The sequence below is a fragment of the Mustela nigripes genome, chromosome 5, assembly GCF_022355385.1.
Source record: "Mustela nigripes isolate SB6536 chromosome 5, MUSNIG.SB6536, whole genome shotgun sequence".
Lineage (NCBI taxonomy): Eukaryota > Metazoa > Chordata > Mammalia > Carnivora > Mustelidae > Mustela > Mustela nigripes.
In genome coordinates this window covers 3,976,733-4,048,167 of record NC_081561.1, presented here as the reverse complement: position 1 = coordinate 4,048,167, position 71,435 = coordinate 3,976,733, and the positions used below count along the sequence as shown (strand labels likewise).

The 71,435-nt window shown below is 48.3% G+C and overlaps 1 protein-coding gene across 1 annotated transcript; it reads left to right on the top strand.

Moving 5' to 3' along the window:
• The first annotated feature begins 40,593 nt into the window (after positions 1–40,593).
• On the top strand, positions 40,594–67,804 carry PXDC1 (PX domain containing 1). Its single transcript, XM_059399358.1, has 5 exons — positions 40,594–40,940; positions 53,984–54,075; positions 54,813–54,930; positions 62,318–62,429; positions 66,576–67,804. The coding sequence occupies exons 1-5, from the start codon at positions 40,685–40,687 to the stop codon at positions 66,691–66,693; spliced, it is 696 nt and encodes a 231-aa protein (XP_059255341.1). The 5' UTR covers positions 40,594–40,684; the 3' UTR covers positions 66,694–67,804.
• The last annotated feature ends 3,631 nt before the right edge of the window (positions 67,805–71,435 follow it).

The window sequence follows — 71,435 nt, the reverse complement described above, 5'->3', positions numbered from 1 at the left end:
TAATAATGTCAACCTCTAGAAGTGAACTGGTGTGTTTCTTCACCTCCCTGCATCTCAGTTTTCCAGTCTGTGAAGTAGGGGTTAAAAATACCTTGCAGAGAGGCACCTCAGTGGCTCAATTGGTTAAGTGTCTGGCCCTTGATTTCGACTCAGGTCATGATCTCAGGGTCATGAAATCAAACCCCGCAGTAGGCTCTATGCTCAGTGGGGAGTCTGCTTGAGATTCTCTCTCTCTCTATCTCTGCCTCTTCCTCCCCCTCCCTGTGCATGTACTCTCTCTCTTTCTCTCTCAAATAAATAAATAAATAAGTACTTTTAAAAAAGACCTTCCAGAGATCAGAGGATTAAGTTAAATAATTAAGTTAAGTTATATAATGTATATAAAGCATTTAGCCCATAGTAGGGCTGATAGTTTGTGCTTAATTTTTTAAAAAAGTGGCTACTATCATTATTATTATCATTAATAAGCTGAAGAAGAAAGAGGTCAGAGATAGGGAGAATAGTAGGAAATTAGGATTTGCTGCAAGTAAGCCTGTAGTGGTGGTAGTTTCTGCCTAGCAACCACCACCTTGACCAAAAGGGCTTTTGTCAGGCATCTGGTCTACCACTGAACCCCAGCTAGTGTAAGAGTCTGAAGAAGGGGAAACTTGGTTTTTTGCTCTTGGATCTCACATCATCCTGCCCATAACTTTAGGCTTCCCCCCAGAACCCCACCTAACAAACAACTCAAAATAGGATCAGGAGAAAAATGACTGCTTCCAAAACCTCTGCTGGCCCCATACCAGGGCTGAAGAACCTCTGTAGCATAAAGTCAGTATAAAGGGAGGAGACAACAGTGCATAGAGCTTACAATGAAATTGGTGTCTGTGGGAGCAGGAAAGAATCACATGACTGTCGGAACATGTTCTGAGCTGGCTGCCTCTCCACTGTGCTTTGAAAAGGAAGCCCTCACTATGGTAACTGGGTCACTGTGGACATTCCAAGCAACCACAAAGGAGAGACGAGCTGAGCTCTTGTTTCCTTCCAGGAAGTAGAAAATATTATTTCATGTCTGTTTGGGAGGATTATTTTAACAATTAATTGAATTTTATATTTCCCTCACCATGGAAATCCAAAAACATATAAAAGGAAGCACGTTCTTGTTTTTTTACTCACTAAGACATAGAGATGTATCTGTTTATATGCTCAAAGGAGATGGCGAGTGGGTATTTTGCTGACGATGGACTTCTTTGAGATAGTATCATACTATCATACTATCCATACTATCATACTATCATACTATCCACTTAACACTGGATGTGGTTTATTGTATCAGTTGGCATTTTAGTTGTTAGTAACAGAAATCAATTTTGCCATGGTAAGCAAAATGCAAATTGATTAATAGATATGGAGACGCTCAAAAACATAGAAGGATGGAGAGCCAGGTTCGGAAGCTATGCAGCCTGGCACTCCCTTCCCCCACCCACTCCAACCAATGTCACTGCTGCTGTACCTGGGGCACTCCTGACATAGGACGTCACTGGACCCCAGATGCTACCACAGCCAAGGCCACTGCCACTGACGCCTGTGGACATTGGACATAGCTCCTGCCTCCTTCACTACCATGGATTCTGTGCTGTCTCTATTTCTTTACATCACTAGCTTCTGATTCTAGGTTCAGTATGGGCACCTATGATTGGTGGGGCCTAAATAACATGCCCATTCTGAACAGTGCAATAAGTTGAGAACGTAAGCAATTGACATGCTCAGCATTTATACTGGGACAGGTGCTCTACCTTTTAAGGTAGAGGATGCTTTTGGCGACAGGACTAGCACATCCAAGTAAAAGTGAAATGTAGCCACAAAGAAAGCTAGTAAAGATCCAGGTGCTTTGCATTTCTCTGCTCCACAATCTACAGAACATTGGTTTTCATTTTTATGTTTGTCCCTTTATGATTACAAGACCGTACAGACAGCCCGTGATATTACATCTCCATGCAAGCAAAGCCCAAGCATAAAGAATGTTTCTCTCTGCTTATTTCTTTTGTCAGGGAGGGAACTTTTACCATCAATAATATACACAATGTGTCCCTTTGGCCAGGATTGGGGACAAACACCTATGTCCTCGCCACACAGGCACCTAGGAAAATACCTGACTTTTTTAGCCTCCATGATGCAATGCAGATTCTGCTAAGAAAGAGAAAGAACAGGGGAATAGCTGTTAGGTAGACAAGGAGCAGGGTCTGCTATTGCCACCAGCCTCAGAATTGTTGGATGGCTTGTAGGCTGATATTATGAAGTGGGATTACCATTGGATTTCACCCTGTATGAAAACCACAGTCTTTCAACACCACATGCCTGGTGTGCTCTGCTGGGAGGAATTCTGAATTTCTGTCTGGGCTTAGCAGGAAAGAGTGAGACCATCAATTAGGGAGGTCTGCCATGGGAGTGAGAGGAGGGAGTGTCAGCACACAGGCAGCAATTTGCCATACCTGCTCTGGAAAGGTGTCAACCAGTTTGAACTCCTTGCAAAGGATTTGAACTAGCTTTTGGAGAGCTGGCCATGCTGATGTTGTTCCAGTGGGGACAGCCATGGACCTGGAGCTTCTGTGATGTCTTACACACACACCACCATGTTGGATTGTTCTCTTTTCCATGTCCATGTTGTTCTTTGGCACGCTTCTCCAGCTGCAATGATTGGCATAAAGCCTTGGTGGAGGAATGAATGCTGGGTGGTGCCAGTACTGACTGGGGGAGAAGATAGACTGTGTTATGGATTAGATCCAAAGTCTCCTTCTTCAATGTTTGTTTCACCTGTAGTGGCTACTCTAGGTGAACTGGCTCTTACCTTGTGCTGTGTAATTTTTGCTTCTGGTATCCAGAGAAACTTGGTTGACATCTCTGTAGTCCAAAGCAAGGAGTGGTGGACTCATTTGGTCTTTCTTAGGGCATAACTGCAAAGAAAAGTATTAATAATAAGCACACTGCAACCACAACTATTACCACTGTTAATGATACATAATATGACGCGGTAAACTTTACAGTTGACAAAACACCTCTGTATACTTGTTACTGCTTTTAAGTTTCAAGAGTGACAACAGTGTGAGTTAGTCAGTGTGGGTCATCACAGTGGTTAACTTTGATTGAGCCCTTACAACCTTCTAATCACTATGCTCAGTGTTTACCTGCATATATTTATTCGGCACTTTAATCCTTGCAAAAGTACTCTGAAGGAGTTACTACTGTTTTTCTTTGGTGTCAGATAAGGAAATTGAAGCCCAAGGAATTCAAGTAACTTCCCCCAAGGTCACACAACTTGTAAGTGGTAGAACCTGGATTCAAATACCTGTCTCACCCTAAAACTGGTTTGGACCCCTCCTGTTACTATTTCCTTCTTAAGCATTATTGTTAGTCCCATTTTGGGGCTGAGGAAGCTGATATCTCATGATGATTGCCCATGGTTCATCTGATAGTGTTAGAGTTAGGTTTAAGGGTTCAAGGTAGGGTTTAGTTGTTAGGGATTAAAGGTTACTGTGATGGTTAGGAGTTACGGTTAGGGTTAGCCTTAGGGTTAGGTCTGGTCAGGGTTTAGATTAGGGTAGGGTTATCATTAGGGTTAGGGTTAGGTTTTAGGGGTAGGGTTTTGGATTAGGGTTAGGGTTAAGGTTACGTTTAGGGTCAGGGTTGTGTTAGGACTTGTGATATTTTTCCCATCCAACTGTGAAAGTGCCAAGGTTCCTTAACACTTCTAATTCATTATCTTCAGGTGCTGTAGCCCAACGTCTCCTGTTATCTAATGGGAGGAGGGTTACTGCTTTTAGGACTTAGAAATAGGATGTCATTGATTGTTTATTTCCTCTGATATCAGTACCATATCTCAGCTTCCCTTGGAGAGCTCCTGAGAGAAGAGAGGAAAGGCAGTAGCTTCTAGGGCAATTAGTCTGGATGAAATCTTTATATGTTTCTTTCCTTCTTTTAACCCGTACTATGGGAAATAGGATTATTGAAAATTAATTGTGATATGTGCGTGAACTCTGTCTTTAGGACCTCGCTCTCATAGTCACACTTCCTTTGCTTGTTCCATATACCTACCTTTTTTTTCTAGTTTCTTTAGTTCTGTCCTTCCTATGGTTTAATTAGAGAATGTTTTAGAAAAGTGTTCATTGGTTTTTCCAAAGGGATTGTGTCAGAGGCCCTGCTACTTGCACTGTTTTGTACCACCTGTATCCATAAAGGTTTTGGGTCTTATAGAACAGAGATGAATCATATTAGGGGTCTGTGTCCTCGTGTCAAACAGTAATAGCAAGTATAGGCCAACAGCTTCACCTATTTAGAAGCAACGATGGCTGTGTAATGTCAGTGGGTTTCAAACCCAGTACTGCCTGGTGAATAAAGACAGAAGGGCTAAGTGTTCACTAATGGTTAACAGGAACTCAATATTTATTCATTTCTTCTCTTGAAAGTGGATCCTGAAACTTTCAAATGACAGCTACCCTATGCCTCATGACTATGCCTCATGCTGGACTGCTGGTGACCTAGAACGTTATCCCCAGTGACAGCCTACACACAGCTACCTGTGGCCAATGCAGGTGACTTACACCTTAATGTCATTCCCTTCTGGTCTTGTGTTCCATGAAGGCAGGTTCCTTATCAATGGGTACACAGTGGGTGTTCAGTCAATTTTGATACTGGATGTTGCGGATGGATGGATACTCTCAACTTCTTCAAAGTGAAAATACTGTAGAAAGGAGACTTCCAGGCTTTAAGACCAGGGGTATAAAAATAAGTGCCACTTCCCTCTGGGTTTTTTGGCAGAAACTTTCCCTCTCAAATGACACACATGTAAGAAGAAGAAAAATTGGGCAAAGGAAGTAATTTCTTGGGTGACATTAGTCCTGGCCACAGTTAGCCACAGCCAGAGGAGGGACTATCCCCAGGCTTCTGGGCTGGCCACAGTTACGGTGATACCAGTGCCACTTCAGCTTTCTGTGATGAATTCACATTCATGCCCACCATCTCCTGTCTTGGGGTTAAGAAGGAAGTGGCACCAGAATTCAAGAAATCTATTTCAGATATTTCTTTTCTGACTCTACAAGATGAATAAGCTTGAAAACCATTTTTCCTCAATTCTGTAATGGCCTTGGGCACTGAGCAAAACATGCAGCCTTCACAGAGAGCTGCTGTGGGTGTTTTTAGTAATACTTTGTAGGGCAGAGGACACAACCATCTACAGAGTATCTACCATACACCAAGGACAAAGCAATTATTCCCCTATTCTCAACAGCCCTGTCAGCTTGGTTTTATCTTCATTTATGGTAAATGAGACACCACGAGACTCAACCCAATTTTTTTTTTAAGATTTTATTTGTTTATTTATTTGACACAGAGAGAGAGACAGTGAGAGAGGGAGCATAAGCAGGGGGAAGTGGGAGTGAGAGAAGCAGGCTCCCAGCTGAGCAGAGAACCCAATGGAGGGCTAGATCCCAGGACCCTTGGGACCATGACCTGAGCCTAAGGCAGATGCTTAGCGATGGAGCCACCCAGGCTCCCCCTCATCCAAATTTGTAAAAGTAAAAGTCAAGATTCCAATCTAGACCTAAAACAGCACAGTAGTTTTAAACAAGAAATATTCAGGTGAGTTAATGAGAACGGCAAAATGCTCAATGAATCGGCACTTTCGCATCCCTGCATAAACCATAAATAATAACACAGTGAGCACAAATTGCTGTGTTTTGATTTACTGGTTCCGTCTATAGATCCTATGTTTTGGGTTGTTTTTGTTTTCTACTCCTGGAAAGAGATTTGGACGAATGCATCTATAGGCTTTCATCTTGCTCCTCCTGCAGTCAGCTGTGATGTTTGCCACACCTTTAACCACCCAGCATTTCCCAAACTGGTGTTTTGAAGAATACTTGTCAACTAGGAATTATAAAACAGGACCCTAAAAAGTCTAAGATGCATATATTTAAGGTAAACAAAATTAACAGATTTATTTAATGCAAAACTTTTCAGTTGAGGGGGTCATTTAATCTGCAATGAGTAATCTGTATTACTCATTGTCAAGGGACAGATAGTATACAACATCCCCCAAACTTATTTGAGTCCACAATATGTTGTTGTTGTTTTTAACCACAATTATTAACATTTCCAAAATGAGTACTGATCACAGTTTGGGAAAACTGTGACTAAATGGATTCATCTTTCATGAGGTCAGTCCTTAGAAGCCATTTCTACCTAGGCACCTTGTCTACAATTCCAGAAACAACCATTAGATGAACCATGAACTTGTTCTTGGTGCCTAGTGCAAATGTTTTCTACTGGGACTGATAACCTGGACTAAGTCAGCTCCTAAGATTCCCAGACCTAGCCTCCCTAGCTACGGTCACTCCACAAATGCTCAACAGCAATAACTCAACATACAAAGCACTGCAAAGTTTCAAAGTTCTTTCACCCATGCGTCCAAATTAGTCATTTACATGTTGGTTTCCATTGACAGCAGGGACCGTGTCCATGTCTTGATTACCTTTCTTTCTCCTTCATTAATGCCCCCAAGTCTGTTGGAATAATTCTAGGTTAGATGCCTTGCCCTGCTCTCCAGGAAGGCAAGGCAGGTCCTTCTGTCTCCACGGACCTTCGGTGAAATGAGACACACAAAGGTGGATATCCATGTCAGCTTCTGAAGCAGCACAATCAGGTCTAGAACTGACAACTCGGGACACTGAATGATATCAGTGTCCTCAAGACATACTGGCAGAAGGTTCCAAACTGTCACCGAATGTTGTCTAAGGAGGAGAGAAACTGAACCTGAGACTTAGACACTGCCCCAGTAGGTCTGTAAGTCATGAACACAGATGTAGGAGGAGCACGCAGCTCTTCTCATCCCACAGGCTCTCTAAACCGACACAGAGGGCAGTTGCTATAGGAAGCCAAATGTTAACAAACACAAGAATGAAACAAACTCTTTGACCACTGGATACGTGAGGACAATCAAACACAGAAGAACCGCCCTGCAACTGCCCCTGGGAAAAACCATGCGCTTGTTGAAATCACTCCCACTTGGACAATTATATAGAACTTGCCTCCTCTTTCACATTTTCCAGAACTGCATTAGGGAGTTATCAGAGTGGCCAGAATTCTACACTGATTGTTCTTATTCCTTTGCCCATTCAAAGAGGAAATAATGTGAGAGGTGGGAAATATTGTATAGATTTAATTTAGGGGAAATATTCATTCCACATGCCAGTTAGGGTACCACTGAGAACACTGCTGGGGGAATGAGGGCCTTGGGGGCTGGTGTTTTCCCAAGGTCCTTCACCAAAACTCCCAAGCTAGCCTGCATGGCAGGGGCCATGAAGGACTGTCTAATGGTCCCACTACAGTTCCAAACCCACCACGAAGGAATGGGATTAAACACAAGACCACAGCCCAGGCCAAAAACATTATCCATAGATCCAAGATGGTGAATTTCAGAAAAAAGTTTCCAGAGTCTGATCATTATTTTGATAAATACTTTTATTTTGGTAAAACCTAGACTTAGGAGCATTTCCAAGGGAATGTATTTCCTCACGGTGTGATTTGCTAGAAGCAGGAGAGAACCATGGGATTTCCACAATGACGAGGGAAAGGTCCATCCAGAAGGAAGCATTTAAACATCCCTACTTGGGGAGATAATCTTGAGAAAATTCAGAGGAGAGACTATAGCCTATTTTCATAAATGATCAACAAAGTGCAAATTCAGAACATGCAGTATGTCTTGATACTGCCTGCAGGAGGGAGGGGGGTGTGAATTCATGGAGTCACAGGATACTAGACGTAGCCCCTCTCAAGCTCTTGGGGCCTCCCCTCATACAGAGCTGGCCAGACGAGGAGCTGCCTTCCTGGCCAAGCTGAATGACATTACAGGGAAGGAAGTGGGTCTCGAGATCCTCTGATCCAGAGCTTCCCAGCCTTTTATGAGAAGCAGCAAACTACTCCAGTAAAGAGTGTGGATGCTGGGTTCAGATTGTCAGAATGGAATCCTGGTTGGGTCATTGCCCACTGTGAGCAAGCTGAACATGCACCTTGACCACTCTGTGATTTGAAAGCAACAATGCACAGAAATCATGGAGAACAGGATCCGACACAGAGCGTAGCTCAATAAATGGGAGCTGTGGGTGATGGGGTGTGGTTGGAGCTTACAGACCCCTCAGGTGTTGGGTATGAGAAGAGAAGGAGGGGTCAGGCCACAGGCCTAGAGTGGGCTTGTCTTGCACGGCTGTATATAGCCTCCAAGAGCCCAGAAACTCTGAACTTGGACCTGGTCTTCGGGTAGCTATGAGGGTATATTTGCAAAGGCAGGAGAGTAGAATGTATTTTGTTCAGCAGTTAGACGGATGGAATATGGCCTCCGTCTGTACACTTGACTGAGATTCCATGAATATCAGGGCCAGAGATGCCCTCTAGAATGATCATAGTTTCTTTCCTCAACTGCCCTCCCACATGCTATTTTGTTGGACACTAAAGTTCACTCTTTCCCCGAGAAGCACATGTATGTGGCTTCCTTATTATAGTCACGTTTTAAGGGAAGTTTGAACCAGACCTTGAGGGAATAACAGCCTGGAGCTGGACCAGACCACTGGACATCAGAGTCAGCTCACCAGGAGCCTCTCCAGAGTCACCGGAGCCTCTGGGTATGGTTACGTCATCCCCTCAGGAGCAGGACTTGGCAGGTCCCTGCTCGGTGCTCCTCCCTTCGCGGGGCTCGGCTACTTCCTCTGACTCAGCTTCTCTCTCTCTCTTTGACAGAAGCAATTCCACTTCTAGAAACTCATGCAAAGAAAACAGTGTGAAACTGTGCGCCCCAGAACAAGAGTGATGACGTCTGCTTTTTAGATGGCTTCCTAACCGCAGCGCCTGGCACGTAGCTAGTGCCCAACGCACATTACCATGAGTGTGGAGTGCCAAGGCTTTCTGGAGAAAGACATTTCCTGAGACATTACACGTCATAGTGAAACTATCGGAAGAAAACTATTAAATAAAATATTGAACATATCTCTATGATAGAATACTAAGCAGTCATTAAAATTAGTTTTTAAATAAATTTCAGGGGCCCAGGAAAATAGAATTTTAAGTAAAAAATCAAGATAAAAAATTATATGCCAAATACAGAGTAAAAACTCAGTCTTGTGTGAACACACACACACACACACATTACATCTAAGTGACTTGTTCTGTGTAATGGTCGGGTTCTAAGCAATCTTAATTTTCCAGTTCATCCTTTTTGTTATTTTCAAGTTTTTCTACAATATGTATATGTGCACATATTAACAAAAGTTAGATTAAAGAGAGAAAATTCCACAGACAAAGTGAAACATGAAAAAGGATGCCAAAGAAAAATTTTGTAGTATACGTGATTCAAAAGGTTACTATCATTAATTTATTTTCTATTTATTTATTTATTTATTATTAATTTTTTATTTTTTATAAGCATATATTTTTATCCCCAGGGGTACAGGTCTGTGAATCACCAGGTTTACACACTTCACAGCACTCACCAAAGCACATACCCTCACACATATTGAAAAGTGAAAGATGAACAGTCCCACAGGAAAATGGGCAGAATATATTGTGGCAGAGATTAGCTGCCCACCAATTTCCACTCTCCACCCCTCCCCATGACCTCATAGTCCTGGCTTTGTGTTGGGTTGGTCAGCCCAGGCACACTCACTTCTTAGCACCCCTCCAAGGGGACTGTCCCCTCACATTCAGCTGCCAGTCGCAAGCCAGGTAACCACTGATGCTTCTGACCAACCAGCTGCAGACTGAGTTTTCATGTCTCCCTCCAATCCAGAATGCCAATAAGCCCAGGTGGCTACTGGGCTATCAATCAGAGATTCCGTGACCTCCCTTCTTGAGTTTGATTAATTTGCTCATATGGTCTTACAACCAGATTCTCTCCTGCAGAGTGACATGGAAATGAAGTGTGCCAACTCTAACGGTCCCCAATCTCCCCAGAGTAGGTTATACACCAGTAGAATCCCATTCCCGAAATTTAACATATATTGAGCTATTAACATGAGATCAGCTCTTTATAGACACGATGTCATTTAATCCTACCAACAACCCCATGAGGCAGGTTTTAAGAAAAATCTGTTTTTTTCCTTCCTATGTAGGGAAAACCCCGGTTTCTCCTACTGTGCCTTTCTGTCCTGGGCTTTTCCTCTGTGTTCCCATCACTTTTACACGATGACCACGCTCACACAGAACACTCACACCTCTGACCCTTCTGGTCACCCAACATGTTGCGGGGGGGGGGGGGTCTTCTCCACACCAAGCCAATTCTCTGTCACACCAGCTGGGTGTCCTACAATTTAATTCCATTCCGACACTACCCACCCCGAGACAGTGTCAGATCCCACAGGTTAAGTGTTCAGTCGATCCTACAGGACTGTCCCCTCACATTCAGCTGCCAGTCGCAAGCCAGGTAACCACTGATGCTTCTGACCAACCAGCTGCAGACTGAGTTTTCATGTCTCCCTCCAATCCAGAATGCCAATAAGCCCAGGTGACTACTGGGCTATCAATCAGAGATTCCGTGTCCTCCCTTCTTGAGTTTGATTAATTTGCTCAGCAGCGCAAAGAACTCAGGGAAACACATTTCCCAGTTTGTTAAGCAGTATTTTAAACGTACAGAGGAACACCCAGAGGGAAGGCATGTGTAGGGCAAGGCAGCTGGGATGGGGCAGGCACCGCTCTCCCAGGACGTCCGTGGGTTCCACCTGGAAACTGTCCAAACTCTGCACTCTTGGGTTCCTATGGAAGTTTTCTTAGGTAAACATCATTGACCATTAACTCCATTTTTAGCCCCTCTCCTTTCTCAAGAGAATCAGAGAAAGAGACTGAAAATCCCAAGCATCCTACCAGGGTTTCTTTCTGGTGAACAGCTCCCATCCAGAAGCCCACCCAGAGTAGCCTCGCTAGAACAAAAGTTGTCCCTAGTGCTCTTACCATTTAGGAATATACCAGGGTGTAGGAGCCCTGTGTCAGGGATGAAGTCAAAGAGTCAGTATCAGAGCAAGAGATGCCCCTAGTGGTTTTTTTTTTTTTTAAGATTTTATTTATTTTTTTGACAGAGACAACGAGAGAGAGAACACAAGAAGGGGGAGTGGGAGAGGGAGAAGCAGGCTCCCCATTAAGCAGGGAGCCCAATGTGGGGCTCAATCCCAGGACCCTGGGATCATGACCTGAGCCAAAGGCAGATGCTTAACCCACTGAGCCACCCAGGTGCCCCACCCTTAGTGCTCTTATCACTTAGGAAATGACAAGAGTTTCAGGAGCCTTGCTTCAGGAGCTGCGGACATGGAGCAATCAATACGTTCTCCTATTTCACACAGGTACCATTGTTCTCCCCACGTTAAAGATGAGAAAACTGATGCTACAGCCTCAATTTACCCTGTGGCATGTGGTATGTGTGTGTGTGTGTGTGTTTGTATGTATATATATAAATGACCTGAAAAGTTATCTGCTAAAACATCCTAGTGGTCACTTCTGGATTTTCAGACTATAAAGACCATATATATGTGTGTATATACATATATATGTATAAGTTTGTGTCTATGTTTTCTCATGTGTGCATATATGTGTATATGTTTTCTCAACAAACATAGTACTTGTATAATTTTTTAAGATTTTATTTATTTGATGGAGAGGGAGATCACAAGTAAGCAGAGTCAGGCGGGGAGGGGGGGGGAACAGGCTCCCTGCTGAGCAGAGAGCCCCATGTGGGGCTCGATCATGACCTGAGCCGAAGGCAGCAGCTTAATCCACTGAGCCACCTAGGCGCCCCTTGTATAATTTTTAAATGTAAAAAAACTCTTACACATGGCATAATCCATTAGAATTTTACGGGTAATAGATTGTGCAGTTTAAGACATTAGCAAACAACATTCAGAAGAGTACAGATTATCCTTCTTTTCTGGGGTACACACAAACGATTTTCACTACCAAAATGGTAAGCCAAATCTGAAAGCTTCAAAAGGAGATCAGAAGAACTAATAATTGCTGGGACTTCAGAATTCGCCATGACCTTCCCGTGAGACCCTTGGATTCTCTATCATCTGATAAGGAGCACGAGATTCTGACCCCTGGGTCCTCCCCTTCAGGACAAATATGCCAGCATTAACCCGTGATAAACCAGAGGTTAGCACAACTTTTCGATAAAGGGCCAGGTAATAAGTATTTCAGGTTTTCCTTTGGGTACAGTCTGTTGTAACTACCTAGCTGGGCAAGACTGTCCCCCAATAAGACTCTGTTTACAAAAGGAGGCATCTGGTCTGGGAGCCATGGATTACCAATCCCCGTGACAGACCCTTGCTACTCAGAGCTTGGTCCCTGGACTGGCAACATCCAGACCACCCGAGAGTAAGTCAGAAATGCAGAATCCCAGGCCCCTGCCCAGACCTACTAATTCAGAATCTGCATTTTAGTTAGATGCCCTGATGATTTGCCTACACATTCAAGTTTGAGAAATGTTGTCATAAAAATAGAATCTCAAGCATCTGGGGATTTTTTTTTTTTTAAGTATTGATGCTCAGAGATTCTGATTTATTTTGTATGGGGTAGAGTCCAGGCACAGGGATTTTTAGAAATTGCCAGATGATTCTAATGTGAAGTCAGGATTACAAATCTATAGACATGGTCATCTGAGCCTTTCTAATCGCCACTCGAGAAGAGAGAACACTGCCCATCGGAAAGGTGAATAAAACATGTGCAAGTCTGGCTCAGCTACAGGAAGGGAGGCCGTGCTCATTTGTTTCCACCTTGCCGGGAAGCAAGCCTGCACCCCTAACCCTGGGGGTGACACCCATGAGGACTCCTACCCAAAAGGGAAGCTGCCACCTGCTGATTGGTGTTATCTCAAACCTGTCCCCGTGTGGCTTGCACAGACCTGGTCATGGGGCAGAGCGAGCGCTGGGAGCTGGGCGCAGCCACACACAGAGCAAGAATCCAGGCGCCACCATGGCGTTGCTGGAAAACACGGCAATACTTAACAGGCATGAATCCAGAAAGGATGGATGACTGTGGAAGTAGGAAGGATCACATGACCAGCAAGCCTAACCCTTAATTTCATCACAGAACATATTTATAAAAAGAACAAACATAAAGATGCTGAATACCAGATGGAATCCTTTTGAAATTTCCTGGGAGGGCCGGGGGAGGGGAAGGCATTGAAGCATATGCTGCGGCAGTCACATCTGTGGCTGGGGGACCACCAAAGGCGAGGCGTCTAATTTACTAGAAAATAGGATGCTAATTGTGCGGGAGGTCTGACTGGAGCTGAAGACCTGCTACCGTGCTATGTGGTCGCAGCAGCCAAACTGGCTCCCGCGGAACCTGCGAATGGATTTCTGGGAGGCTTAGGTGGGGTCGGAATCAGGACTCTCTGTTCCTTCCCTCAAACCTTGCATCCGCATCCCGATCCCCAAAAAGTACCATGCAGGAGTGCAAACGGAATGCGTGGTTGACCTCCGGGGGTTGGGGGAGGGCAGGGTCTTCTGAGAGGGGATAGGATGCGAGGTGGTCGGCCGGCACACACCTGTCATTTTTGGTGGGGCAGCTATCGTTCCTGCCTTCTCTTTCAAAGATCATCAGAACCCTTTGTCGTGATTCCAGCAGCCGGCACAGTCCAGGAGAATACAGAGTGGCACAGCAGGGAAACGGGGACTTGAATCCGCCACCCACTGGCCTGGCAGTAACAGGCAGCTCCCTTCATGGACCAGCTCCTCCCTCATTTGAAGATGGTCTCATCTCTGAGGTCTTCTCCATCATAGACATCCCAGCAATCAGATGATTACATCTCTACAAAGCTTCCTTGGCCACAAAGTCATGTCCACAGACTTGACCTTATTTATTTTTGGGGAGTTGACTTTGTTCTCTTACATGTGCATAGACTGACTACTTACAATTGTGGTCACAGTCTCATCGTTAGCCCAAAGTGAAGGCCATGGGTGTTCTCATCTTGGGAGACTGACCTGGCCCCCTCCTTTCCAAGTCTGGGAAGAGGGTGGCTTGGAGGCTTTGGACAGGAAATCTGTCCCTTCTTAGAAATCAGTTTGCATGGGAAACCTAATACAGAGCAAAAAGGGAGGAAAAAAACATGCTGTGTTTTCCAAGTTGGGACAACTGGCGTACACTGGGGCTGATCTGGACACACCAGACATACGGTCACTTCCTGCTGCCACATCACCTATGTCCTTTAGCCAGATAACAAAATTAGAACATGCCTTTGTTTGGTCAGGACAACATGCACACGGCACCCCTGAGACCTTTATGACGTGTGCATTTCTCCTACTGGCCACTAACTCTTCTTTCGACACACCTGCTGTGCCATAGGGGAGCTACCGTGCCTTGCCTCGAGCTCACAGCAATGACCAGCAGCTGCCTCCGGGGGGATGAGCCAGCACTTCTCCTGTATAGCTCAGGAAACGATTTACAACGTAAGACCCCGGGGCAGGCTTCCGGTGTGTCTTTGTCCTCTGACATGGCTGTACCTCTTACCCACTCAGATGTGTGAAAATGTCCCTTCTCAGAGTTTACAAGACAGGGTGGTCCAGATCACCTCACATTGTCTAAAGGGCTGAGAAAATACCCTCAGAGGTGAGAGATGACTTTTTTAAGAAAAGATTTATTTGTTTATTTGAGAGAGAGCAAGTGGCCAAGGGAAAGAGCAGTGGGGAGAGAGAGGGTGAATCTCCAGCAGACTCCAGGCTGAGTGTGGAGCCTGCCTCGGGCCTCAATCCCAGGACCCTGAGATCGTGGCCTGAGCTGAAATCAAGAGTTGGATGCCCAACTGACTGAGCCACACATGTGTCCCATGAATGACTTTTTAAAGACTCTGCTTCACTGCAGGGAGGCTAGCTCAGCTCTCGGGAAACAGGAGATAGGAGACATTTGTGGGCAGGAGAAGGGTGACCAGCATTAAAAAGCCAGGGGTACAACGAAACAGCTAGAGAATGCCCAGGTCACATTCCCACCATACGAATGCTTCTTCAAAGAAACGTTTTTAAAACCAGGAGTCAAAGCCGAAGTTGTATCCATCACTGGCTTTATGACCTTGATGGCAATGCAATGCTGATCTCACTAAGCCTCATTTTTCTCTTCTGTAAAGTTAAAATAAAAATAGTGCATGCATCTCTTGGAGAGAAGATAAGATAATACGCGCTTGACTCTCTAGCACTGTGCAGAGTGCCCTATAAGGGCTTGGTAAGTGCTAGCTATTACTGCTGTATCATTTAATTCTTTCTTCTGAAGAAAGCCCCCTAAGGCTCGTGACCTGTCCCTGCCTCCCTGCTGTCTGTTCTCCAACCACCTAACCTCTGCCTGCCCAGAAGAGCAAGAATTCACCTGTGTCTTCTCCGATGGGTCCCGTGTGGGACTCAGGGTTCTATGCCCCTCCTCAGTTATAGACTGGCCTCCAGTTCCCTGCCTCCAAACTTCCCCCAAATGTCCTCCAATACGTCAAAATCAACATACGCCAAACTGCAATCATCAGCTTTCCTCCCCAGCCTGCTTCTTCTCCCTTCGGTCTCCATCAGAGAATGGCGCCCCTCAATTCCCATCACCTGGCAGGAAACCTGAACGTCGCTCCACCTCGTCCCACTCCTCGCCCTCAGCAGTAGGCATCACGTCTCCTGGGATCTCACGGCGCAGTGAGATCGCAACAATCTGGATGATTACAACATCCAGAAGGAGTCGACTCTCCACCTGGTTCTCCATCTGAGCGGTGGCTGTTAATTCTTCAGTTTTGATTTCATAGTGCCCAATGATGACACTGTAGCCATTTTGCCCCAACTGAAGTTTAGAAATTACCAGATTCAGTCATAACTGAGTCATTGGTTTTCTTCATAGCTGTTCAAAATATTAATAAAAGTTTTGTAGCATGGTTAAAAAAAGAAAAAAAAGTGGAGCAGAGACTCCATTTCCCCCATAGCCCCTGCCTAACTGAGGTCCTAGTAATAAGCCACATGAGGACCCTGCCCACCCCCGAGCTTCAGGACCTTCAAGCTGGACTGCCATGCCAGAGTTGGAACACCTCGCTCCGTCGTCTGGGGCTGAGATTGCGCATGTCCTAAACCCAAACCTATCTACCCCACAGCCATGGCGGGGGGGTGTGAGGCTTCCTTCTACAGTGGGAGGCCTGCCTCTGTCCCCGTCCTGCTTCTCCCACCCCTCACAGATCTCCCCAAGATTGCCCCTTCAGTAGGTCTCTTGCTTGTGAATCCTTATCTCCGGACCAATCTGCGCCTGACCTTCAGCAGCCCCCAGCATTTCCGGCCCAGCCTATCTCCGCGGCCTCTTCCCTGCTTTCCCCATGGCAAATACCTCTGCACTGCATTATTTTTTACCCTCTGTCTGCAATAGTGAAGAACATTGGACAACTCGTCCATCACAAAGGAACCAAGGTTCAACTTCTCTAGAACGACATGTGCCGAAGTATTCAGGAGGGAGGTCTCAGAGAGGTTATAGCTTACCCTCAAAATACCAGTAATCACTGGATCCTCATATCCCTGCTACTCTTTCAACTCTCTTATGTTTTTGTCATTAATAGAATAGGGAGGAGTTCAAAAGCCTCTACACTAATCATTAAGGAAACGCAAATCAACACTGAAATGAGACACCACCTCCCACCGGTTAGAATGGCCACGACCCAAAACCAGGAAACACGTGTTGGCGAGGATGTGGGGAGAATGGAACCCTTGAGCTGTTGGTGGGAATGTGAGATGCCGCAGCCACTGGGGGACATGGTTACATGGTTCAAAAAATTAAGCATAGAATTATCGTCCGATCCAGTAACTCCACTTCTGAGCGTACATCCAAAAGAAAGGGGAGCAGCGTCTGGAGCAGACACGTGTATCCCCACGTTCACAGCAGCCCTGTGCACAAAGCCCAATGGGAGGGGGAACAGAATGTGGTCCAGATACCATGGACTATTATTCCACCTTAGAAAGGAAGGAACGTCCAAGCCATCAGATTCATAAAGACAGAAAGTAGAAGGGAGGCTGCCAGGGGCTGGGGTAGGGGGACAGGGAGTCCGAGTCCACCGGGGTCAGAGTCTCAGTCTGACAAGATGCAAAACGTTCTGGAGGTGAGTCTGGTGAGGGTTGCTAGTGACACGAATATATGTAATGCTATTGAACTGTACACTTAAAAATGGTTAAGGTAGTATGGGGGGCAGCGCTGGGAGCCACCTGACCCTTGGTTTCAGCTCAGGTCACCATCTCAGGGTCATTAGATCAAGCCCGTGTCTGGCTCCACGCTCAGCACGGAGTCGGCTTGAGAGTCTCCCTCGCCCTCTGCCCCTTCTCCCCACTCTGCCCTCTTAAAAAAAAAAAAAAAAAAAAGGTTAAGGTGGTAGATTTTATGTTGTATGTATTTTACCAGAATAAAAAAATGGAAAACAAAGTCTCTTATATGCTCACAACCCATTCCTGGATTGTCTCCAGCCCAAGTCCTCGGCGCTGTTCCCACCCTACCCACCGACCTCACACTCCAAGTTTACGGCTTTCTAAGCCATTCTGCGACGTGCCCCTTTTGCTGCTAGGGGAAAATTCAGCCTCCTGGAAACGCTCCACCTTCATTTCTCACCAGTTGGTCCCACCCACGCTCCAGGGCCTCTACCGAGGCTCTCCCCCAAGGAAGCTTCTGCTGCCATCACCCAGCCCTGGGCTCCCGCTGCTCTGAGCGGTGCAGTCTCTCTTCCGACTGCCTGCAGTCATTTCAGGGTCGGCCACGAGCCTAGTGAGCATGGCCCCTGCTCGGCACTCAGAGCCTGTGGTGGGAGCGCGGAGTGCTCCACCCGGTGCCTGCGCAGGGACGAAAAGGTAACCTCCTTCATCTCCCTGCTCTCTCCTGCACAGCCCCTGCATCAGGAAACACTTTGCTAATGGAAGTGGGTCCGAAATGTAAGGCTTGGTGAGCCATCAGGCCTCGAATGTCCCACCCTGTTCCAGTAAGGCCACAGGGCTTCTGTTAAAACACTGCAGTATTTTGGACTGGTTGGTAATCAGCTCTAGACCCCAACTCTCAGAGACCCCTTCAGAGCTCTGGCCTCCCTGGCCCCTCCCCCAACACCCCTCGATCTCCCCAAGATCCAACATCTAATGGATAACCCCCGACACAGCAGAAAGCCTCTGGAAACTGTCCTCAAGGAGGGCCCCAGATGATCCTTGGGTGCCCGTACCTTGCGTGTGATTATCTACTTCATGGTAAAAATTCCCTTGGTGTTGATAGCTTCAGGTAAGAACAAACAAAAGAAGAGAAGATAATGATTGCCAGGACACCGCAGGTCCCGAGCACCCTGGCCTGAGCCTCTCGGGGGCCCTTTCATGGCATTTTGGCCCTGGGAGGTTAGCAGATGAGTTTTAGGAGCTCACACACTCCTACGAGAAGGGTAAGACAGCCTTGGCAAGAAGCAAAAGTGGGCGGCAGCCTCCCGGGCACAGAAGTGCTCTTGGATCTAAGATCATGGGGAATGAATCACACACGGCTTTGGGAAGATGCCTGCCAAGCGCCCACCTGGGACAGCTCTGACATGTACTGTCTGGAATCAGAGTGTTAGGAGAAGCTCCCCAGCCCGGACAGAGGGCAGACTGGTGTCCCATCTGAGCGGACCCTGTGCAGGATCTACCTAGAACACATGCAACATTTTTTCAGGTAAGATCCAAGTGGAAGTTTTCTTGCTTTCTTTTTTTTTTTTTCCCCCAGCAACCCAGAAACGATGCATACTTAACATTTTAAGAAGGAGATCATCACTGTTTACCTTCATATGCAGACACCCTGAGTAACTTCAGGCTGGTTTGGACACGCAGGATTTGAAGCAGAGAACAGTAAAGGTTTCAGGATTAATTAGGGCGGGAATTATTGCCATTTTTCAGGTGCTGCGATATGACCCTTCATGCTAACTGCTACACAGCCAAGGAGGTTGAGGGAGGCTGGAAGCCATTGCTGGCTGAAGTGGAATGACAAGTGTCCCCAGTAATCCACCATGCAGCCCATGGGAGGACGCATTCCCAGGTCTTCTATGGTCATCCAGCCCTCGGGTCGTTCACAAGAGCAGCACTGTGGTGTCCATAGCTGTGGAAAGTTTGAGAGAATGTATCCTTGGATGAATGAAGAACAAGCCACACACACACACACACACACACAGATTTTGAGAGGTTCATACCTTGATGTCATATGAAAATAACAAATTAATGTGAGTTTGTGAGTAATGCGCCACGCGTTGAGACGTAGACATGGATTTCAGTTATGAGTGAGGGAATGAAAGGGGAAATTGCTTACTGTAGGCTGGACTGGGTTCCCTTAAACACATACTGCTTTTCTGGGTAAAGAAGGGGCTGTATTTTCATCTCGAGCAGGCGGCGTCAGATGAGCTGAGCTTAAGGCTTTGGCACGCGGACAGTCTATCGGCATGTAGCCGTGCGTGTAGCCGCACATCCTTGCTGATTTCATCCCATTTTGTTTTCTTAGAAGGAACTTCAAGCTGCTGCATGAAAATGACATGTTAGTGGTGGGAAAGAGAAATGAACCAGAAAAAGCCGTTTACTTGCCTAGCTTTCGGTAGTGGAGGGGGGTCTGATGCATGTCTGAAAACTCCCTCGCTGGCAATCGCACTTACTGATCTATGTATTTGGAGGAGAGAAGCACTGACTTAAAAAGGCTCCCTCCTGAATCCTGCTGTTGAACAGGAGAGCACATGGTGAGAAGCGGAATGCAGTCGGGAGGAGGGGCCCCGGCATTCCCTTCCCCTCCCAGCGACCACCCCGCACGCCCTTGACCAGAAGCTTCACCACCAGCCGCTTCACACCCAGAAGGCAGAGGCACACTGAGAAGGAAAGAGCCCTGTGCAGTGTTGTTCCATGGGCTCGATGCTCTCCTTGATGGTGTGTATGAACTGCGCAGAAGGCCCCTGTGATAGGGACCCCAGGCTGGGTGAGGCTGGGAGAGGCTGCTCAACATGCAACTTGGGATTGTCCTTGGTGTTTCTTGAAGACCTCTGGGCAACTTTTGGTTTTACCCTTAGAGTTTCTCAGCCATTTCAAAGTCCTGACTAGTATCTCCCTCCACAGTGTGCTTGCCTGGGACACAGAGCTGGCCAGATGTTGGGCCTGAGAGCTCAGGGACATGCTGCTCGAACAGCTAGCCATTCTTGCCAGGTCTGTCACCTCATCTAATGCCTCTCTGGCCCGTGGTCAAACATTTCCTCCTGCCGTTGCTCTCTCTTTGATGATATTCTAACTAACATCTTGAGTTTCATGGTCCCTTGAACAATAAGACACACATGAGCTCAAGGCTCCTCTCCAGTTCCTTCCTGTGCTCCTCACCTCCCTTAGAGGTCCCCTCAGGGTGGGGAACACAGCTCACAGCCACGTTATCCATTCCCGGGGCCCCACATCTAGTTAGTCTCAAGTTCTGTCACCAATCCCTTTTCCATATTTCCTATCCCTGTCCCTTTCCTCCTGTTTCCTTGGGGACTTTCTGAGTCAACAACCCCCTACCAGCTCTCTTTGCACCCAGCCAGAGACTGTCCTTGACAATGCTGCTTACAGGCCACCAACAACTGTCTGCTAATAATTTCTCGTACACTCTAAGACCAGGAATCCACCAGGATAAACCTACTCCAATCACATATGCTTGTGCACACACACACAGATACCCCTACACCATACACACCAGCTTATCCACACACCCAACAAACACATCCAACATATTCACCCAATACACACATATCTAACATATTCATACCCAACACACTCACCTGATATACACACCCTGAACACACATACTCAACACTTACCCAACACACATACATCCAACACACTCATACCCAGCACATACGCAACATGTTCACCTAACACACACACTCGGAACATGCATACCCAACACTCACCCAACACACTCACCCAGCACCCCACCTAACACACACACTTCCAACACATTCATCCAAAATACCTACCCAATACATGCACACACCCAGCACCCTACTAAACTCAAAACACAGAAATAACACACACACCCAACACACATACACCTAACACAAACACACAAACGCACACACTTACAAACTCCTGTTAGCTCTTCAAAATATCCAGAGTGAAATATCCAGCCTGGCTTGCAGAGCCTCCTACAGTTAACCCCCACCTACTTATCTAACTGTTCTCCCATTGGCCCCCTGCTCCAGAGAGGACACATTTAGGGACAATTTGGAATAAGCTCATTACTTGCAGTGGAAATAATTTTTCAGTGGGATATTTCATGGTGTTTACCTGTTCTGTAGACAGCAACAAAGGTTATATACGCAGATATACTTCTGCATTTATACACATATATAGACATGCAAAATATAATATATGCTATGTAATATGTAATACATATGTGTCTATGAAGACAGAGAAATTGTCCAAATGCTGTTCTTTGTCGTTGTGAGTTTTGGATTTGAGGCAATGGTGTGGTTTTATAGGATTCAGTTGCTGACCCACCAGTTCACTGCTGGTGCCCATCACATCTCTTACCATAGCCAGCTGTAATCCCATATTTGCGTATCCGTCCCCAGGTGGATGGGGATTCCTTGGACTGGGAGGGGAAGGAGAGGGAGTTGGGTGTATCTTCTTCATCACTGTGTTCTCAGTGCTCAACACAGCACAAGCCAATGGGGACCCCCTGTGATCTCCTATAATGAAAGTGGATCTAGGGAGCATTTCCATACTGGGGTTGCAGGGAGCATGGCAAAGGTAGTGTCCAGGGACGTGGGTGTGAGCTCCATGAGCCTGTATTTGCAAATTTGTGACCTTTAAATAAGGTTTCCAAAATCCTTCTGGCAAAATGTTGGTGTTTTTTTTTTTTTTTTTTGGTGGGGGGGTTGCTGTGTGGTTTCCTTAAGCCAACCCACACCACTGAGGACCCTTTGACTACACTGAGGCAGGAACAAGACTGGGGGAGATGGCTAGGATCCTATACTGGCATTTCACATCCAAGAGAGACTTACTTGGCCCCAAATATTTTTCCCTACTAAGCTTGCTTTAGTGTCTGACTCATCCCTTAGCATTGCAACTACAGTTCTCAACCCTGGCTACACAGCTGAATCTCCTGAGGTGCTCAGTCCTGACACTGGACGCTCTCACCAAAGGTTCTGGTTCATGGTCTGGGGTGGGCGAGTGGGATGGAGAACTTACTAATCTACCGGAGCCACAGAGCTTTGTTCCTCAGCTCCCAACAGTGTTAGTGCAGTGTTCCAAGAAGGTTCCTACTGTAGAAGGTCCTAACAGCACCTGCTTCTATTTTCATTTTAAACCAATCCATGAGGGGCACCTTTGTGGTTCACACGGTTGAGCAACTGGCTCTCGATTTTGGTTCAGGGTCCTGAGATGGAGCCTCACATAGAGCTCCACATCAAGTGTGGAGTCTGTTTGAAATTCTCTCTCCCTCTGTTCCTCCCCCTGTTCATGCTCTCTCTGTCTAAAGAAATAAATCAAATCTTAAAAAAAAAAAAGTAAGTAAAGCAATTATTTGAGATTTTTCCCTTTCCTACCTAACAACTTGCACTTCGAAGTCTTCAGGGAGTGAGCCCACATGGTGGGGGGTGGAAACTGTACCCAGCTTTTGTCAGACTGTTTGCTGAGGACAGCTAGCGAAGCTGGTACTTGTGACCATCTCCAGATTTTACATTATTCTTCATCTTTGTTTGACATTGTTAAATTCATGCCCATATTGGGCCACCAGTTACATAAAGCATTTGAAAGACTGACTTTTAAATACAAGCATATGAAGAAAAGAACATAATCATTCCTTGAATAAGCCTCTAAAATTCTACCAGTCATGGTCATTGAATCAAAATTCTCAAAGGTCATCAGTCTCTGGTATCTCAAAACCATTGTCCCACAGAGAAAATAGAGGAACTATTTTATTCAGTTGCTTTTCCATATACTGATAAGAAAATTTAACAAAAGAAGTATCTTTTCCCTTACCCTCTCATTTTTAAATAAAATATGAAGATGATAAAAGAAAAAGTTTATGGTCTATTTTTGATGCCCCTACCATGACTAACTTTCAAGCTGCATTTTAATATTTGTTGTTTATCCGAACCTTTAAAATAACAGGTTATTTTAAAAACCAGTTTGTCAGGGTGGCTCAGCTGCTTGGGCATCCAACTCAATTTCTGCTCAGGTCGTGATCTCAGGGTTGTGAGATGGAGCCCCACATTGGGCTTCATGCTGAGCATGGAGTCTGCTTCAGATTCTCTCTCTCCCCCCTCTGCTCCTCTACCCTGCTTATACACACTCTCTCTCTCTCTATAAAAACAAAACAAAAAAATATGTTTTGTCAACAAATTGTGTTTTCTCATATAAAATTAAAGCATGTTAAATAGGACAAGCTACTCATTAAGCAAGAAAAAATAAAATGCACTTTACAAATTCTGAGCATTACTATTACATTAGGAACACTTTATGATATCATTTGATATCCGATTGATCTAAAATAAGATACTAAAATAAGAATAGCTTTTGGTCAAAGTCATGCAAAAATAATAAAATGATTTTTCTAATTTTTGGAGGAGATATTCAGATTACACATTATAAGAAAGAGGTTTGGGACGCCTGGGTGGCTGAGTCAGTTAAGTGTCTGACTCTTGATTTCTCCTCAGGTCATGAGGAGATATACACACCCTGATGTACACACCCTGTGGGATCGTGGGATCAAGACCCCCACCTCTGGCTCCTGCTTAAGATTCTTTCTCTTCTTCTGACCCTCCTGACCTCTTTCCCTTCTCCCCTCCCCCCAAAAAAAGAAAAGAAAGAAAATGCATGAGTCAAAAAGATAGCATCTTTCCCCCAACTTGATGATCAACATCATCCGAGGAGGAGTTCGTTGAATAAAGAGACTTCTGGTCCCCACCCCCGAGGCCCACAGATCAACTTCCAAGAGATCCTGGGGCCCCTCTATTTTATACACATCCCAGATGATTCTGATGAAGAGCCTGGGATGAGAAACACCCATCTTGTAAGAAAGCAGTTTCTCGAGGCCAAAAGAAGCCAGAGAAGCAATGTGTCAGCCGGCAGAAGAGCACAGTTGGCAGAAGGCGGCCAGATCTGCACGTGGTCCTGCCCTGGGAGATCTGAGAATGCTGGAGGGAAGGCAGGAAGACACTGAAGGGGTAGAGCCAGGATTCGAGGAGGATTAAAGCTGTAGGTTATTGCAAAAGGGCAGATCCAATTACTTGTCTCAGAACTTCTCTTACTGTGGGACCTCAGAAAAGGCACTCGCCTCAGGTTCCTCATCTGGATGATGAAGATTAAAAAAACAAAAACAAAAAACACCTCCTAGGATTGTGATCCAGGCAAGGAATTTGGTCCCACGCAGCACCAACCTAAGTAGAGAACCCAAAGAGAGACTGGGAAAGGACTTTGATGAATGATTTTGACTCTGTCTTTGACCTGTCTCAGCAAAATTATTACCATATTTTTTTGAAACTGTAACTTGTTCCATTGTCCTATTCTTTTAGGGGGGGACAATCTATTCCTAATCAATCTGGGACCCCACGCCATTTCATCTGGAAGGCACTTCAGTACTTAAACACCATCTCCAAGCCTGGAAATTCTTCAGGGCAATCGAGTTAGAGCCTCTTGCTGAAGGAGGTTAAATAGCGCTGTGTTTTGGAAGTAGTTTCTGTAAGGTTCTCAGGGTGAAGATGAAGGTTCTGGAAAGGGAATTTAACAACGCCTACCTCCATCAAACAAGCAAAGTAGCCAGGCTGGGAGGTGGTGGCTGCATATGCTGAGATGTTTGATATAACTCTCAACACAAAGAATTCTTTTATTTAACATCTTTCAGAGACGAAAATGTAGTTGTTAGCTAGGCTTACAAATTGGCGGTCCTATTCTAAAGCCTGTGGACTAACTCACTGGAAGCATCCGGGCTGGTAATGAGATTAGAGACTCAGCTCTCAGACATTACACAGACTAAAATACATATTCAGGAAGCTGGAGATGGGGTCCCGGAGCGGACCAAAAATATGTTATGCAAATACAGTGTGCCTGTATTAGTCTGGGAAGTAATGAAAAATAGAAAGTCGTCTTGAGAACTTTCTTTTCCTTAAAGCAAATCTGTGGTGGGTTCAGAACTGCCCCCCTGAGAGGACGCCCATCTCTGGGCCCTGGCTGGCTCTGCAGAGCATGGATGGGTAGCTCTGGGAAGGCACAGGCAGGTGAAGCCCCACCTGGCTGCTGACAGGCACAGGACCTGCAGCAGTACAGTGAAAAACCAATGGAAGGTGGGTGGGGGGTGGGGTAACTGGGTGATGGGCATTAAGGAGGGCACGTGATGTGATGAACACTGAGTGGTAAACACAACTGATGAATCATTGAACACTACATCAGAAACTAGTGATGGGGGCGCCTGGGTGGCTCAGTGGGTTAAGCCGCTGCCTTCGGCTCAGGTCATGATCTCAGGGTCCTGAGATCGAGTCCCGCATCGGGCTCTCTGCTCCGCAGGGAGCCTGCTTTCCTTCCTCTCTCTCTGCCTTCCTCTCCATCTGCTTGTGATTTCTCTCTGTCAAATAAATAAATAAAATCTTTAAAAAAAGAAAGAAAGAAAGAAAGAAACTAGTGATGTACTATATGCCGGCTAACTGAATTTAAATAAAATAAATAAATAAAAGTTTTTTTAAAAATGTGGATGTGTAGGTATAGAATATTCTGGAAGGCAGCTCAATTCAAATGATAATGGCTCCTTAAGGTGGGAGAAATTTAGGGACCTGGGGATCAGGGAAGAAAGAGGGAATTACTTTCTATGTATTTCCTTTGTTGCTGCCTGATTTTGTTTTACACCTTTTGTGTCAACTTTTTAAAAATAGTTTTTTAGAACTATTTAAGATGGATGAGGGATTGGATACTGTCAGGGAAAGAAGCAAAGGATATCATACGGTTCCTGGCAGTAAAACCTAGACAATGACTGACTTTGGTAGGTTCTTAAAAGGAATATTAGTTGAGGGCAACCTTGGTGGCTCAATCGGTTCAGCGGCTGCCTTTGGCTCAGGTTATGAACTTAGGGTGCTGGGATCGAGTCTCCTCCACTGCTCAGCAGGAATTCTGTTTCTTCTTCTCCCTCTGTCCTCCCCCCACCACTTGTGCTCCCTATCTCTCTCAAATAAATAAATAAATAAAATCTTTAAAAAAATAAAGGCAGGAGAAAGAATAAAGTGATTATTTTCATCTTTATCCCTTGAAGTTGGGCAGGACTACTCTTAATCCATTGTTAGAATTCATTGTATGTTCATTGTATGTTCATATCTCTCCCTTCCTTTCAGACGAAACGTTCTTAACGGTTACAAATTATTAGCATATTTCATCAAAAATTCTTACAGCAGAAGTATGCCACATGGTGATAATTCTTTTCATCAGAAGAATGAAATGGGAAGCTTGGGACATTGCTATTCATTAAATAACATATCCGTAGCTTCTCTCGTTGATGTGCTTTTTCCCTAATCCATAGGCTAAGGAAATTCAGGACAAGAAATATGTATGTGAATGTGATAAAGAGAACATGAGAAAATTTGCTATGACAAATCTAACGTGCTGTTTTAAATTTACTAGAGAGGTCCAACACAGGGGCCTCTCAAAATATAAACTCAGTCTGCATGTGAGCTTGTTACCATAGAGAATGTGTCCCTTAAAATGAGTGAGAAAACTGGTGCAGAAGTAAATGGTCTGATGGCTGGGGGAGTGTAGAAAAAAATTTAAAAATCCCAACCCTTGTTTTCCAGGTAAAAGTCTATAGAAGGCAGAGAGAGCAGAACTATCTAAGAAATTCGAAATAGCATTCTAAAGAACTCACATGGATTACAGTGAGGGAGGGGGCAGGCAAAGCTCACATTAGGGCAGAGATATTTTCTTGAAAATGAAACAGTGATGGAATTAAAAATTGATATATGAACTTATCAGAGGTACCAGCTGATCAGCTTCTAAAAAATCAACTTTTCTTTTTCTCAGTTCCCAGGAGCCGGTAATTCATGATCTCTTAGGCTAACAAATGTCAACTGAAGAAAATTTAACTGAAACCCCTGACCACCTGGTAACTGACTCCTCAGGGCACAAAGGGATGGTTGATCTTTCATAAAGAAACAGCCAAAGATACAGAACTCCACACGCCTGGATTGGTGCTCTTCTCCCTTGCTTACCACCTGGCAATCAAAAAACTCCGTGGAATGAAGGGAAGAATGAGTGGTAAAAGGATAGGAATGTGAGCCAGAAGGGACTGTCATAAGGAGAGGGGAGGGTTGAGTGAATGTATTTTAAGAAATTAAATTGGAGCAATGAAAAAAATTTATACATGTAAAAAAAAGAACTGGTTAATTGGGAAAATTATCGTAGGGTTTTGAACCTGGATTTGTAACCAACAAATCGAAAAACAAACAAGCAAACCAAAAAAACCTCCTCTTAAGATCACCAATGAAGTGACAGAGGCACTTAGAAGTTTCATTTCCTGAGGAAGTGTGCTCCTTCATACCACAACCACATAGACACTTATCCTTAAGGATTTTCCGCCATTTTGCTGTTCCATGGAAGAACCTGAGATACCACCACATACTGGATCAAGAGGACACTCCCATTTTTGCCTCTCCCCTGCTCTCGTCCCCCTACTAAAAGAATTCTGTATTAGTCCTCTCTTTGATGTAGTGTTCCTGGAAGTGCCTCCCAGCTCGAAACCAGTTCAGAAGAGAAGTCCAGCTATTAAAGAATAAACCTTCCAGGCAGGAGGTGTCCAAGCTTGCAAGAAGACGGGGCAAGCTTCCTATACATTGGAGCATCGATTGTGGGATAATTTGGAATATGCACAAATATTTTACTCACCTTACTAAAATGCTTTTAGTTCTGTATTTTTATGTGACAGTTAAATGGTGTAAAAAAAAAAAAAAAGGCCTGAATAATAATACTTAATCTTATTTGCCTTCCTGAAGCCTCTCACTGGAACAGGGTATTCCCAGATTCGAGTCATTTTTTTCCCTGAACAATCACTCTTTAAACCTCAAGAACCGAAATGAACGGCCAGAGAAATAGGGAAGTGAAATAATTCGGATATGCTCTGTTTTGATCTCATATTCTTAGCTATTAATATCATTTTATTCATGGTGTTGGAAGCCACTTTGAACCCTTTTTAGAATGAAATAGTCATAATAAATAATTGAACAGTAAATGTGTGGCTGCATTCAAGGAATAATTACATTGCTTCAACATGGGACTTAAAATCATTGGAATTAATTCGAAAACACTCTCTTCGGCTCCATTTTCTCTCAAGTAGAAAAACACTGACTACATGTTGTTTCCTGGAAGTGACCAAAAGCAGCCAAATTAGTCACCAAGAGCCATTATCATTGAATATAAAATTATAGAAAGGCCTCTGAAAACTAGACTGTGCGTACTCTTCAGGAGGGTGTGGTTATGGGTGTGAGATCTGTGGCTAACATGTAACCCTTGGCTGTTTGCCCCAAGCATGCCCACGCAGCCTCCCGGGAGGCCAGCTGGTGCACCAACAAACCAAAAAAACAATCTCACTTACGATCACACTGTTATCTGCTGACACTGAACTTGGAGATTTAGGCGTATAATCAGAATCAAAGGAGATGCCAGTCTGCTGAACTTTAAAATAGGTTATTAACAGGAAGCAAAACCTACCGGCATAGTCTGCAATTGCTTCATTTCTAAACTATAGTTGTAGCCCAAAATTGGTCATCAGGGCTCACCTTGGTTCTTTGGAATGTGTGTAATTTGGGGATCTGGTGATGGATAGACCCTCCAGCATAAACTTCCCATACATACATGCTCTTCTCACTTGGAAGTTTAATATAAGTGTTATAACAACTTCACAAAAATTTAAGTAAAGAGGAAGCAAACATTCCGGGAGCTATTCTTAGCTCCTTTTCAATCATTGGCCTGAATTGGAGGCTTTTTGGAAAACAGTGTTCTGTCCATCTCTTTAAAAATTTACTTGTTTTTTCAGGGTTATGACTTTTGCTCTGGGCAAACATTCATTTTGAATCTTTGAGTTAAAGAGCCCTTGAGAAAAGAAACTTCCATTATTTTCCTGTCTGGGTAAGTGTCAGAACATTCCATCATAACATCTAATACAAATGTACTTACTTCTATAAAAGTCAACTCCTTGAACCAAGACATTTGTTCAGTTGCCCTGAGCATTTTTCTGATTTCAGTTCACTGAGCCTTTTATGCCTGGGCAGAATTTAAGCCCTGTTGGTGAGGTCTTCACAGTCATGAGTTAACGTATGAGAGAAATTTGACAATTAGTGGAAATACTTGGAATGGGCAGACAATTAAGTAATTTGGGCTGCTACTGGAAAGCGCATATTCAGGCCAGCTGGAGAGAAGGAGAGAATGGTAAAGGCAGGGGCATCATCAGTATGGCCATTGCTGCATTGAACAAATCTGGGGGTGAAAACATGAACACTCACAAAAACCAAAAGGAAAGGGGCACCTGGATGGCTCAATGGGCTAAAGCCTCTGCCTTCAGCTCAGGTCATGATCCCGGGATCCTGGGATCGAGCCCCACATTGGGCTCTCTGCTCAGCAGGGAGCCTGCTTCCCTCTCTCTCTGCCTGCCTCTCTGCCTACTTGTGATCTCTCTCTGTCAAATAAATAAATAAAATCTTTTAAAAAAATGTTAAAAAAAAAAAAAACCCACAAAACAACCAAAAGGAAAAATCAGCATGTGATTATTTGCTTTAGAAAGGAAGGTCACCTGAGACTCTCTGGAGTTCTCTTGATTTGCAGTAAGATGTCTTCAAACGTTATCTTGACGTAAATTTTCCCTCATTTCTTAGACTAACCCTCAAGAAGCTAGAACTGTTGTGTTGAGAAGGTAAAGAGAAATAAGCAAGGGTTTCCCAACCCAGAATGATACTCTTGCAATTCCAAAAGGAAGGCCGCAGAAGGGCAGGAAACATATGCCCTAGAAGGGGAGGAAAAGAAGAATGTAAGTTGCTTGGGGCATATGGCCAGGAACATGGTGGCAGGAGTGCTATTGGCCATGGTGGGAAAAAAAAACTGGGAGTGGAGAGGACCACCTGGCTGGCAGCACAGGCTACTGCATGAAAACCAAGTCACACTTGCAGATAGTGGGTGGCAAGTTGTGTTCTACCTGTCCTCATTGGGCCAGACCCTCATGGACACCTACAGACCCCCTGCAATGGACAGCATGCACATCTCGCTAAACCTCTGCTGAGCCCCAGAAATGCCTCATATTTCCTCCCATGAATGGCCTGAACCCATATAATTACCCCCAAAATAGAATAGGGTTTTGCTACTCAGCCAGGCTCTTGGGGACAAATCCAAGGCCCTGAATGTGGATGAGGTTGAGTGGGAAAATAGCACCCCCATCACAAATGCCTGCTCATTCTAATCAAATCTGTGGCTATTGAGTCAATCCAATCTTTTCAGAAGCATCTCTACTCCATAAAGAGTCTTCTCGACTAGGAGCCCTTGCTCATCTCACCTACACGGCTGATGGCTGATGTGTTAGATTGAAAAGGCACTAGATGGGCAAGATGTTAGATAGATAGAAATGAGCAGATATCAAATGGAGTAACCTTGACCCAAATCTTTCCCCATAATTTCCTGAATGACCCAGAAGTGCTCCAATCTCCTTTTCATTCCCTCACAGAAGAAAATATTTACCCAGTACCAATCTAGAGTCATTCAACGAATGCAGGTGCAATCAGGGTAATATCTCTACCCTCAGGAACATTAATAATTGTACAGCCAACATTCACAACAGTGAAATGATCATTGAAGTCCCCATTCGCTAGCAGGTGAAATGATTCTATTAAAGTTTCATTGAATATCTAACTTGGGTATAAAATGCAGTATCCTGGACTTAATTTGGGGAGGATTCTTGTGTCCTATGGTGATGATGGTCTGCCAAAAGCCTGGGTGTTTCAGGATGGAGAACCCTTGAAATATGGCTGTTCCCACTCTCTTTGTCACCTCATGCGTAACTATAAGTTACACGCAAGACTCCAGATTGTTTGCTTTTGCTTTTTTTTTAAAGTTATGTTCAGATAGGCAACATACAGTGTATCATTAGTTTTTGATGTAGTATTCAGTGATTTAGTAGTTGTGTATAACACCCAGTGTTCATCACAACCCGTGCCCTCCTTAAAACCCATCACCCAGTTACCCCATCCCCCCACCCCCTCCCTTCTGTAACCTTCAGTTTGTTTCTACACATTGCTTTGAAATTTTCCCAGACCCAAATCACCACGGCCCATCCAGAGGGTGGACAAACCCGAGGTCTTGACTGTTCTTTTGCTCATGCAGTACAGCAACTTCTGGGCAATGGGCAATTTTAGCAGCAGATCCTCCTTGTCCTACAACCATGTAGAGCTGGTGGCTCCTCAGACATTTTAATTATGAGGATTAATCGATCCAGACAAGAAATCTGTCTTGTTGATTGAGAGTATATCCCTAATAAAAAACAAAAACAAAAACAAAAAACCAACTGAGCATTCAGATAGCAGGAAGGACCTGTGCTCTGTCCCTGTCCAGAGTCAGAACCTCAGCCTTCCAAGGCTCTCACAAGTTTTACCTGCCAGGGAGGGGGCAGATCATGCCCTGTGCTCCTAAGAAAAAGAAAATACCGGAAGAGGCTAGTGATGGGCAGAAGTGCTCTGCTCTTTCAGTAAGGTGGATGGGGAGGAGCACTCGGATAAGGGGTGGATTTGGGTAGAGATCAGGGAGGGAGGGAGCCATCTGGGAGCGCACAGGCAGCTTCATGCCCAGGCAGCAGTAACTTTAGGGCTGCAGGGTCTTCTGGCTTATCTGTGGGGGAGCAGACTGAGGGAGGGCACAATGGTAGGGGATAAGCTGCAGGGCTGGGGGCTGGGGGGCTGGGGGACAGGCTGATAAAGCAGGTCCTATAGAAGTCTTGGGAGGACAGGCTGCATTTCGGAGTTTAACTCTGAGATAGGAAGCCATTGATGATCCACATTTGCTAACCAAATAAGGTTGTATGGTCTGCGTTATCTGTGTAGCAAATGCCTTTATTCCTTCTTCTCTTCTACTATATTTTTTTAGGCTTTCAGTTGTAATTTATGCATTTTTTACTGTATATATAATTTGGCAAGTCATCTTCAATTGTTCGTGAACTCAAACAATACATATTTATATCTCTATATCTATCTACCTAAACAGTAAAGATTTTAAAATTATATTACCTGTTTGGGGCTAATACTTTTCTGGTTAATATGAGCAGCGATGTTGGCTCCAAACGGTAAGAACAAAGTTCAGGCATGGAAATTTTATTTATTTTCAGAATAAGGAGATTCAGAATCCTAGTAGTAATCATGGTCCTTAAATTAACTTAGCCATTTAAAGAGGCCTGATACCTGTCCTAATATAATAGATATGCCTCATATAAATATTATGGGAAGTCACTGTGTCTCAGACTACACTGTCAATCCCTTAGTATTTCAACTTTGATCTTGAAACTCTCCTTATTTTTCCTGTATTGTTTCCACAAACTGGCTTACTAACTCTGCTCATGGCAGCCTACAGAAAGCAGCTTGAGTGCATGTTTCAATGAGCTAATAAATGTGAAAATAGCACTTATCTTCAAATCAGAAAATCATGTTAATTCATCTCATCTATTCATGCATGTGTACCATTGGAGGAAATGGAGCAGGCCAGGGGAAGAGGCACACATATTTGGCCTGTCCACAAGCTGTTTGCTGAATCACCTTGCACAGGTTCTACATCTAAGAACATTTACTGAATGCCAGTAACTAAAATGTGCGGACTCCATTAGCCTTTCCTAATGGGATTATTCAGTGCTGTGACTAACGCTGAGAGCTCTTTTTTTTCCCCCAAGATTTTATTTATTTGAGAGAGAGAGAGATTGAGAGTGAGCAGGAGCTGGGGGTGGTGGGGGGAGGGCAGAGAGGGAGAAGGAAAGGGACAAGCAGATAAGCAGGCTCCCCACTGAGCAGGGAGCCTGATGGAGCCTGATGCAGGGCTGGATCCCAGGACCCTGAGGTTGTGACCTAAGCTGAAGGCAGACTCTTCACGGCTGAGCCACCCAGGCACCCTAAACGCTGATAATCTTAAACAGTTTTGCATTTTCACTGATTTTTCAGGGTGCCCTGCTCAAAAATGGTAACTTTGGGCATGCACCTTGACAGTAGCAATGAGTGAGTTCTGTTATCTAGATCTTAAATAAAGAAATTCCATCCTCAGAAAAGGGGGAGTGTGACACAATATTCAGTTTGGCAGAACAGGCAAAGCAGAGGTCGGCAGCCTCGGGGCAGAGGGCAGTCCACCCCAAAATGTGCCACTTCATCCTACTGGTGATTTTAAGTAAAGGTTACTTAGCAGACATCCTGCGCAAGGACTTTCAGACCCTCCTCTCTCTCCCTGCAAGCAGGAAATAAATCTCCCAAGGGAGAAGTACCCTTCCTATACCAAAAGGTGAAGAGACATCCTTACCTGCAGAGAGAAAATTCCAGGGCGAGAAGGCTGTATAAACAATACTTGTTACTTTTTACTGATTCACTGCCCGGCCCGACTTCTGTTTAGAATGTCTTGTTGATTGTGGGGCGCCTGGGTGGCTCAGTCGGTTAAGCATCTGACTTCGGTTCAGGTCATGATCCTGGGGTCCTGGTCTGGAGCTCAGGCTTTGCGTCCAGCAGGGAGTCTGCTTCTCCCTCTCCTTCTCCCTCTGCCCCTCCCCGCCTCCGTGCTCTCTCTCTCTCTCTCTCTCAAATAAATAAATAAAATCTTTAAAAAATTTTCTTACTAATCGAAGCGCCCAAAGTTAAGTTTTCTTTGTCCCGTCAATTCCTCACAGATTTATTATCCTTTTTGTCGAAAAAATACAAAAACTGCCTGATTGGTCATTTCTTTAGATCTCCATTTTATTACTGGGCCTCCATGGCCATTTAATTAAACTTAAGGGGTTTTTCTGCTGCTCGTTTGTCTCATGTAAATTTAATTCTTAGTCCAGCTGGAAGACCTCAAAAGACAGAGGGAGAGGTTTTTTTCCTTCACCACGCTACAAATAAGATTAGACTCCCTTGGGGGTAACGAGGATAAGAGGGAATACATGGATAAAAAGACAGATTCAGAGAGAGTTGATGTCTGGGCAAGTCTCAGGACTTACCTGCAGTCTGCCCTTCCTCTGTCGTCAGGAAAGGGAGACAGTAGGGACACAGTTAGCTGAGAGTCTGCAGTGACAAGGGAGAAGTGACCACGTACACAGAACAAGACAGAATCTGCTTACATGAACTTGAACTTTTAAATGAATGACCTTCAATTTACTGAAGTTATGCCTGATTGTTGCATGAACTTTGGAAAACATAAAAATGCACAGAAGGAAATAAAATCCCATTCCTGAGAGATTGGCATCATGAACAATTCGGTCTGTCCCCTTTTTTTTTTTTTTTTAAAGATATATTTATTTATTTAACAGACAGGGATCACAAGTAGGCAGAGAAGCAGGCGGTGGGGGGGAGGTGGGGGAAGCAGGCTCCCTGCTGAGCAGAGAGCCCGATGTGGGGCTCGATCCCAGGACCCCGGAATCATGACCTGAGCCGAAGGCAGAGGCTTTAACCCACTGAGCCACCCAGGCACCCCTGGTCTGTTCCTTTTTAAAATGGTTCGATGCCTGGGGTTTGATGATACATTATGACACTTGCCAAATGTCTAATCGTTGGAAACCAAGGGATAACATTTTGGTGTTGGCTCTCTGTCTCATTCAGTCATTCCATAGATACTGAGTGAGGATTCATCAGGTGTCAGGCCCAGGGCTGGGCATTGGATATGCACATCTGAATGAGACAGTTAGAGGTCATCCCTCCCCCCATGGAGACCGTTAGAGGTCATCCCTCCCCCCATGGAGACCGTTAGAGGTCGTCCCTCCCCCCATGGAAACCGATAAAGGTCACCCCCTGTCCTCTTTTACTCTATCCTCTCCATTCCATATATTCTCATTTACCATATATTCTCTCCAGGAAAACATGATTAACATTTAGTTACGATTAGGAATGAATGCAGGCATTATGAGATTTTACAACAGTGTCTCCTGACATTTCCCAGACTCACTTTGTCTGGTTTACGCTAGGATTAGCCTTGCTACCCAGAGGGACGGGCAGACGGTGAGCGCTGCCTTCTTCTGGGCAGTTGTCCGAGTTGCAGACTCTCAGGCCCACCCAGACCTAATGAATCAGGATCTGCTTTTCAACAAGCTTCCCAGGGATCTATAGGGACATTAGGATTTGAGAAGCATTGGTCTAAAGGGTGAGTGGGAAACAGTAGGCCAAGGCAGGCGGTGGAGGGGCATGGGGAAGGCCTGGCAGGCCCGGGAGTGGGTGCTCGGTGGAGGCACCTGGCACTTGGAGATGGTGGAGACAGGCCAGTGCAGATGGACCAAAGCCAGACGAGGCTGGCAGGATGAGCAAGGGAGACCCTCAGTTTGGGGCTAGTTATGGGTTGGGACCACTTTAGATCCTCTTGGAACCTTAAGTTTCTTCATGGGCCAAGGGACCATATGCTCCTACCCACCCCACCCCACCCCACCCCCATCTCCGGGGGCTGTTGGGAGGATCAGATCACTTAATGTACTGCAAATGTCCACAGCGGCAGGCCCTCCCACAGCTTTTCTTTTGAAGAGAAACAGAGAAGAGCTATGGTCAGCTGGATGCTCGCTGAACTTCCTTAATGTGTCTGGAACTGGGAAGGTGAAACTCAAAAGTAAATCCTGGTGCTGATATGAACAATTTATCAAACACATCCCAAGCAGCAGTGATGAAAAAAGACTCTTTAGCTGTGGTTTTGGGTATTGGTGAAGGGAGAGTGTTAGGAAGGGGGAGAGGGTGAATGAAATGGTGGAACCTGTGGGATTAGGGCTGCTCTGGGGCCAGGACTGCCTTCCCCATCCCCATCTCACCTCCTGGCATTAGCCCCCAGCTTCCTATGGTGTTGTGGGATGCAGGAGTGGGACACAGGGGACCACCCGGAGAAGTGACTACTTACTCTGCACAGTTTTTGTGTTAACAGTGAGGGCTAGAAAGATTAGAACCTAAAACAAAACAAAAACAACAACAAGAAGCCGAAAAAATGGCAGGAGAAACAGAGAGGCCCCTGGGTGGCTCAGTGGGTTAAACATCTGCCTTCAGTTCAGGTCCTGATCCCAGGGTCCTGGGATCGAGTCCCAGGTCAGGCTCTTTGCTAAGCAGGGAGTCTGCTTCTCCCTCTCCCTCTGCCCCTCCCCCCTGCTTGTGTGTGCTCGCACCTTCTCTCTCTCTCTCAAATAAATTAAATCTTGAGAAAAAAAAGAGAAACAGAAAAACAAACATCCCTTCAAAAGTAAAGGCCTTGAATTTCAGTGACTCTTACTAATCAGATGGAAGGGTCTGGTTTCCAAAGCTCTCACCTACACCATGGCTCTTCCTCCGTTGCACCTGTGTAACCCTGCACCAGGCTGGAAAGATGCACAGGTGACCCAGAGAGCTCCTCTTTGTTCTCCCTTTCACGTTCTATTAGGTCCGCACAGGCCCTGAGCGGGCAACCCGGCTTGATTTACAGCCCGAAACCACTCCTCCGCCTTTGTATCTGGTCCTCACAATTATATCCCACGGGCCCTCAAAGTTGTCCACAGAACCCTTTCTGCCATTTGCCACGATATTTGTCCCTGTGGCAGCCATGGGCTTTTCGAAATTCTTGTTTACAATTGGTAATTCACAGGAAGGAAAATCCAGGCCAAGGAAGTTCAAGTGAGCAGTTTGAGAATGAACAGCTGGGGTCTGGCAGGGGCAGGGCAGAAGTTCTGGTACTTATTTCAGAGATTTTTTTCATCAGCATCATCAGATAATATTTAAAGAACAGAAAGATACTAAGAAGGAAATCTCGGGGTGCCTGAGTGGCTCAGTTAGTTAAGCATCTATCTTTGGCTCAGGTCATGATCTCAGGGTCCTGGAATCGGGTCTCTGCTCAGCAGGGAGTCTGTTCCTTCCCTCTCTCTGTCCCTCCCCCTGCTCATGCTGTCTCTATCTCAAATAAATGAATAAAATCTTTGGGGGGGAAAAAAAAAGGAAGGAAGTCTCATTAGCGATGATTCCCACCCAAAGCGAACACTGAGGAGCACTCTGGCTATGGACTTCTAGCCTCCCACAGAGCCCTTGACTTTTTAAAAATTACATGGTGTGTGCATTCATGTAATTCAGAAACGTATATAAGAACATTATAGGTAAATGTTCTTAACACCCTCCTATCTGGACTCATTCACCACCCCAAAGCTTACCTTTATGAATTTGGCAGGTATCTTTCCAAAGTTAGTACTGTTTTGTTCTATATATCTTCATTCCTATGCTATACCCATCAGTCATTCTGAGATTTCTCCATACTTCTCTAACTGATCCATTTTCATAGTTATATAGTATTCCATCATGTGTCACTTATTCATTCATCCCACTTCTGATGAACATTGAAGTTCTTCCCAGTGTCTTACTGTGACCAACACTGCAACAATGAGTGTCTTGGTACCTTTCACTCAGTGCTTATGTGGAAATGCTTCTCTAGAATTGAATCCTAGGGGCTGCTGGGTGATAAGTCATCCACATTTTGAATTTTAATAATTAACCTGCTAACTTGCCTTTCAAAGAGCCTGCTCCAACCCAAAATCAGTGTATGAGGGTACGTGTCTGTCCATAGTTCTGCAAAAATTCTTGTTGTTGTCAGATTGCCCAAGGATAATTTTCCAAAAGTTAAATAGGACTGTCGAATGTTTCTACAAATATGGCATGACATGTGTCAGAAGTTTTATTCCCCTCACTAATTAATGAGAAAATTTGTAAGATGGAAACGCTGACTCAAAGACCATTTGGAGAAAAGTTTATACTGTCCTTAAAATATATTAAAATAAGATTGTTAGACTAAATATAAAAACAGTTAATGTCCTACAGGACAATAAAAGATAACCTGTGAAGTTATCTTTTCTCTGGGGCAAAAATTGTTTGCATCTCTATCAAGCACAAATCTGCAAGTTAATATATAATCCTGCAGAGTCTTAGCCTTTCATTAATAGTAAACAGCAACATCAAACAATGGTACATTCTCCTAGAAAATTAAGCAATCCTTGGGCTTTAAAACAAGGCCCAGTAACTTTGAAAGGACATACATTGAGAGGTGACCGTCCTTTTTGCCTTCTTTCCAGATTTGGGATAATTTTTCTTAATAGATTTTTAGAAATCTGGATCAATGCAATGGGTGAAAAATAGTCCATTGTGTTTTAATCTGAATTTCTGTAATTATTTGCGGCTTCGGGGCAATTGCTCTTTCTGCTTGGGCATAGAGTTTTCTCTCACTCTGGGTCTCTTCAAACAAACATCCCTGATAGGAAAATACTTTCTTCTCTTTGGTGACCAGGAATGCCTGGCACAGACGGAGGGACAGCTTCACAAAGTTAGGTCTCCTTGGCAACGGGGGACCGCAGATCCGATTGTTCCTAGGCAAGATTTTACAGAATGCATAAAAGCACCTTAATTCTGGCCTTGAACGTCCTAGCGAGGGCTGTTCAGCCCAGGGGCAGCTAGAGAATAAGGGTGTGTGTCCTGGGAGGGTGGCTTGGTTGTGAGGGAGGACTCACTGGGGCTTTGTTGAGGAAGATGGGATGCAGCCCTGCTCAGCTCCTTGAACCTCTTTCTTCAGGCCCCTTGGTCCACAGGGCAGACTCTCAGTGGTCAGCCTATCAGCCACACACCCCACTTACTGACTGCAGCCACAGTGCAGGGCACACCAGACTGCTGAGAACTCCTTCTCCCAGTTCACACAGCAAACGGAGACCAAGGCCAGCACAGAGAGGAAAAGATAAACCTGGTTGGTGAGCCCCAAAGATAGAACACCTCAAGTCACTGGAGCAGTCTGAATAAAACCCGGTGGCGGTGATGGAAGGCGGGAGTGGGGGGGATGGGGGGCGGGGGGACACATCTCAGGCTAGACTGAGTCAAGTGACCAGCAACCTGCCCTCAGCCTCTAACGTTTGTGTGCCCTAGATTGGCTCTCTACGCTTTCTGGATTCTGCAAAACGCTGAAGGGGGCCTAGCCCTGGCTCTCCCACCACTGCCTCCGGCGATGTGAGGTCACAGGAGACACTTCTGGAACCAACTTCCAATTCTTAAACGATCACTTGAAATTTTTTTCTGATTAGGAACAGGCTAAAAAATGGGCTGGGAATCACGGCTGCTGTAAATCCCCGTTTTCAATACGGGCAGTTTCCCTAGTTCGACTTCCGAAATCCCAGACTCACAAAGGGCGACCAGCTCACTTCGAGGGGCTCTTTCCGAGACTCCTTTCCACCACCAGTCCGTCCCACTTCTTAGCAGTGGGGAGGATCCCCTCTCCTGTTGGAGGGCGACCGCTTGGCTAGGGGGCCAAAGTCCTAAGGGACTCCCGTTCCCTGTCTGTCTGTCCCTTTGCTTCCCGGTGTGTCTGCGGCGGGTGTCCGGGCTCTGGCACGACTGGAATGCGCGGGGGGACGCGGGGCGGGGAGCGGACACCAGGCGGAGCGGGGACTCTGAGCGCGGGACTGAACGTGGGGGGATCGGGCCTCGGTCCCCAGCCCCGACCCCCGGCCCAGCCCGGCGTGGGTGGGCGACGGCGCAGAGACTAGGGCGAGGCCAACAGTCCCGACCGCTTCCGGACCCCCGGCACCGCAGCCTCCCTCCCGCTCCGCCCAGCCCTGGTCCCCCGCCCCGACCCACGTGCAGTTCCCTTCCCTGTCGCCGGCCGGACAGGGCGCGCAGCCCCCAGCCTAGAGTTGCAGAGAAGCGAGAAACGGAAGAGAAGAAAGTCTGCACCGAGAACCCCGGGAGCGCAGGCCTGCCCCGCCCTCCCTTCCCCGCTCCTCGTCCAGTCACCGGCGGGCGACTCTGGGGCCGGTAGGGGAAGGAAGCGGCGGGGGCGGTCTGGGTCCGGGCAGGGGGCGCGGAGGCGGGGCCCAGCGCTCGGGTTTCAGCCCGGCTCCCGGAGGCCGGGGGTGCAGGCGGCCCCAGCAGCTCCGGCTGCGCGTGGGCGGCGCGGGGAGCGGCGGGCCAGGCCACCCCCTCGGCTCGCAGCCTGCCCGGCGTCCGCTCGCCCGGAGGAGGGAGGAAGGCGGCGGCGGCGACCTCGACGTCGACGACCGCGCCGCCCGCGATGGGAAGTGCCTTATAAAGACGCAGCTCGGCGGGGCCCGACCGACTAGTCGCCGCACTTCCCCGCGAGTGTACGCAGAGGTGGGGGGCGGACCCCGGACAGACCCAGGTTACTAAGGACTGCGGCCCTTGACAGCGGCCCACGGACCCCGGCTCTGGACAGACCTGGAACGGACCCCGGCTCCCGGCGGACTCCGGCGGATCCCAGCTCCGGGCAGACGCCGCAGACTCCAGCCGGCTCCCGGGTCCCGAAAGACCTCGGACGGACCCTGACCCCAGAGAGACCCCGGTCCCGGGCAGACCGCAGGCATACGGCGGCGGACCGATCCCGGCCCCGGAGACCTTGGACGCACCCCGGCCCGGGAGAGTTCCCGGCAGGATCCCGGCTCCGGGCAGACCTCAGGCAGACCCGGGCCCCGCTGGCTGGCGCGCGGACGGGGGCCGAGGGCGCCCCCGGAGGCGGGGGCATGCGCGACCCGCGGCATGGCCTCGGCGGTGTTTGAAGGCACCTCGCTCGTGAACATGTTCGTGCGCGGCTGCTGGGTGAACGGCATCCGCAGGCTCATCGTCAGCCGGCGCGGCGACGAGGAGGAGTTCTTCGAGATCCGCACGGAGTGGTCGGACCGCAGCGTGCTCTACCTGCACCGCAGCTTCGCGGACCTCGGCCGCCTGTGGCAGCGCCTCCGCGACGCCTTCCCCGAGGACCGGCCCGAGCTAGCGCGCGCGCCGCTGCGGCAAGGTTCGGGGGCGGCGGGCACCGGGGTGGGGTGGGGAGGGCGCATCGGATGGTGTCTTAGGGGGAGATGTGGTTGCGAGGTCGTTTCACAGTGCAGTGAAGGTAGGAGGGGAAGTTACTGAAGCCGAGATTGCGGCTCTCTCCTCTGTCCCTGGCACGGGACGGGGGACGCTTAGATCCTGCGCCCCCAAATGAAGGGCGCGCAGGTCAGCAGGGGTAGGAGGACGAAAGCCAGCTCGCAGAGCCCTGAGGCCCTCCGGGAGGAAATCAGCAAGACGGGCGCCCCGACTGTCCCCAAGGACGAGTCAGTGACCAGTGCCAGTACAGCGGCCAGTTTGGGCCAGTGTCGGGGTGAGCTCCAGCCCGACTCCGGAGTGGCGGCCTCCCTCCCTCGTCACCCTCGGGCGGGCCGGCTGTGACCCCCACCCCGCCCGGAAAGCGACAGGAGGGGGCTGGGGAAATGTTTGGGAAGAGTTAACAACAGTGTCCAGTTGGGGTCGCGTCGTGTCTGGCAGCCATCCCCCTCGGAGTGCTCCCCTGGAAGGGGCTGTGCCTCTGATCTTCTCCCGTGACAGAAGAGCCCGAGTACGAGGTGCCACGCAGCCTTCTGTCACTCGTCGGGAGGGGCCTCCCTGCGGCCGACTAAAGGGGAGAGAGCCCAGGTCCCCACCCCCGGGGTGGGACCGCATTCGGGTTTGATTAACTGCGGCCTGCCTCCTCCCTGGCCTTGTGACTGCCCTGGCTCCTGGGGATTCGAGTTCTCAGAGAACTGGTGTGGCTTCCCCTTTCCTACGCCCTGGCTGACGCCCATCCCACCGGCCGCACTTTGGAGGCCGGGAGGAGAGGCGGCTGGAAGAGGGAAGGAAGCGCGTGAGAGAGGCTGAAGTTGAGCCCAGAAGGAGGGGCGGGGTGGGCGGGTTCAGAAGGCCCGGGGAGAAGCGGCCTGGGAAGACTGTAGAGCCCTGAACAGTCCCACCCCCTCACCTCTTGTGACCACCTGCGGCTCTGAGACTAGTCACACTTCACTGAGAGGTCTTCCTTTCCACAATCTTCCAAGCAGACCTGGTGGCACCTATAGGAGGCACTTTCTGAAGCTGAGGGACCCCAACAAGCCTCCTTAGCTGTTGGATTGCCTGAGGTCTTAAGATAACCTCTACTTCCCCCTGTGGAACCCCCGCCCCAATGTGTGAATTATATAGATAATTAACTCAGTTCTGATGACATCGTTTGGAAGGGCTCCCAAAGCCAGCAAGTTCAAAGGCCCTGAGTGAGATGGCCGGCCTTTCACGCTTCTCTTTGCTCCCCAGAGTCTCACGTTTATTGCCATTCTGCAGATAGCTGAGCGTTATTTCAAGCATGGCAGCAGTTTTCCTTGGATTTGCTATTTGGGTGTGTATATTGTATTTTTTTTTTTTTTTTAACAAAAGAATGTTCAAATCAGGAAAGCTTGCATGAAGGAACGACAGTTTGTTCAGTGACTTACATTTTTGGTGGAACAAGGCGAGCCGTTAACAAATTAGAGCCCCTGAGAGCCGGCCAGTGTACATGCCCTCCCCTGTCCTTGCCAGGTCTCGCTCAGCTGGGACCCCAGGCAGGCAGTCAGGCTGGCACTGGGCTCCTCCCCTGTAACACAGAACCGGTCCTACTTTTTGGAGGGGTGGTGGTGAGGATTAAAATGCATAGTGTAGTGTCTCATAGTAGTAAGCCCTCCATACATGCTAGTTGTTATTGTTACCCTCAGCATCAGCTGTTCCTGGCAAGGGTTGTAGCCAGTGGGGAAGCCCTGGGATCTGGTAGTGAAAAGGACTTGCCGGGAGCAGAAGGGAGGTGGGTGTAAGCCACTGGACCTGCCTTGCACACACCCCGGCTCTGACCCATCTGTCCTTGTGCTAACAGTGCTGGTCAGTTCTGGGTTCCTGAGATGTAGACATAGAGTGTGTGTCTGAAGGGAGAGTGAGACAGGTTTAGGAAGAGGGGGATTACCAGGGGGAAGGGAAGATCTAGAAGGATAGGAGAGCTGCTTAAGTGTCTGAAGGAGGGAGAAACTAGTTCTGGGTGTTAGCCCTGCTGCTGGTGGGGGTGGGGGTGGGGCAGGTGCTTAGGATGGGGACCAGTGATTGGGTGGAAAGGCTTTCTACTGGAACTGCTGGCCCCTTTGTTCAGGGGAGACCCCTCTGAGGGCTGGGCCAGCACCCCCTGGAGGAGAGGAGATAGGGTGACCTTAATTCTTTGTCCTGGTGGTCCTTGATTCTCTGCATGAGGCACGCTGCTACTGCTCTGGGGCACCCCTTTGAGTTTCCGTTGTGCAATCCCAGGGGAAGCCCCTTTCTTTTCTTAGAGTCTTTTAAGTCCAGGGAAATTGTTCACTGAATCAAGTACATAATAGTAATATAAGAGAAGATTCTACCTGATTTCCATGCAGATTTGTTATTTGCATAAAAACATTGTCTGGATATACAAACTGTAAGTACAGAAGGCAACCGGATGCGTGTGTTGTATGGGAAATGTCAGGTTTCCTCAGAATCGTTCCCCACCAGATTCCCTCACTGAAATTTATTGAAATGCTTCTGGCTGGATTAGATTTGTGCTCTCGGCTTCTATTAACGAGCCTTGCGAGCAGATCTGGGTTTCAGAGCTCATGCTGGCAGCAAGCAGGTAGCTCTTCTTGGGAATGTCTGATTGAACGCCCTCATGGGGCATAAAAGCCTTGCCCCCTCACTTGCATTTTTGAGTCTGCATGCAGCTAAAGGGATGTTGAGCCCTTTTCCTTTGCCCCTCAAGTCTTGCCGTGGGGGAGAGTGTTTATGTGGAGAGAATGGGCTTTGCTCTCCCTTTGGCACACACACTGTGGTGTTAGGCTCAGGGACTGTCCATGGCCTTGAATGTTTCACTTTGGTACATGTTGCGTAAAGATACTGCAGGCGCTGCACACGCGGAGGGACCTCCCTCACTCACTACCTTCCTGGCCTTCTCTTGGGCAGGGCTGACCTCAGGAATTGTCCTGCTTCTGTCCTCTGTCCTTTTTTTCTTAGAATCTTGGCTTCCCACCTCACCCTCTTCTTCCTCTGGATCTGAGGTACCCACCCATCCTTTCTGGTGCCTTGGCCCAAGGAGATGAAGACCGCTGCTTCCTCTGGATATTATCTCTGGATGACCGAGGGGTTCCTTTTGGTTTTTCTAAACCCCTCACCAGTGGGGCTGAGTCTTGAACCTGAATTCCCTCTGTGTGATACTTATGTGGTTCCGGGTTTCCTGACGTGGTCAGGGTCTCCTGCCTGTTCCATCTCTTACATCTGAGAAGGTTTACACATTAAAACATAAGCATGCAGAATCTCTGATTGGCTGTTTGGTGCTCTTTGCCCATTTTGATTTTTTTTTTTTTTTAATAACACCGATTTCAGGCCTGGTGAAGTCTGAGCCATCCTGGTCACCACTCCAGCAAGAGATTCTATTTCCCAAGTAGTCAGGTCACTTTTGATTCTTGATGACCTTGAAATCAAACATTTTGGTTTCATATTCATTCATGCAGTGAGTATTTGCTGAATGCCTGCTGTGTGCCGGGCATCATTCTAGTGGGTGGAGACACAGCAGTGATCAAAAGAAGACCCAGCAAAAAAAAAAAAAAAAGAATCCTTGCCCTCTTGATTGTCATATTGTGGTTGGGAGAAATCCAACAATAAACAAAGATAAATAAATAATATGGTAGATAGTGATAAATATTCAGAAGGAAGCAAGTAGGCAAGGAAAGCAGCTATGACTTCTAGAGGGAGGAGTTAACTTTCAGATAAGGTTCTCCAGATAGTCTCAAAGGAAGTGACCTTTGAATCCGGGCCAGAAGGAAGGGAGAGGTCAAGCTTCTTGGTCAATACTTGGGGAAGCAAGCATTCCAGGCAGAGGCAGGAGCAAGTGCAAAGGCCCTGAGGCCAGGACTGGTCTACCTGCATAAGCATAGATAGTCTGGTCTTAGATTTGAGATTCTGAGGACTGGAGTTAGGGCACCCAGGAGAGAACTGGAAAAGGCTGGGTGCAGATACATTTGCTGAGCTCCCACAGCCCCAGACCATGCTCCCAGACCCTGAGCCTGCCCACTCATTCTCACATGGACTGCAGGGGAGAAGCTCTGTTCCAACTCTGGCTGATGCAGAGGAGAAACTGTAGAGCCACCAAGCTTACTTGCCTAGTGGAGGTGGCAGGAAAGAGATCAGACGCCACATGGGGCCCCGGGCAGCAGACCAGAGGCAGCAAGCCCAGCTCTGCCCGGCCTCACAGGGCCCTTGTAGCCTGGTGCTGGCTGAGTGTGGCTCTACCCTTTGCCTCAACACTGCTGCCGACCCCACAGCCCTTGTGTCACTTCACTTTAGGGCATCCTGCCCCTTTGGACTTCGGGGATTTGGAGGTATTCTTTTTGATTCACAGATGTATTTTTTGAAGCTTTTCTAGATCGGTGGTACGTGCACTTTTCCCAGGCCCCAGGGCAGCACGCCGTCCCAGGGCAGTGCCAGAGTGTCCGCCCCCACGTAGCCTGCTCTCCTCTCTCTGCCTTCTGTCTCTCTCTTCCCCAAATGTGCACCCGGGCTTCGTTGCGATTTCCTTTCCCCGCACTCTAGGGCCCTCTCTTTTCTCTGCAAGCGGCTGAATTGGTTCTCGGTCCTATGATCTCATCCCATCAGATCTCGGACGGTGTCGGGGGCCCCAGGGGACCTGACCTCACCTCTCAGGTAGAGAAGGAGCCAGCCAGAAACTTACACATGGGGTTAGGTGGCTGGCTTCTAGGTCACAGTTACTTTCCGCCGAATTCCCGAGGAGAAACTTGGCCTGCTTCTTGAGCAGACAGCTCCAGGAGCCTCCCGGCTGCCGTCGGGCTGGCCCACAGGGACACCGGTCCCCTTCCCTTCTAAAGTCTGGGTCTCATGTGTCTCTGTGGTCTGTCTCTACAAACACTTTTCCAAAAGCTGAAAGATGTTCCTGCGTAATGAAGAGTCAAGGTAAGGGGAGACTGGAATGCCCGTGGAACTGAAATAATGGGGACTGGATGAGTTGTCCCTTTTCAGTGAAGCTCAGCCTAAGGTGGGATTCAGGCAGGCTGGTAGTGAGAATGAGCCCCACGTGCATTTGCCCTGGGGGGCCTCTCGAGCAGACCCCACAGCCCCCCTCTGCCTTCCTGGGGAGGGAGTGCGTCCAGAACGGTGGCTGGTGTTGCTGATTCTCTCAAATCACTTTTTCTTGGTATTTGTGTTCATTTTTACTTTCTTGGATGACTCTAGGCATCTGCTGAATGTTTTCGGTTGTGATCACAATGGTCCCCATGTCCGGGAACAGGCCTGAGAAGCTCCCTGGGGCTGCTTGGTGTGCACCCTCTCCTTGAGGGGTGGGTCGAGGGCCTGTGCACCATTCTCTGCCGGCCAGACTGGGCTCCGTCAGTGATGGGGGCACGGGTGTGTCACGCCCCAGCACAGACCCACATGCAGGATGATGTAATTCTCCAAACAGACACCTCCAGTCTGCTCTCCTCACCCCACCCCCAAATTGAGTCATGACCGTGAACCGAGCCACTTTGGTCCGTGGCTAATTTATACTGGCAAGCTTTCATATTTGTTTTGAGACCAAAACATCTTAATCACCCTTCACTGCTATGTAACTTGGAATCAGCAGGAAAACTCTGATGAGCAGTAATTGGACAGAGGCTAGAGGGAGGTGGGAAGGAATCCCACGTGGTGAAAACTTCTACCTAGAGCATCTGAATCCCAGCAGAACCCCATCCTGCTTCCTGAGGGAGAAAATTCCCCACCCAGGCCCCAAAAGAGTGAGGATCCCCCTGGGGACACAGGATCCAGGTGGGAGGGGTCAGGGTCATAATGACTCCCTTGGGGGTATCACAGGGTCCCTGTGGGAGAAGCTCAGGCTGCGTGGTGGAAGGCGGGGGCTTTGGGAGCCCACAGGTGAGGAATCAGAGGCTGGCTCTGTCCCCTGCTCCTCCGCCATGACTTTCGGCAGTCGCTTAGTTACCCAAGCCCCGGATGCCTGATTGATGAAATTGCATGATGGTATCCCAGGCAGGGCTGCTGGAGGGCCCGACAACCATGGAGTGCCCAGAACCGGCTGGACGCTTGAGACCCGAGACCTGCCGAGTGTGGACTCAGGAGCACGGGTCCCTGGAGCTTCCGCCGTCTGCTCCTGGACACGCAGCATCTTCCCCAGGGTGGTCCAGATGAGCGGGGGGTCGGTCCAGGGCCCGCCCTGCTGCTCCTGATGGCATCTGCTTCCTGGGCAGCGACCCCCAACCCCAAGTCCCTAGGAGGCACAGATGGTGCAAGCCCCAGCCCAGGCTAAAGAGAGAGCCCACAGAGGGGGTCACAGCCCTTATGTACCTCAGTGAGAGCCCTGCAGACCAGGCCTGTTGCTTTGCAGATCCAGAAACTAGAATTTGGTGCTTAGTGTGGGTCAGGCTTGGGGACTGTGCTCCAGGGGCAATTTCACCAGGCAGAGATGACTGTAGGATCCTAGGGCGGGTGTATTTATCACTCTAAGAAATGCAGCTGCCAAGTGGGTAGGGTTCTTGTGAGCAGAGCCTACATGAGAAGCCTTGGCTCCCCAGTGCCCACTGTGGGGTTTACCCTCAATGCCCTTTGTCAGGCCCTGCTTGTTTTAGTCCTCACCCCTCTGGCCTGCTTAGGGCCTCTGCACCTCCTGACCCCACTCAGAGTTCCTCTTCTCCCTCCCTGGGCCCCCTGTATCTGCTCACCTGCTCACCTCTCCGACCCTGGTGAGGGTGTCCCAGCTTGGAGTACTCCTGTCCCCCCACCAGGGGACACCCTGCTTTTTGTGGCTGATGTTTGCCACATGCCCATTGTCCTGACTAGCAGGAAAGCTCTGGGGAGCCCGGGACCGTCTGTCTTTCCAGCTACAGTACAGTACCCCCACACCCCCATGTGATAGGGTGCCTAGCAGGGATAGCTTAGGAGGAGTGGCTGAATGCGTGCTTCCTGTTTGGGGAACCCAGCAAAGGATGGGGTGTCCTAAATACCTTTGATCCGAAGACAGACTCCCCGAGGGAGTGGCTGCTAAAATGCATTAAGTGGGAAGTCCAGTAAAGGAATTGTGCTTTTATTGGGAGAGGATAATGAAGAGGGCCAGGGAGGGAGGGACTGGGGAAGGGCACAGTCAAGGCCAGTGCCGTGGAGTCCAGCAGTCCTTCTCTCCTGCTCATAAAAACACTTCATTCAAGAGGGCGCCTCCCAGGAGCAGGAAGAAGCAGAGAAAGGAGGGTCTCCTCTCAGCCCCTTCTTGGGTCCTCAGGGAGGTGCTGTTTCTTCTCAGCCTCTGATGCTTTCTCTGCCCTGCTTTTCCTTCTTGGAAAGATGCAGGAGAGATATGCATGCCCAGCGGCTCCCTCCTCTTACAGCTCGGCGTGAGCATCACCAAAGCCGGCAGCCTCGTGGAAGGACGGTGGGAGGGTGAACCGGGCCAGGAGGGAGGGAAACAGGGTTTCTGTCCTTCCCGAAATGCTGCGCCACACTCCACGCACAGCACTCTACATAGAGTAGAGTAAGCTCGGGCTCCTCGGGAGTGACGGCCCCTCCTGGGGTGCTTAAGTGTGCACAGAACCGGCTCCCTTACGCTGTCAAGCAGGCCATTTCTAACTCTCCGCTTCTCAAATGTCGGCTGCCTATTTAGAACTCAGGTACCTAGGAAATCAGCATTGAAAATTTCCCTGGAAGATTCCAACTATTTTGCTTCTAAAATGGCTATTACACACCACCTTTGAGGAATACCTCTCTCTCGCATGCGAGATGACTCGAGCCGTCTGCCTTGCTGTACGGTGTGTTGATGGACATATTTTATTAAATGGAGAAGGAAATCTTTAAACCTAATTTATTATCTGACTCAATTTGAAAGTGTGCTTTACAGAAAATTTCCCTAGGGCTCTGCTATGTGAGTTTCCTCTAAGAGACGTGTTCTTGGGGTAATGGGCACTTCTTAATGTGCTTTGAAAAGGACGTTCTTCCTTAGCAGTTGATCCAAGAGGCACCTTGTCTTCATGTCTGAAATGATGGGAGAAGGCCCCAGAGTCTAGCCACGGAGGAATCCCCGCAGTTACCAGAGGTGTTCATCCCAAAGCCTCCGTTTACTGAAAATGTGGGACCTTGGACTCAGGGTTTCTGAGGTTAGGAAACGGCTTTGTTTATGTTTGCTCTCCCTGATAAGTCTTTGTGCTGACTCCAGCGTGTGCATTTTGGATTCCAAGAATAAGTCAGGTGTTTGTGTTTGTATAAAGAAGCTAATCCTAGGGGTTTTTGGGGTGACTCAGTCGGTTAAGCGTCTGCCTTCGGCTTAGGTCATGATCCTGGGGTCCTGGGATGGAGGCCTGCATTGGGCTCCTTGCTCAGCGGGGAGCCTGCTTCCCCCTCTCCTTCTGCCTGCTGCCCCCCCTTCTTGCGCGCGCTCTCTCTCTCTCTGACAAATAAATAAATAAATAATCTTGTAATTTTTTAAAGATTTCGTTTATTTATCAGAGAGTGAGGGAGAGATCACAAGTAGGGGGAGAGGCAGAGACAGAGAGAGAAGCAGGTCCCCCGCTGAGAAAAGAGCCCAGAGGAGAAATAAATAATCTTAAAAAGAAAAAAAAAAAAAAAAAAGCTAATTCTGAAAATGGCAGAATCACATTTTGGGTTCTCGATTTTCAGTGCTAAACTAGTTTAGAAAAAAAGGACAAACTGGCTGATCTTGGCTGGTTTTTGGCCTCCAAATATATTTAAGTTAACAGGCTGTAATTTATATATAATCACATTATCAGTCTTTCAGATTCAAATCTCTACTTGCTTTGAGGCTAATCAAATTTACACATTGCAAACTGGGTACAGTGAAACTTTACCAGGCGAAACCTGGTTGGTTCCACAGAGTGCTAGCGCCCCCTGCTGGCTACTTCTAGGGTGACAGTCTTATAACCAGTAGATGCTTGACAAGTTTTTCTGTCCAACGGTGCAAAATCGCAACCATTTGCCCGCCCATAGTTTTTGTTATTACCATCACAGATAGGAAAACGGAGTCAGACAAGATCCCCACAGAATCCTTGTTCCATCCAAAATATTTGGAACATAAAAGCTAGAAGTATTTAGATTACTGTGTTTAAGCCCATTTTTATAAAAATAAGTTTTAAAATTGCTATTTGCTGTAAACAGTTCCTATTCAGAGAAGCTTTATCAGCCATTAAAAACCAAAGCTGTTGGGTCACAAAGGAAAAATACAGCAGATAGGCTAGAAGGAAACTCCAGTGCATATAATCTGTTTGGGGTAGCAGTCCTTCATGGACTCTGTTCTTGCCACCTGCCCGTGAAAGTAATGCAATGTTCCACAACTTCACCTTTTAGCCCTGTCACATTTTGAGAATTTATAATAATTTTGGTCTCATGGTAGGTGTCTGAATTTCCCATCCATCATGAAACCAGAAAGTGAAGAAAGGAACCCCTGTGTGTATGAAATTCTAAAATGATGATTTGGTTCATATTTGCATTACGGCCGTTTGGGGCTTGTTTTTCTTAAAAATACTTTCCTAACACATTTACGGTAGCCCTCATTTGATGGGAAGCACTTTTAAAACAACTGAGAAGGGTGATGTCCAGGGCCCCAGAGGGAAGGGAAAGTCTGGGCTGCGGGGAGGCGCTTGGAGAGTGGTGACTCCTTCATGCCATGCCTGTATTTGGGGTGTTGGGGGACTTGCTATGCTCTGAGCTCTGGTTGGTGGTGGTAGCTGCTGTTAAGCAGGTTTCACGGTGTTCAGCTGGATCCATCGTTTCCTGAATCCCTCTGCCTTTGATTAGCTGAGGCCTCTGCTGGGGTCACCCGGGAAGCCAGGATGGAGAAGCAAATGGGCAGCCACCTGTCATTAATGTTCGTGGAGCGAGGGATTCCAGCATGCCTGGTTAAGTTTCCAGAGCCTCCTTTTGTTTGGAGGCTTGTTTACATTTCCAAGGAGATCCATCTGGCTGCTGTTGAGGATCATAAAGACCGGTCAGAGGAAGCAGTCTGGCTCTGTGCACGTCCACACATAAACTCAGGCCGGCATGACTCATGACTCACATGATGCCGTGCGACTGTCAGGCCTGCGACCTCAAGCTAGGTGGCAGCAGGTTCTGGTGTGGTGCTGACCGAGTGTGGTGCTGTGAAGCATGAATTAGGGTGATGAGCCTATGGGGCAAGATGGAGCGCACCCACAGAAGACCATTGACGCTTGACTTCCGTGCTCTCTTCTGTAACTTCAGTCGACCAACAGCCAGTAAACATCAAGTCCCCTTCATGCGTCAGGCCCTGTGATGATAACAGTGAGAGGAAGAGGCACCTGCTCCCCTTAGCTTTGCACATGGGCATCTTGGGGAGACCCATAGGTCCAGGAGAAGTCACAGGGCTGAGTGGTGAATACTGCAGAGGTCAGGAAAGTTCTCTGGGAGCCCAGAGGCAGCTCGGGTTCCATCTTCAGATGTGGGGAAGGCTTCTCAGAACAGATGGTGTGTGCCCACGCCTTAAGGGATGGGTGGGACATTCCCACCTGTGAGCCTGGGGGTGGGGGGAGGTCAGGGGGATTGTGTCTGGGTAGCGTGGACCTTTGAGATTAGCAGGAGAGTAGGGGGAGTTGCAAGGCACAGAGCTGTAAGGTGGGCTGGGGTGGATCAGGGAGCGGATTGCTTGCCTTTTTCTACTTCATTCTGTAAAACAACACCCTACCAGGAAGATAGGGCTGCTGGATGAAATACAGAACACCAAGTTGAGCTTGAATTTCAGATAAGCAGCAAATAATTTTTTTAGTGTAATCTATCCATACTACTGCATGATTCACTGTTTATCTGAAATTCATATTTAACTAGGTAGCCTTTGTTTTATTTGCTAAATCAGGCCATCCTAAAAAAAAGAAGATCACTATAGAGCAGAATGTATTTATCCTACTATATATATAACTTTGCAGCTATGAACTCAACCGTGGGCTGAACATTAATTAAATCAAAGATGTAACCCCAAATGTGTCATTGAGGCAAAAATGCACGAGTTATAAAGCCTTATACTAACTTCAGATTGTTAAGTTGTGAAGTGTATCCTATGATTTGGGTATACGTACGCTGCGTGCATTGACCATACGAGAGGCTAACCTTCCTACAAATGCACGTACAGAATATAAAATAATAAAACTACTGTGTCATAAATGTGAGTGATTTAAAACTCAGATTCTAGAGGTAACAAAAGTTGAACTTTAATAATAGTAGTTTTATTCATCCTAGAATGAAGAAGCATTTGGTGGGGATGATTAATTTAATTGTCCTCTCTTAAAAACAATTTTCCAGAGGATTTTGCAGACTCCCAGTAGCAAGCAGATGAAAGCATTTTGGTGCAAAGAGCAAAACAATGTGTGTATGTGTGTGTGTGTGTGTGTGTGTGTGTGTTTATGTATGTTGCCAAGTAAGGAATTCAGGGCTGGGGAAGAAGCATCCTGAGATTCTGGTACTATTTTCTTTCTTCTTTTGGCTTCCCAGAACGTGCAGGGGGTGTGGTGGGACCTGGTAACCCGAGGAAGAGGGGAGAAGGTAGAGAAAGCCCAGTCCCTTTCTCCGGTGACTGCTGGGGTGTGTGCCTGGGCCCTGTGGACAGAGGCCCCAGGTGGCCCGCAGCCCAGCCAGCCCCCTTCGGCTCCAGCCACCTGAGCAGCTGCTGACTGGCCCCTGGGCCTGCGGGGCTGAGGGGGTGGGCAGGCCCAGACAGCCCCTCTGACCCTTGTGGTGGCCTGTGCTTTAGATGTGCTTTATGATGTTGAGGGAACCTTGTTTAGAAGTTGGCTGTGACGCAGGTTGCTTGAAGGACTCCCCTTGTGACAGCGTAGGCGTTCAGACATGTCCTTGCCCTATGGTCGGGGCTGTCCCTGGTTCTCTGGACTGTATGTTTAATCATTTAGTTTAGGAAATTAACTTGATGACTTGTAGTTTCCGTTGATGAATTGCTTGAAGACCAAGGCTTTCTCCCGCAAAACCAAACCAAACCAGAACTGAAAACCTTAGACGCAGCAACTGGTAATAGTTCTGGGATGATCCCAGCGCCTGGTCTGACCTTGGCTCCCAGGGACCATCCTGCTGGGCCACACGAAGTATGGCAAAGAGGCCCGTGTCCTTGGGAATGTCATTGCCGCGTCCCCAGGAGTCCAGTGTGTAGAAACTGAAATGAGGAGACTCAGGCTGTTTCCAGCTCACGGGGAGGCGGAAGCACACCCAGGTCTCCAGGCTGCCCGCCGTCATAGTTTACAGACTAAAGTCTCTACTTCCCGAAAGTCACTCAGGACCCTGTTACATGTAACGAGGGTAGATGTTCAGATTCTGAAAAAGTCCTGTGAGCCATACCCACTTTGCTTTTTTTTTTTCTGGGTAAAGATCTGACTTTTCCCCTTCCAAACCCAGCATGTAAATGACTTGTCTGAGTATGGACTCCATTTCCATAGGCTCTTGAGGTCAGTGGAGGCCAGGCGAGCCAGCCCTTCCACTGCGTGGGTGGGGTTGGTTCTGGGCCACCCTCACCCCCTCCCGGCAGCAGCCACCACCTGCCTGGGGCTGAGTGGTCTCCAGCCAAGCTTTGGTCTTGTCATGAGGCTGGCCCTGACTGTCCTACAGAGGGGACTTTGATCCCTGGCTTACACCTACGTTTCCCGCTCATTCCACTGTCCCCCGCCTGCCAGACTTCTCCTTTCGGGGAAGGGCATCGTCTCCCCCAGCACACATGGAAATCATTCATTGGGTCATTGAAACTTAAAATGAGGTTGAGAGCGCTGCTTTCAGAGTCAGGCTGTGTAAGTACTCCCAGACTTTGGTGGAGGGGGACACTGGGCAGTGGCTTCCTTGTCATGGGGTTGTCTGTTGTTCTGTATTTAATCTAGGAGCACATTTCCAGCTTGTTTTGTTTTTGGTTTTGGGTTTTTTTGGGTTTTGGGTTTTTTTGTTTGGTTTGGTTTGGGTTTTGGTTTTTTGACTTTAGGCATTTCTGTCTCAATTCTGTCTGAATGTCTGTCTCAATTCTAGGCCTGGTTGCCATCAGGGACGCCCACGATATAGAGACCAGGCTTAACGAGGTGGAGAAGTTGCTGAAGGCCATCCTCAGCATGCCCTGCAAAGTGAGTATGACCCGCGCGGCTGGCGGGGGCGGGGGGGTCAGGACACATCCTGTCCGCTTCCAGACAACCGATGCCCTCACCCACATAGCTGGTTGCTCCCTCCCTGGATGGTTCAGGCCACGGGGAGGGCGGACAAAACCAGGGGAAAGGAAGACTTCTGTGGGCTCGTGCAGCTCCGTGGTTTTCTCCTTGGTAAGAAGTGAGAGTCAAGGGCCAAGGAGGCGCTGAGTAGAAGAGACATGGTCCCTCCATTGCCATGGTCTTTGCTTCCTTGCCTCCACTCAGAAGCCCACCGGTCTTGCAGAGGATGTTTTAGAAGAGGGTGTATGAGAGCAAGGAGAGTGTTAGCATCCACATTGGCAGATGGCCTTTAAATGAAGTGGGCAAGCTTCATGTACTTGGGACCCACTTGGCTCCCACAGGCTCCATTTCCTCCTCTGCGAATGGGGAAAGTCAACACATCGTTTACCATAAGGGGAAGGGACACGTTTGCGAAATCCGGCACGCACCAAGCGCTCAGAAAATCTCTCCATTGCTCCATTCACCCCATCCCCACTGTCCCTGGAGCCTTGCATTTTTGCCACATGGGGCCATTCGTAAGTGAAAGGTGGGCCTTGACTACAGCCTCATCAGTGTGGTCCGTCCCGCCAAGCATCTGGAAGGTGCAGGGGCATCAGCCTCACGAGAGGCCACCTCTAGGGAGGACTCAAGTTTAGTCATTAACGCACTTCCCCCAGTATTCCAGGTCAGAAGTTGTGCTCACCTTCTTTGAAAGATCTCCTCTGGACCAGGTGTTAAAAAATGACAACGTACATAAAATTCAACCCAGCTTTCAGAGTCCAGTGAAAATATCAGGTAAGAGCTGCAGGGAAGGCATGGGGAGGCCGGGTCCTGCTGTGGAAGGCCGTGGTTCTCGGGAAGCCTTTCCAGTTCACCGGGTACACCTTCTACCCTTGGGATCCAAACAGATGACCCAAAAGAGTAATAAAGTAGGCGGAGGCTGTTACCTGATTTTCATGGAACAGTGTTTTCCACCTGTCGACCTGCAGTTTACACTTCTCCCGTTTCCAAAAGGAGTAACTCGGTATATCAGTTGGAACTTTCTTAGGAAACAGGGTCATGATGAACACATTAATGGGGCACTGGGAAGTGAATGACGTCAATCAGGAGTCTAGCAGCTGATGTAAGATTGTTCACATAATATGGCAGTGCATTGGGTTTTAGGGCATCCAGGACAGAAAGGGGAGCACACGGTTTAGATGTCACTAACGTTGACACCGGACCATACCTTCTAGCCCCGAAGAGGCCAGTGTCAGCAGCAGTAAAAGCGAATGCTGGCTGGGAGGAGCTGCCGGCCGGCTCCCTTGTGGGGTGGATGAAAGGTGGGGGGAGCTGGAACTTAGCCCTGTTTGGTAGCTTTCTGCATCTGGGCTGCCCATGTTGTTAGAACACTAGACTTTCGTGTTTGCAGTACTGTTTTGGTGAAGGCTGCTGAGGGGCATTTTGTGGGGAAAAGAGCTCCGTCCCAGAGTCCCGGACATGGGGCTCCCCCAGGCAATGGACAGTCAGCTTGGTTAGGCCCAAGACATGGCATGACCCCACATGACTGGGGTCGTGTGGGAGTGTGGCGGGCGGAAAGGCAGCTACAAGAGGAGATAGCGTTTGGCTCAAGGGGAGATCCTGCAGAAGGTGCTGGTCTGTCGGAAGAAGGGAAGGAGGGTTTCTGCATTTAGCATTCTATTTCCAGAGGGAGGAGGGAGAAGAGCAGAGGGAGCATGGGCGGGAGGGACACCCCAGAAGCTGGTGAAGAGCAGTCAGGAGACGAAAGTGCATCGGAGCCCAGAGCTGTCTCCTAAGAAGGCACTGGGGGTTCACGGTGATAGGGAGACAGAGGACCAATCGGGATGGTGGTGGTGGGTATCTTTGGTAGGAAAAGTGTCCTTACTGAGCTATGTGCTGTAGCAGGGATGTGTGGGGGATGGGTGGAAAGGGTGGGCAAGTTCAGGGGACCCAAAGGGAAAGCGCGTTAGCATGTGACTGGGTGTGCGGGATGGCTGCCAGGCCTGGGCTTGCTGGGGTCTGCTGCTTTTGATGTCCGTCCAGCATGGCTTCCTGTGTGTTGTTAGGAAGAAGAGCAGGGTGTTTGGGTATCCCTCCTTAGCTGGCACCTAGTATCCAGAACCTTCTTCACAGGAGAAATGGCAGTCATTTATCCCGGTTGGGTGTCTATGGACCCCAGTCTTGGAGGGCACAGTGAAGGCTCCGGGATGCTTGTCACTCATGGTGGCTTTTATGTGCTGTCACTAGAGCACAGTCAAGTCTCTGTTCTTTTGTCCTGAGCAGAAGAGTCCCAGCACGGGTGTCACCGTTTTGCTTTATTTCTGGTTTGAGCCAATAGGAGAGCAAAGAGCAGCAGAACTCTTCAGGGCCCTGTGCTGGTAGCAGGCGCGGAACACTTGCTTCCGGTTGACCCCGGCTACGCGGAATTGCGTCTGATTAATTCTGGAGTGCAGCCACCTGGAAACACTCCCAGCCCTCTGTCTACCGTCCTGTTTTTACTTGTGACAGGGCTAAACACATGACATGCCCCATGTTCATCCTAAAGGGCTGGAAATAATGAGGTGAAATTTATCGGGGATAATTGTAGCCTCCCATGTGAGGCTTTAGCTACACTCTCTGGGTCTTCTGTGAGGACTGAGGACAGGTTTTCGGTCCCAGGGACATTGCAGCGGGTGCAAATAACCACAGGGATTTGAGTTTGGCACAGAACACTTTGTAGCAATGGAGTCTGTAAATATCTATTGCAAGTCTGTTCCGAGAGCCTCGTGGCTCCCTGCAGAGGCCAGGGCAGCCTGTCAGAGGCATCCTCCGCAGGGTCGGCAGCTGGGAGAGGCGTCTCCCACCCTTGAAGAGCTAAGATTGTGTTTCCTGGGGCCTTCATGAACCTCCTTATCCCCTTCAATCGATTGGGCACCAAGTCTGAGGCTTCTCCCCTGGAAGCGCCCCAACCTCCCTATCTCTGCTCCGGGACTAGGCGGCCCTCACTCTGTCTGAGGGAGGGCTTCTCACCATCCGTGTATACATATGCAGACAATAACGGGGTGCGCCCCCGGAGTGTGAGATATACTTTCCTTACTCACTGAGTGAGTTAAGAAATATATTAAGACAATGGACTATGGTAAATTAAAAAATACTTTTCAATGAAACCTTTATTTACAGTAGCACTGGTATGCCTTTGAAGAACTAGTCTACACGTGGGCAAGCCATGTTCTTCAGGCTTGTTCTCCTGTGTGGGTGTTTGTGGATTTGAGTCCCCCCAGACTTGAAGCTTCAGAATCTGGGCAGTATGACCCCTCCACCCCAACCTGGGCATATCCACAGGTCTCTCTTTCTCTCTGTCTCTCTCAGCCTCCCCCCTGCCCCAGGACAGACCCTGAATACTGAGGTTGGTCATCCTGGATCTCTGACTTCTTGGGCTCATTCATTTTCTCACAACCTTACACTCATGATAAAGGCCAAGTGCTCTAGTCATTCCAGAAGGCCAGAGTCTGGTTCACACTAGCTTTTTGATGCCGTCGCCATGGACCCCTTTGCTCCAGACCCTCGGCCTCCCCTTGGTGGGGCTTCGCTGTGCTGTGGGCTCCCACCTTCCCTCCGTTCCCATAAACCCTGCCCGTCCATCCTGTCCTGCTAAATTCCACTCGCTCCTGAAAATGCCCCTGCCTGCTGCAACTCACCCCACCCTTCCTCCTCCTTTCCTCTCCGATTTCTTAATGCCTGCAGCTACTGTTGATGTGGCACGTAGGGAGGTGGCAGCATGGGCGACAGGGGCTGACCTAGGCTTCCCGCGGGCTTTTCGTTATCTCCAGGCGTGCGCTGGGGCTGTGAGTGCGCAGCCGCGGAGACTGCTGAGCGCCTGGGCTCCGCTAGATGGCGCCAGGCGCTAGCCACATCCTGGGGCCGCTGCAAGGCCGTGGGAGACCCTGTGACCTCCTGCGGGAGGCTTTGGGGGAGTACATCCTTAAACATTCTTCCTCCCGTGTGAATCTAAATGTTTATGGAATCAGAAAAACTTAGAGTTTTCTACATGGTGGCTGGGTCCGTGCTTAGCAGGAAGCCTAAAGCGCCACTGTGATTTGCCTACTTGGACTAATCTATGTAAGCCACAAAAATATAATTATTCAGGTTTGGGGGCGGGGGGGGGGTTGGAAATGAATTCTAATTTCGTATTTCATTAACCAGGCAGCTGTACCATCTCAACCTTAATTTTCACCGTACGAGGTTCATCCAGTTGGTGAATTAATAAAAAGGCCATGCTTTGGATTTTGTTTGATTGCTGGACTGCACTGAAAATATAATGGGAGAGAGGATTTACATGGAGGGAAGCTGCACTGTGAATGCTTTTGGAGCTGAGCTAATGGCTGCATTAAAAGAAGAACATAGGAATTACTGAGCTGAAGGAAGGATGGCCTATGGGGCAGAGGAAAGCATGGCAACAGCTAAAAAAAATAGGAAAATCATGACCCAGTACACACCACAGTCGTACAGTTGACCCCTGAACAGCACAGGGGTTAGGGACTCTGACCCCCTGCACAGTTGAAAATCCGTATAACTTTGATTCCCCCAAAACTGTTGACTGCAAGCCTTGCTAATAATATTAACAGTTGATTAATGTATACTTTGTATGTTATATGTATTAAATATTCTTACACAAGTAAGCTAAAGAAAAGAAGATGTTATTAAGAAAACCTAAAGAAGAGAAAATACATTTATGGTACTATAGTGTACTTAAAACACATACACACACACACACACACACACACACACACAGAGTGGACCTAGGCAGTTCAAACTTGTGTTGTTCAAGGCCAACTGTAATTGTTGCAGGAAAGGTCCACTGGTAAGATGAGTGGGGAAAAGTTGGAGAGAAACAGATTCTGCACAGTATCAGTGCATCGCCCCAAGATATATATTGACTGCAAAGAGAAAGAGTGAACCTGGCAGAAACTTCTTATGCAAGTGATGCTGATGTTGACATCACACCCCCTAACAGGATGCGGTGGGTAGAGGGGAGCACAGGGTCACTCTACAGGATTCCTGCTGGGAACACTCCACGTCAGTCAGAGCTCAAAAGCACCAGACAAATTGAGGGACCATCGATAAAATAACGCACCAGCCCCTCTCAAAGTGTTACTTTCATAGGAGATATGGAGAGACGGAGGAACCTTCAGAGGCTGCACAAAACAAGGAAACAGCGATGCAAGGATCCCCAACAAAGGATCCAGGGTTGGGTCTATAACAGAAGAAAGGGACATTGGTGGAAAAGTCTGTACATTCCAGTAAGGGAGGTGTCTGGTTAAGTCCACCAGCTTTGATCATTGTACCATAGCTACAGGAAACATTAACATCAGGAGAAACTGGTGAGGGCTACATGAGAACACTATGCTGTTTCTGTAACTTTCCTATAATTCAAAATTAGCTCAAAAGATAAAAGTTAAGAAATGGCAAAGCATAACTCTTCATGTGAAAAAAAAATGCAGGAAAGTAGCTTGAAAGGGAACTGTTTCATGGAATCAGTCATGTATGGGATGAAAGTAATGACACTGGCCAGTGATTTTTGCAATAGGGACTAAGCTGACTTCTAAGACATTCACATTCTATGTGTGTTTGGAGACAGGCTTCAGATGTGAGTGCTGTTCTGTAATCATAACCTTTTCTCTGGTTCGGTTTAATTGCATGACACAACAGCTATGAAGACATTTGCAGTCATGGCAGTCATCACTACCATTTGCCCGGCCCGCAGTATTTGTTAGATTCTTTACAAATACCATCTCATTTTAAGTACTCCTGTGCTTTGGGGATGGGTATGCCCATTTTATAGATGAAGGAAGCGAGCAAGCAGTAGCCTGCTCCCCTACGCATGAGTAGCAGAGCTGGAGATCATAGCTTGCCTTGCACACCATGAAACCCCATGACTGTGTACAGAGGTTTCTTTGCAGGGGGAGTTAAGGAGTGATTTGCTACAAATCTGTTTTGGGGGGCTGGTAAAGACTCCATTTCTTAGAGATCCAAATTTCACATTTAAGAGAGATGAGGAAGTTTGAAAGTTACTCTGTGAGGTAACTCTTTATTACCGTCAGAAATGTTTTGTTGCACGGACATTTGTTTTCCCTTGTAGGATTTTCCCCTCCAAACTCCCTTATCAAAGGGGTGGCGGAAAGGGCTGGAGGCTGTGAACTGGCTGAGGTTGGATGTGTTTCTGAAACAGACATATTTGAGTCAGAGTTAGTCAAAAGCAATAAAGAGAGGGGTTCTGTGCTGCTGTGTGTTTTGATTGGAGAGGCCAGGGCATCTTAATCTTTCTTGTTACAATGTAGTCATCTTCAGAGTCTGTTCACTCAGACTTGGGTAAACATCTTCCCACCTGTAGAAATGTCGTTGATCCCAGAGGTTCCAAGCACTGACTTTTCATCAGGTCTTGGTGTGCCTTCTCATGACTTCAGGCTCTGCAAGCTTGTCTTTGCGCAGGGAGGGCGGGTGCAGTTCAACCTGGAGGGGTGGGGTGGCCAGGGAAGAGCCATGCGCTGATGTCACCCAGAGTGTTACTGACGGGACTGGTATTTCAAAAGACCAAAGAACCATGAGCTGTCACTTCTGCAGAAAGTCAAGTGGAGATGGTAGCAATTACTTGGCAAATCTGACTGATGAAGCATCGTTTTATTCCTGTGAGGCTGAGGAGGAAACCTTCTCTTTTTCTTTGTTTGTTTTTGTGTAGTTTTCCTAATTCTCTTCACATGGAAAGAAATTCAAAGAACTACCTTTTCCAGGTTCTGGAAAGAGTAAAAATAAATAGAAAGTTACAATTATACTTGTGAGAAAAGAAAATCCATGCATGGGAATAAAAACAAATCTAAATTCTGATGAGATGAAGGGAAAAATGTAAAGAAAACAATCTCCCGAACAGTGGTGACAGGTGCCTAGGGAGACTGTGGACAGGTGAGGGATGTGTTTGTTACCTGTGCTGGGCCAGTAGGAAAGGTGAGCTATTTCAAGTTGTGTGTTTCTGTGTGAGAGCCTCTGAACGGGAAGATGATAATCCTTTGGATTAGAAAATGCCCCAGAAATTCAGAGTCAGTTTTTTTTAAGATGAGCTAAGGAGAGGACCTGATTTGAGAGACAGACAAGGGCGGTGAACAGGGCCCTTCCCTGACTAAGAGCTAAGGTTCCCTAACCAGCTTCCCAGAGGGCTGGAGAACTCCCAACACCGAGGAGGACTAGTAATGGACACCAGATCAATTCTTGGAGCATTTTACAGAAACACATTCCCTGGGGAAATGTAAATAAAAGCTACACCAGATAGGAGAAGTCAGTCAAGACACACTGACTCCTTATACTTAAATGGACGAGATGGCGTGATGGAATCCGGTAACTCATGACAGTTTAGAGTTGAAGGGATCCTTGGAGACCATCCACTACTATGCTGAAATTCCCCAATTGAGGATATTGAGTCCCAAGACCGTGGACCTCTGGTGTCCGGGCTCCCAGTCCGGGGCTGTGTCCCCTGCCACACATCCAGACATGCCTGTCCTCTCCTCTCCCAGTGTGGGGTAAACACTAGACTTCCATCCTCAGAAGCTCACTGCCTAAGGCCAATGTAGACTACTTTGTTTGCCTTTTTAACTACCAAAATTTATGCGTACGGATAAAAAAAAAAAAAGAGATCAATTTGTTTACAGAATTATATAAAGTAAAAAGGTGAAGTTGCCCATTTGGTGTAAAATGCATACTGATCTCAGCTGACCCTCACAGCGACTCAGGGCAGTGGACAGTGTCATCCGCGTCTCAGACACAGGGAAGATCGGGTACCTGTGCAGAGCCTCACAGCGGCAATGTGTGATGGACCCAGACCCAAACCCAAGCCGATAGACGTGAGCTCAGTACTCTCTCTATGCCAGCTTTAAACCAATGGGGAGGACTTTTGGGGAGGGTGCTGGTAAAATTCAGAGCATTTCCTGGAGCCTCTTGGCTTATACAGGGTCCTCAGATGTGGTTTCTGTGGAGGTTGGCATTAGCTCCTGAATCTGTTGGTAGGACTCCAGAATGGGCCTCTGGAGTGTAGAGCATTCTCTTGGAGGAGAATTTAGGGCTGTAGATGGAGGGGGAAGTAGAGAGATTGGTATAAGCCCCAAACTTCAAAATCTGGCCCATCCTGCATATTTACTTCATTGCTTTCATTTTTCAGAAATCATGAGGTCCAATGGATTTTGCTTAGCAAATACGGAAACCATTGTTATTGACCACAGTATACCAAACGGAAAAGACCAGCACCTGGGTGTGGATCCGACAGAGCACTTGTAAGTAGACTGATTTGGATATCGTTTTATAGAAGGGATCCCTGACCTGTCAGCCTGTCAGCTGGTGCCAGAAGCCAGAGTTCACGGCCCAGACAGAGCTCTAGAGGAAGCAGATGTGGCCGGAGATACTGAGCCATCCTGCCTGCATTTGGACACTTTTTTGAAGTGTTTGACTTTTCTAGAGGACAGTGAGAGCTTGCTTCATAAACCTTGAGGGGAAGAAGTTCCTTTGGCCAAGGGGCTGGCTGAAAGGGGGCATTAAGGAGAAGTGGCCGGACTTCAGGGTCTGGTCTGTGCTGGGCCCTGAGGAACTACGGCGGCCATAAGCCTCCCTGCTCCAAGGACCTGGTCCCCTGGGATGGGGAGAAGTGTCCCCTGCATGGTGTCACCTCACAGGGCTGGAGATTCTCCAGACTCTGAGGTGGCTTCCGTAGAGCTCACAGGCTGAAACCTGGCGCCGCTGGGCCTGCTCTGAGGGGAAGGAGGGTGTGTCTGATTAGTGAAGGCAGGACAGCCAAAGACACCACAGCCTTCTTTGTCCCTCCTTCTCTAATAAGAATGTTTAACCGTGATAAACGCACTGGGAAAGCCCGACACCTGGCGTCCCTGAGAGGCACAGCCTCCTTCATCCCTCGTGCACTTCCGGGTCATGTCCTTGGGCGTCTTCAGGAGGCAGCTTGAGGGGACATCACAGCTTGGCTTCTATTGACTTTCCAGGCCAACCCCACAGCTCCTGCTGGTTATGTGAGCCTCAGGAAGTTATTTAACCTCTCCTGGCTTCTCTTCTCCGAGTGGGGCCCCTGAGGCTCTCCCGGGGTCATTGTAAAGATCTCAGGTGGTAAATGGGAACCCCCTGGCCCAGGAGCCCCCGCAGGCCGCGCTGGGTGCTCAGAGTCTCCCTGGGGGCGCATGAGCAGCACACGCCGGGGTCGGGGGCCTTGGAATCTCATATCCGGCCTCACCCACTGAGCTGCCAGTAAACATGCACTAGGACAGACTCTGTGCTGAGACCCACCCCAGCCGCCAACAGCAGAGCAGAGCACAAGCCCCGGGTGTCCCTGAGCTCCTGCTGCAGGCAGCCGGGGCCTTCTCTGCGGGAGCCTTGCTCTGTGACCGAGCACAGGGGGAGCCACGTCAGGCCCATGGAACCAGCTCGGGCCGGCAGCTCCCACTTTCTCAGTTTCAAAGATGTCTCTTGGGTTAATGGCACAAGGTTCCCTCACCATGGAGATGTCATGAAATGCTTGTGTAAGAGGATATGCTGCTAAGGCTGCTGGGGGTGGCCCTTCCCTGACAGGTCCTTGTCCCTTTGCATGCCTTGCTGTGACACCACGTGGCTTCGTACCCACTGTGAGTGTCTATAGCTCATTCGTTCATGAGCCGGGGGCCCTCCATGATCACAGGGCTGGCACCGAGGGGGCATGAGATTGCTCTATGTGAAGTGGGTGACCGGAAGGAGAGGCCCTGGAGCGTCATGGGAGGAGCTTCTGCGGAGGGGCTGTCTTGGTGGATGAGGGGCAGGTGGAGACCCTCCTTAGTCAGGAATAGGGTCTCAGCTCTGGCAGCAGTTTCTCCCGGGAGACCTTTTCTGTTGTCGGGAGTCCTAAGAGGCCAACCCGCACTTGGCGAGATTGAACAAGTAAGTTGAACTATGAATAGTTTTGCCGAGGAGAGAAGCTCACAGAGAGAAAGCAAGGGTGGTAACATGACCCCACAGCTCTGCATGGACAGGGATGACACACCCTTAAAATGGGGCCCCTGGGCTCCAGGATGCCTGGCTGAAGGAAACCGAGTAAGAAAAGCCTCGGTGATCCCAGAAAGGCTTAACAAAGAAACGTCTGCTTCCGAGTGGCTCAGGGGAGCATTTAGAGGGAATTCCTGAGGCGGGCTTGCCAGGGTTTTCTCTGGGTGTCTGATGTAGGGCAGTGCGCTGACAGTCTGCCGCTGGCTGTCTCTCAGGAGCAGTCTGTTTTAACACTCCACAGGGCTGTCAGGCAGGTGATGGGGGTTGACGATCGGGACAGGAGGTCACAGATCTATGTCGTTGGAGAACAAGGCTTTGCCCCCCTACCACAGCCATCCTCCGTGGTACCTGAGGGTGACTGTTTGGCCCCCACACTGTGAATTCAGTGCTGTCAAGCCTGCCATTAGAACTTGTGCTGTGATGCCAAGAGGGCAGTCTTCATGCTTCTGGGGCAGGAATGTTCCAGAACCCAGGCGCGGACCCTGTGCTCAGGGAATGGGGCTGTGAGTCAGCAGGCCAGCGGGACCTCTGGTGGTCATCCTGGTTGGCTGGAGTGGTTACGGGGGTTCCTAGAAATCCACCCAGGGCTGAGGCAAGCCCCCCATTCTGTCCTCACAGGTTAGGAGCAAAGGTATTTGCCAGGCCAGCTGAGGGTCATCGGGGATGACGAGGCGGCTGGACTCAGGCCTGTGACTCATTTTCCACAGCGTCCCAGCTTCCCCTCCCTCCCTGGGTTTTTAGGGTCATGTGATGAGGGCCGGAGGTATAGGAAACCGGCCCTGTGCCTCCCCAAGCTGAGCCTTTCCCTGCATCCAAGAGTCGTCTTTTAATTCATTCCGCTGTTGGTTTCCGGGAAGAGTCCGCATCCTGGAAAAAATTCGAGGAGCTGGTCTTCCCTCCATGAGATCTGCCGCCCCGGAGGCTGCGAACACTTGTGTCGGAGCCTCGATCTCCTTCTCCGCAGCCACAAGCTACCCAGGCAGGCAGTGCGGGGAGGAGGAAGCGGCCCTGAGCCCTGCCCTGCCCCTGCAGCGGATGCGGGGAGGCCCCGCACATCGCCACACAAACCCCTCACTGGGGAGGCGGAGACCTTTTCTCACTGATTCAAAGCCTCCTCCTCCACTTTTAACTTCAAGCTTGGACTGAGAGGAAGTAAGCCCCATTCTGAATTAGGAGGATGCTGGGAGGGGCGCTCTGCGGGCAGGGGCTGGGCCTTTCCACTGCCCCCCTGTGCGGCTCCCGTGTCCGGGGCTCAGTTCATGTTCTTCCCGGTCCCGCCCGACCCTTCCAGGCAGAGTGGAGCTCCTACAACGGTACTCGCTAGTGACGCCTTCCAGTGCCAGGAATCAGCGCGGGGACACACTGTACGCTGTGGGTTCCTTCCGCGGGCCGCTTGCTCCTGGGAGAGCAGGGAGGGAGCGCGCCTCTGCCCGCCTCTGCCCTGCCCCCTCTTTGCTGAGGAAAAGGGAAAAGCACAAACAGCATCTCTGGCCCTTCCTGGGGAGAATGTTCTTCAGGGAGCGGTTTCTCTGTTTGAAAAATCTGGAGGGTGTCCCCCCACCCCCACCCCCCAGCTTAGGAGGCCGTGTCTGGGTTAGGCAGGGAGTGGAAATGGTTTCAACTCATGGGGGAATCCGTATCCCGATGGCATTAGTCACCTTATGTGCGGAGTACATATTCTTCCCCAGCTCTTCCTGCCTGCCCTCCCCGCACGTAAGCCCCCACACTCAATACACGGCCCCTCTAGAAGGAGCCCTCCCTCCATGACCTCCCCAGCCCCCCACCCAGATCCTCTCTGGGCCGCTGATCTCGCGCCCCTAAGTCAGCAGCACCGTGTGGCTCGGATGTGGTTAGGTTGTGAACTTGTGGCCGCAGTGGCTTTTCCCACTCATCTGTGCTCTTTGTCTGTGGGGCCCCGCACCGCGGGGGGGGGGGGGGGGGGGCTCCCGTTCCCACAGACTGGCTCTCTGCCTTGCTTCCTGCCATGGCCCCAGAGCCTGACACAGAGCAAACCCTGGACAGAGAAAAAGAATCCCTCTGTGAATGAGTGAGTGAGTGAATGTCTTAGTAAACCCTGGGTCATGAATGCGGAGAGCAGTGTCGAAGCCAGTAACCGCCAGAGCTGTCAGGGACTTTAGAGAAGGGTCCATTTCACCTCATTAATTTGTCGCCATGGTCCTTGTCACTCTTCCTAACCTGCATTGAGAAGGCCGTGCCCCGTGGTCCGATGAGCCGATGCCTCATGAGGAGCCTTAGGGAAAGCCCTTCCCTGGTGTTTGGTACTGACCCCTAAGCGCCCTCCTGCCAATGACCTTCTGCCCTTTCTTTCTCCACTTCAGTGGGCGTGGGGGTGGGGGTCAATGAACCAGCCCCAGCCCTTACCTCTGAACTTTCCTTTTCAGGTTTGAGAATGGTGGTGAATTTACCTCAGAGCTGGAAGATGGTGATGACCCAGCAGCTTATGTCACCAACCTGTCCTATTACCACCTGGTCCCCTTCGAGACGGACATTTTAGACTGAGTCTCTCGTGAGGCCCACCTCCCCCCACCCTCGACTGGTGGTTCTGTCCCGGCTGCAGGGGCCCCATTGCTGCCCCAGGCCTGGGTCAGGGTGTGTCTCTACGGTGACAGTGCCCTGGAGGCCTGGGCCCATGGAGCAGCAGGGCTTTCCAGAGGGCCATCCCCACGGTCTCCCGCAAGCAGGAGCCAGGTCCCCGGAGCCCCATGCAGCCTGCTGCTTCTCTGCTCAACACCACCAGCCTGTCTCCACCTGCCTGGGACTCGCCCCCCATCCTTGTGTGGGAGAGCCACAAGTGCCTGCAGGACATGTGGACACCAGGGCGGACACACAGGGTCTGGCAGTTCCCTCGTTTCGCTGTGACTGCTTCCTGGGGAAGAGCCTGTGACCTGGTGCAGTGCACCCCATGGCCGCCTGGCCACCGCCCACTCCCCACCATTCCCTCACACGACAGGAGCACAACATGGCCTGTGAGGTGGTGAGGAGTCACCACAGTCTGGATGACATGGGCAGGGAGTGTTGGGTAATCCTGGATTTCCCTGGGAACCAGGAGGTGTGGCTTTCATTTCCCTTTTTCATCTTCTTTGTGGAAACTGTGGGTCTGGTGTCAGCCAGTGGGGTTCCTTATAGAAGGTTCTTTTGGGAATGGTGAGTGTTGGCTACAGAGATAGGGAAATCACTGCCCATCAGGTCCCCGTGAGCAAGGACTGAGAAGTACTGATTCCCCTCCAGAGAACAGAGTTCCTGCCTGGCCTGCCAGCATCTCTAATGCCCCTCAGCGTGGGGTAGCCCTGCCGTAAGCACTCCAGGCCGTAAGCACCCCAGGCTGTGGAAGGTTCACCTCTCCTGCTGTTTACCAAGCTCTCAGTGATGTCATTGCCACATTCACCTGCAAGCAGAGGGGAGGGCGGGGATCAACAGAAAAGCGCCGAGTCCCCCTTTGCCCCTTGGGGAGGGAGGAAGGCAGGCCTGCGTTCTCTGTGCTGATCTCCTCATGGTGTCTACTAACGACCAACATTTGCTAATGTAAATAATAGTAAATTATTGAGAATCCTAATTCTTTTACACAGTCTGTTTTTTAATCTATTTTAATTAAATAAAGTGTATTACTCTACTCCAGGATTTAAGATGTCTGGTGTCTAAAGGTACGGCTCTTTCTATTCCAGGCCGCCTCAGGGCTGGCCCCAAGCATTCTGGCCTCATTGTTATCTAGGAAATGTGTTCTGTTCTCACCCTAGGGAATAATCTGTCTAAACCGAAAAGTGAACAAACAGCTTGTGTTTTTTTGATTTTTGTTTTTCTGACTTGGGGTTGCCCCTCCTTCTCCATGTTCCTCTTGGCAGCCCCAGGAACCCTCCTCTGTGACCTGACAGCCTAGCATGGGATTTCCATGGGATCTGCGTTTCCCTTCTGTCTCCCAGCTGTGCTCGGCTGACACATCCTGCTTTCAAATAGGCTCTTGGATGGCTGTTGGGGGTTGGCCAGTTGTCTTTCTTCTCTTGCAGGGTGAATTCAGTTCCTTACAAGGATAGGGCTGCTCACCTAGCACTTAAGATTAGAATCAATCACCATGTTTAGTTAATCACCATCTACGTTTCAACAGTTGATCCTCAGGACCCCTATTCCCCAGAGCTGCTTCTCTCTCTCTCTCTCTGCCCAGCCGCTGGCCAAGTTCCTCTCTCTGCTTACGTGGACCGTGTTTCCCCACTGGGGCCCAAGTTTGGCTCTGTAAGCTTCTTCACAATTTCCAGTCAGTACACCGTGAGACTTCTCAACTAGGGGTCGGGTGTTTGGATATTTGTTTTCCTAGGAAGCACATCAGAGCAATTCTCTGGCTTCCTTTTTTTTCCCCTGGAAAAACACAAGGCAGGCTCATTCTCATTCTGACATTTGAAAGAATCTGAAGTACAGGTAACCGTTTCTTTAAGTGCAGTGGTGATTGGTCACTAGCGCTCAGCATCTCTGTGGGAAGGCCAGTGTGGGGTGGTGGGGACTGGAGCAAACACAGAGCTCGTGCACTGTGTAAAGGGAGCAGTCAGCACCGCTCTGTTTAGTGGGCCGTTCCAGCTGGTTGGGTGGGCTCAAGGTGGCCAGCCCTCCCAGGTTTTCAAAAGGAGCTGGAAATCTGACTTTTTATCTGAAATACCCCAATTTTGAAGAGTTACCAAAAAACACCCATGACAAGAAACTTTTCCAAGTAGAAGAATGAGGAAGTTTTGGTTTCTAAACTGTCAGTTCAGAGAATCAACACCAGACAAGTTCAAGTTCACATGGGAAGGTTGCACTCTTGCCCACACATTTCTCCAGAGACTTCTTTACAACAACCTGCCTCTCTGTTTCCTCTGTGACATGTCCCTCATGCTGCCCTGGCAACCAGGAGGCCCTTGGCAGCGGTGGCCTGGACACTCCCCTTTGTTACCGAATCGTGTCGGTACTGCACTCCACTGCAAAGGGGTATGCAGTTAAGACAATTTTTTGGCAAATTAAATGAAAGAAACCTGCATTTCCTATTTGAAAGGAAACTTCAGCAAACGTTATTTATAGGCAGGGGCATCATCTGCTCCTTGTGTTGTAAATAGACACTGTATTTCACGGATGAGATTTGCTGGAAGGTACACCACGAGGACACAGTCTAGGTCTGTCCTCTGACGAGCCTGCAGAATTGACATGCTGGGCGGTCCATGTCCTTGCTGCGGGACAGCAGACGGGCACAAGCTACCTGGTAATTGAGCAAACTGGGGCTCATTAATAAGCACACCGTCCTCAAAGATAGAACATTCATTAATAGAAATATATGCAGGTGCTGGCAGCCAAACCGCCCTGAGCAATGTGTCCTAACCCTGGCCTCTTTCTCCTCCTGGGGATCGAATGCATTCTTGGTCTTCGTTTAAGAGGGCATTCTGTCAAATTACAAGCATTTTTATTGTAGGTGAGATTTCTGACCCATGTCCAGAGGGGTTAAAGTACTTTCTGTATACCAATTTTCTGCTCTAGGTGCATTACTATTTTCACATGTAGATTTTATGATTATAGGGGCATGGCAAGGCCAACAGATCAGAGGACTGCCATTGAGAACATGGTTTGTTACTCACAGACCCCAAGAGGAGGGAGACACAACACCAGCAGGGCCACGAGGGGAAACACCAGGGCTGGTCAGGAGGCAGAGAGAGAAGGGGGGCGATGCTGTGGGCAAGAGCCTGCAGAGAAGAACAGGCAAGGCAGAGATAAGCAGGTTTTGGATTGGCCAGACTGAATAATTTCAATGGGGTCTGAGGCACTGAGGCTCCCCACCTGGGTGTCTGACACCTGTCCTTAGGGTGATTAGGGCAGGTGGACAGTGGCCCAAAATATGAGAGCCCATAAAGGAGGTAGTGGGAGTGTGGGCTCTGCACTGGTTGGTTTGCACATGCAAGGTGGGCTCAAGGCAAATTGTTCACTATTTCTAGGAATTGACTAATCCCAGGAAGGGCAGTCCCTCCATCACAAGCAAGGTCCCAAGATGTCTAAGCATCAAATATAATAACTTAGAAGATGCCCTTATTGCACAAATTAATCCCTAGGAGTCCTATGAATCCTTGGTCTCCAAAGGGATCTGATATTATCCCCTGCTGAGGACACAGAGGAAACCAAAATTGTGACATAACTTGATACCTTATGCACGAAACTTCCAGGAGCTACAAGGCTCCACAAAGATACAGATGTCACTTTTTCTTGATTTGAATGTGTAATATAGTCCTGTGGTCCAGAACTCAAAATGATTTGAAGGGTTTTACACAGAAAGTATTGTTCCCATCCCTGTTCCCGTCCTCTCCTCCCTAACACTGATGAGTCTCTAGCGCAGACTTGTACTATTTCTTTATGAAAATACCAAGCACACAAGAATATACATATTTTTTAGACAACAGAAGAATTCCTCTGAAATCTATATAGCTTAGCCTTCATGGCCATTAACAATGTGTCCTGAAGCACTTCAGAACTCAGTGGTCTGCTCAAACGTGATACGTTTTACTCCTAATCAGAGTCTGAACAACTGAAGGATTTGGCAGGTGTGCAGTGTATCGTATCTTAAACACGTTTAACTTTATTAGATTGTTGGGCAAAGTGTTAGAATTTCTATTATTTGTTCCTGTCTGTTTTGGGGTTGGAGTGAAGATCAGGGTGGTAGGAGTTGGCAGAGGGTTGTGAATTCCATAAACTAAGGGCTGCTCTTGGTCTTGATAGTAAATCCCGAGAGCAAATTTTTCTTTTGTGGGCAAATTCACATTAAACAATCTTTTTTTTTTAAAGTTTTATTTTTTTATTATTTTTTAAAGATTTTATTTATTATTTATTTGAGAGAAAGAGAGAGCATGAGAGGAGAGAGAGGTCAGTGGGAGAAGCAGACTCCCTGCTGAGTAGGGAGCCCGATGTGGGACTCCATCCCCAGACTCTAGGATCATGTCCTGAGCCGAAGGCAGTTGCTTAACCAACTGAACCACCCAGGCGCCCCACATTAAACAATTTTGAGACAGATGTCTAAATCCCAAAATGCCCATTTATTTATTTACAGTAGTTACAACTGATCCAGAAATCAGAATCCTAAGAAGTTATGGCTGGCCAGTGTATTCACTCCTGGCAAGTGGGAAAAGTTGAATAACGATCTAAAGCCTGTTCATGAATATGGAATTAGAAGGGAGGAGATTAATTAGATTAAACACTCCTGGAAATATCATTGGTACCAGGGCTTTAAAATTCTGTGGGAGGCA

Coding starts and splice junctions, on each gene's coding strand:
- PXDC1 (XM_059399358.1), top strand. CDS start 40,685: ATGGCCTCGGCGGTGTTTGAAGGCACCTCGCTCGTGAACATGTTCGTG. Junction 40,941..53,983: donor GCGCGCGCCGCTGCGGCAAG/GTTCGGGGGCGG, acceptor TCTCAATTCTAG/GCCTGGTTGCCATCAGGGAC. Junction 54,076..54,812: donor TCCTCAGCATGCCCTGCAAA/GTGAGTATGACC, acceptor CACTTCCCCCAG/TATTCCAGGTCAGAAGTTGT.